Raw genomic sequence first — 72,089 nt, 5'->3', positions numbered from 1 at the left:
TTTGAAATATTTCGTTTGTTCGTGACTCTGAATGGGTTTCAAGATCATGATATGATACATCGTTGAATTCGTTTCGATACGCCCTTTCATATGGTGTAAAAAATATATACCATTCCATTAAAAAAACTGAAGGTTACCTTCATATCTCAAAAAATAGTATAAACACGAAAAAAATATATACTTCGTTATGTTGATTATAAAAAACACTATCACTTCTTCCTCTTTCATTTTTTTCTCGTACCAGTCGTTTATGAGAAAAACGCTGGCTAGTAAATCTATGAACACCCTGTATAAAATATGTATAGCATTCTACTTAGAGTATACAATATACAATAAGAATATATCAATAAGAAGATAACTAATTTTTATTTAAAGTTACTCATAATTAAGCTTCTATTATTTGAACTATGTTCGAATATTGAATATAGTTATATGAACACATATTTTAGAATGAATGTTCCTAGCCAGTTGAGTGAGGAACTTGTTTGAAGATTCTATCGTATTCAAATTCAAATGAATATGTTAAAATATGAAACAAGAAATTGTTTTTGCAAATGACTTCAACGGTGATGATTTCGAATCAGTTCGAGTAGCGAAACTCAAAATGGCGAATTCAATTTTTGCGAATGGAAACAATATAATCTTCTAAAGTTGTTGACTTCAAAAAATAATAAATTCAGTCGATAAATTTTTATAAAATTTTTAGATAGACAAATATTGAGAGTTGTGGTTGTAAGCATTCTGGCATTATAAAATGGTAAAAGACACGGCGTTTAATTCGAAGATATCAAATATTTAATTTGTGCGCTATATTGGGGTTTAGAGTCGGACAACGTTAACTTCAAAAATTGAGTTTCTGTGTTAATGTAAGATTTACGACCATAAAATTATACGTTTCGATTATAACGACTTTATTATAAAAACTTTATTATAAAAAAAATGAATAGTAGTTTTAAAATGAATATTTTGTGGAGATAACGTTTTGCAAAATTCACTGACTGTCAAAGAACGCTTACTAGACATAGCGTTCTGTCTCCTGTACTTATATTTTGCAATTAACATTGTCTGGCTCTAAATTCCCAATATGTTATTATACAACGATAAAAAAAATCATAAGTTATGTAATATTATAAAAAATGGTTACGAAAGTAGTCATTATTCAAATTCATGAAGTCAAGCAATTAATGACATTTGCTACATCGATTCAGATATTTTACATTTCGCAACTCTATCTTCAAAGTTGAAATCAGTGACCCAAAAAAGGCATTGAGTTCCAAATTGCATGCAAATCACATTAAAATTGTTCATTGTGCGAGATAGTCATATACATATTTCCCATTTCTATTTGGCACACTTTTTTTGTTCACATATTTCTTCTTACTACTAAATTCATTTAAAATTCGACTGCATTAATCATGGAATGCTTACAACTTCATTATGTAATCCCGATAATACTATAATATACAATGGGCGACTATTTATTATAAAGTTAAACAAAATTAATTTAAGTAACTAACTAAAACTAAATTCTTCGCTTAAGGATATTCCTATTGTAAGAGCGAGCGTACTGTAAGGGAAATCGACCGAGTGATAGAGTAAAGGGTTTAATTAAATAATAATAAACTATTTGTGGGCGTAAAATAACGCAAGTGTATAATCTGTGAAACTGTGCTATAATTGCCTTGCTCTCGTTAAGAAGTCTACAACAAGAATGCCCCGAAAAGTACACTTCTAGCCCTAGGACCCCCTTCGCCAGTCTAGCCTGCGAACTATTTATAGCTTTAACGGTTCCCTTCAAGGGCAATTGACAAAGCGTCGATGGTCTATGTTCAACTTTTTAATTTACGAAATTCAAGCTTTCGAATTTTCTTACAGTAGAATTATACTGTTATGCTGACGATGGCCAGCGTTGCTTTAGGGCCATTGTAAATAAAAGATTTTTGGAGAGGACTGGGACCGAGTTCGTGCGGGACCCGATCACTTTCACCCTCTCGCCAGATGATGTTTTCCAAGCCTATAACGGCAAACTTGCGTTTTTCCGAAAATGCGAAGTGGGGATGCGTTCCCAATAAAACCTTCAGGAAAGCCTGATGACAGAGCATTTTGTAGAAGACTTTTTGAGAGAACGCGAAGAGAGAAATCCAACGATAATATTTTTTGTTAAACTAGTTTCCGTGTGTATTATTTAGCCATCCTTGCACTATGATGAACACATTTGCAAAAACTTCTTGATTTTATTATTACTTTATCCTTCGTTACATTATACATATAAACAAAGATATGAAATGTCGAGAAACGCAAAAGACACATGCGATTAATATGTGGACTAAAGTGGTCCTTATCTTTTGACTTTCTATTTTTTTGCACACCCTAATATTTTGACATTATCATTTTTTTTTCAACCAAGTGTTAAAACTTTAGGGAATGAGATCATAACAAAGTCAAAAAGAATTGAGCTCTACACTAAGCGCGACTTTAGTGTGGACGTGTATGTATGTTAGTCCGTTTTTGTGCTCATGTCTCCAGAGAAGGTGGCTCAAATGATGTGAAATTTGGATTTAAGTATTCTATATACGGAGTATTTCAGTAAGGTGAAGTGGGGTAAGTTCGTAAACGTTCGTAAGTTCACCTTAATTGAAATAAATTAAATAATTGAAAACAAAGATTTATTTAATTCTTAAAATATAGAAAGGAATACCGGCGATAAGATATAGTTTGAAGCAGCTGAATATATGCTCTAATCATTCAAAACACTATTTATCACATAACAAGCATCGCATCAATCGAAATAAATAAATAACATAAAATATTCATTCAATCGGCAGGAAGTTTCATAACCGTTACCTCTTTTTCAAACTACTCAATAAACATTCTTGCCTTGCGCTTCTTCGTTAATGATTTGTACAACGCCAATGTGTGTCAGAACCTGCATATTTTTTATAGCGTCACTCCCACTCTTTCCGCAGGTGAACTTTTTCTGTTACGTTTTAATTATCTTATGAAATGCTAATATATCTGGTGTAGGTGTTATCCGACACTAAACCAATTTCTTCTACATATTTTTTGATGTTTTTATATGATTCTGCATAGTTAAATAATTTTAAACGTAATTTAAGAGACTGTATTTCATCATTTCAATGTTTATTGCACGAAAAATCGGCTGTGTATTATTTATTACACTTTATAATATATTATAGCTTACTGCATATTAAATAATCGGTTTTAAAATATCAAAGATTTGACTAAAGACCTTCAAAAATAGTATTTTATGTTAATTTGTAATTTAAGGATTGTCCAAAACGATTATATAAATGTTTCATTAATATTCAACAATTATGCTTACAAATTAACTTATAACTTAATATATTCTTATAATATTGTTGGCCGCCTACTTTGTGCAAATGTTATGTCGCCAGCTATTACTTCGTGACATAATAGCAAAGTGAAAGGATCCAAATAAATTTTTATATATTTTATTTATACATAGTGTAATGAAATGATATTTTAAACATATATTTTATGGAGATAAATGATTATAGGAGCCGTTAAGGTAAATGATTAAGAATGAAGTTAAGATAATTTACATTATCTAAATACATAATTTCTTTTATATTTAGACAATGTAAAATTATAACTAAATACGTTTATCCACAATAGTCAATTATCTACTTTTAGATCACATTATAAGAGCTTAAATTAAAATTGAAAGAAAAACTTTTAAATTAATTAAACACTGCAAATTTTCACATGGCTCAATAATTAAACACTATTCATGACATGTAATAATTACTAACTATTACTGCCCACAGTGTTAAATATGTATTAATTTAATTAGTTTTATCTTTTAATAACAAAAACATCAAGATATTTTGTAAATTTCAAATATTTTACTTATAATAAATTCATTTATATAAAAATATTAAATTACAGAAAATAATTATATCCATGTAAAGTTAATACATTTTGCTATTACATTTTGATTAGTGTAAACGTTCGTAACAAGTAGAAATGTTATTATTAACAGAACTCCAACTCAATTATTAATTACCGGGACTCGTCTGAGCACTAACACATTTACTTTAACTTTTAATATTTTTTTTTTGTGTAATTAATCAGCTATAATATCTACACATAGTTCATTGAAAAATTCTCCGATGCCACGGTCTATGATAGTTGATATGTTTGTAGTACTAAAATTGCTACAAAGATCTAAATATTGAGAAAAATACTTTTCTTTTTATAAAAAAGGAAACACTACACAATACGACAAAGAAAGCTTTTAAAAAATTTTAAACTGTAGTTAATTCAAATAATAGTTAATTCAACACGAGTTAATTTGGGATCAATCAAGAACGTTTGCACCTCAAAATACGAGTTAACTTGCCCCTGGTCAACAATACAATAATAATTACAATTTAATACAAATTAGATATTTGATAGTTTCAATAAACAATTATCGATTTCGGAGAATATTAATTCTGACGTAGTTTAATGATGTAAAAGTTCCTATTGATATATTTTTGAGTACAAACTGGTTAGCTAGAAAATAGTCAAAATGTACCATGTGTGTCATTAATGACCTTGAGATAAGCATGGTAATGTACTCATTTTTTGTTCATGAGCTGAGGTAAGTCGCTTATTGTTAGTTGAATACTTTTTGAGTTATGCTTCACCCTAATAGACTTCTCCGACACATAGACTACGAAAAACTACATTTCTAATAAACAACATTTTTAATAAACTTTTATTTTGCAGCGTGAGAAATTTTGTTTACTGGTAAGAGTATACGCTAAAATATATTTCAAGTTTCAAACAGGTTCTATTGAAACGTTTCATTGAAAGGAATTCTGAAAAAATATCTTATCATTTGCAACATACTTAACCTTTAAATTACTTAACCCTTAAAGTTTTTCGGCAGTTGTGTGAGTTAGAACTACCTAATTATTACTGCTTTAGATCCCTCCCTTAATTTTCTAAATATTACTCCCTTGTCAGTATTCAATGAATTCTATAAATGTTACTCGCTTCTTACCACTAAATTAATTGTAAGAATGTTACTTTCTTGTTAGTATTCAATCAATTCGAACAACTTGCACAAACAGATCAAATCATTTTTCCATCAGACTAAGCACGACACGAACCTATCAACCAGCTTAATCCGTGCAGGGCCAAATTACCGGCAATCATCAATTAATTACAAACAGATATCCAAGTGATTCTTCATACGAATGATTAATGACCAGGCAACAAGCGCTCGAACGTTATTTAAACGGCCTTCCATTCAAGCTAGCAACGATGCACAATGAGGCGGTAAGCAAACATCGCATAGCCCTCACGAGTCACCGCATAATGATGCCAACAAGGTTATTCATCGGCGTCATCCTACGTTACAACATTTCAAGTGCGTCCAACGACGAGAATTGCTCGATATTTCATCGAACGAAAAATGAAAAATGAGAAATTACGTAAGTCCCTGGGTTAACCCGGGGCCATTGTGTCGTCAAGTGACCTTTCGACGACGCAGAAGAAAAAAATAACTCGGCGCGAGGAGGATCTTAAAAGCGCAACGATGTACTACACGATCTCGATCTTATTTTCGTATTGTCGAATGACGAGGTGAAAAGAGAAAGAAAAAGGCTCGAAGGTTGATGCTTTTCGACGTTTTGTTTCGAAAAAGGGTACCTGACGCACGCACGGCGATTGTCGAAGAATACAAACTACCTCATTTCCACCTTGTCCTTGACGGAACGATCGCGTTAACGAAACCTTTAGGCGGCTACCTCGCCTCTGAACAGAGATCTGAACGATGCAAGTCTGTATGTACACCTACGTGGCGAACGACCTAAATATCTCCATTTGTCTTAAAAGCATGAAATTGTAATGGAAGCAGATGGCAGTGCACGGTACAGGAATAAATGACTGGAATATTTGTTAGTGGGAACTTAGAACGATCGGGGAGTCGAGAGAGGAAATAGGGAGCACGTTCTCTGAACTCTCAACTTCAGTGATTTCCAATTTATATTCTTGTTGCTTATTCTATGAATTGCGTTTTGTGGATTTTGCAGAAATACTTGGATATATACGCGAACAATTATATAACTTCTACGGGATTATTTTGTGACAGAAATGTACTTAAAATTAAAATGAACTAGCAAAGTGAGATTCTACGATATTCTGTAGAATTCATAAACGCTACTGACAATGATAAATATTTCTTTATGTTTATTGTTATAATAATTCATTATGTTTGCAAAAAGGTTTTGTGCATCTAAATTTTAATCCCTAGAATATAGAGCGGAATGTAGTTCATGCGTATACATAGCATAAAATTTAGAATTTTCTTTACAATGGTTAATGAAAATAACTATTTACCTGGCAAAAGCAAATAAGTTTTTACGTATATATCATTATAAATTATGACGCGACATTTTGCACGTCACAAGTATCCCTTTATAAGTATACATGTATATGTGTATTATACCTGAGATACTTTTAGATATAGAATGAAATCGATGCAATGTTGTAGTAAATATCAGATTCTTGTGGAACGGGAAATGAGTAGATATTTTTATGACATAATAAGCCGAAAATATAAGGTAACGACTTTTTATTTTCACCATTTACAAAAAAAAACTTGAGACCAGTAATATAGATGTTAAAGTCAGTCACAATTAATGCGTCTACATTGTTGACATCATCAGTGCGTGGGTCACTGGTAACCTACAATGTGTATTACATAACCACATAAGAGTAGTTTTAATTGAACTAAAGAAGCTGTTTTTTATTTGATATTGATTTAATACTGAAGCGTACTAAATGCAGTATAATCGTCATTTTATTATAACTGTACTTTTGCGTCACAATATACTTTTTTTATTTAGTTGTACAACATACATTAAAAATTTTATCCGATGTTCAACGTATTAAGTATTTTTAACATTATAATATATTTATTCGCCAGAATTATAATGGTCATTTATTTTGAGGGTGGGAAAAGTCCATTTTTTATTGAGATATATTTAATGTCTTACATTTGAATAAATTGAAAAATATTGTTTAGCGCTAACAAATTTTTTTGTATTCTCTCGTGTTTTTTCAAAAATGGGCAGTCGCACTTTCAAAATAAACGTCTCATATATTTATTTTACATAACCTTGCTTCTTGAAATTGTAACGACTCTGGAACCTAAGTTCAGATGTTACAAGCGCACGTGAGGCAAAGAGCGGCTTTTACCTACTGAATGACTCGTTTTTCGCAAATAGTTATATATAAAGAATGTGGGATTCGTGTGGTGTGTTAAGGAGTGAAATCCACAGGTCAATATCCTTCAATAAAAAGCTTTATTCAATAAAACGATAAGAAAAATGAAGTTAACAATAACAACAACAACAAAAATAATGAAAAGTATGTAGATTATAAATGATTAATTAGAACAAAAGAAACTAAATAGATTTTGATTAATAATAATAAGAACTCAAAACGAATAGTGCATAATTAGAGAATGTAAATTGAATTTAACAAAATGTAATTCGCTAGTTAATACTTTATGTTAAATCGTACCTAAGTCTGATTCTTGGACAAAGTTAACTACGCTCTTATGAAATTAACTAAACTTGATATTCTGTATGACACGATTCTCTTTTCTGAAGCTATCGCAATGACAAGATTTTACTTGATTAATACGTTTATAATTTATAATGAATCCTACCTAAGTGTGATTCGGTTTCTAAATTTATATAAATGTAATTTTACAAAATTAATAATATTAGCGCGTTATAATCTACCACAGCGAGAAATCCAACCTAAGTGTGATTCTCTAAGTGTATCTAAATACGCTTTCGCAAAGTTAGACAGATTAATAATTTTATCTATTATCTAACGCGGTGTAGCCGACTACGGAAATTACGCTAATGACAGAACAATATTCTTTTATTAATTCAACTTCTAAAATTTGTTTGAATCTAATGAATTTTCTTCGGAACAGCTACTCTTTTTTTTTAATTTGACTCGACAATTAATTGTCCATGACCCTTTTAGTTAAAACGAACACTGACAACCAAATCCGGATCGCTTAATTGGGGAGCCTGTTGTTTACTGGTTACTAGAACGACCCAACGATACCAGAATCAGGTGAACAGCATAGGTCTAACAGGGTAGCAAATCAAAATTGACTCTAATTATAAAATCGTAATTGCTGAACTGCCACCCAAAAGACACGGGCTTCAGAGACCAAGTCGCTCAAATGGAGAGCCTGCTATTCGCTGGCTACAAAACTACCCAGAGCAACTCCGAGAATCCGACGGCGCGTTAGCAATCCGACCAAAAATCAAGTATGAGTAGCTGTCTTTGTTAGCTTTTCTTGGCGCTAAGTATAGCTACTCTCCTAACGGAGTTTCAGATACAAGACCGCTTGAATGGGGAGCCTGTTGTTCACTGGTTACTAAAACGACCCAGCGACCAAGTACCCGAATGGCGTATACCCGCTTTACCAATCAAGTATTAAGAATCTTTTCGGCACTTCGACAGCGAAAACTGTTCCGGTTATGTTTATCTAGGAAACTTCTAACGCTTTCGACTTCGAAAATTGTTCTGCTGCTTAGCCGGGTTTCGCTCGGCCTTTTATACTCGCAGGTTTGCCAAATTCCTGGAATTTCTGTGACGTCAAAATATATAATTTTCGTATAAATTCGAAATTAGACATTAATTGTGAAATCGAATGATTTAGTTATATTGTTAACGTCGCGCTTTAATTAATAGCTAACATTTTGATACAAAAATAGTAGTTTAATGGTGTTTTAACGAAAAATACATTTTTCTGTCCTTTTCTATGAACTACGCACGATTTCTACAAGGACCGGGTCTATACGTATAAGCATACGATACTCGTGGAATTTTCCATAGAGCAATATCGCAATTTACAGTATGTTTTGCAATAACCTAACATTTGACTTTGACTCCGGGTAACATAGTACTAGTAAGCTCGATATGTATTAATTGATTTGTTTAACTCATAGTTTTAATAACTAACAATGTCCTAATTGAAAAATGTATTTCTATCCTTCTCTAGGATTTGCGCTGGTTTCAAGAATTTCGGGGCGTTGTCGTAACACGTAGCGTCATAGAAATTTCCATAGAGAACGATACATTTATTCGAATGAAAATAAAATATTACATGAATCTTGTTTTAAATAAACTAACTTCATATTTGATTGGTTCTGGAGAATATATAACTTAATTTTAACTCAAAATTTCATAATGAAATAATAATTGTAAATTAAGATTATATGTATATGTATACATATACATGTACTAGTTACCGACGGTCGAACTTGATACATAGAATTGGTATACATATATGGTGGTATTGTCCAAAAAAATGTTTCCGCGGGATGTTACAAAATTGTTTCAAAATTTAGTTCAAATTTGTCATTTCATTGAATAAAACATAAGCGAATACAAAACCAGGAAGTTAAACCATGCAAGTCAAATACTGACATAAGATTTGGTCGTGTCCGACTTTCATGTTTTAGAACGGTACCGTGTTAATTTGCGTCACCGGAAATGACGGTGTCGAGACAAACACAAAGAGGAGTAAGAATAGCGATGATTGTAATGCAAAACTGAGTATTCTTAGTCACGAAAGAATTACTAGAGACTATAGTTCCTGCAAGGCTAAATAATTAGTTTTATGAAGAATCTAAATAATAAACTTTTTGAAAAAAACACTTAACCTTCAAACTATATCATCGCGGCGAATTATTCTGGCAAACGTATGGCCTTTTTCGAATACCTATTTAAGACAAATATGTTTGATAAAAATGAAAATAAATATGTAATATTTCACTAGGTTATTAGTGAAGCAACAGAAAGAAGAAGAAAGTCAATCATATTTTGAAAGTTGTGCTTCATAATATTAATAATAATATCAGTAGCATCTCAATATAATGAAAGATTAATCGTTTGATCATTCTCTGCTACTAAAGGATCTAAGAAACGCGAAATAGCATGTATTTGTTATGTACAAATTTAAGGCAGGGTGTTTCAATAACATGTTTCCTGTTACAATGAGTATTCAAAGATGGGTAACAGCCATAACTTTTTTCCTATAATGTGCTTACACTGATAAATACTTCGAAATGAAAAAATACTAGAATTCACAATACAAAGAAATATAAATAAATATAATAAAGAAATATAACATCACCCAACAGTATCGTAATTTCATTATCAATGCCGATGTTAGGTCTTAGAAATACATATTGCAGGAGAGGATTTCGAAAGTTTATTTATAATTGAACTGTTAGACAGCCGTTTTTGAGCCAAACATTTCGGGTTTTTCCAGTCCTTATTTTTATATTATATGTCATTATCATAAATTTAGAGTCAATTTTCGCTTCGGCCTCAACGACCACTTCTCAATCATAAACACAGTTTTTTCCGAAGGGTAACTTTAGAAAAGGTCACGCACGGACCTAACAATAACTTATGGTCAAATATGCCTAGAAGAAAAAATCCCGACATTGTCGGACATTCGCGGTCCTCCCGCCAACTCACCGGGTTCTCCACCCTTCCTAGATGAAGACGCTCTAGAGGAGCTATAAAGGGTGGACCCAACATTCGCAAACACACTATCGAAACTGGTTACAAGTCAACCAGTAAACATCAGAATTAAATTTGGTTTATCCGAAGTCATATACATTTTTCAGATACAACCCACTTAGCCATTTTAGTCTCCGCGTTGTTTAATCGTCGCTACTATTGCTGACGTTGCAACGTACAACCGATATGAGAAAGTGTCAAAGAAGGATTAATAATTTGAGGATACTATATTCATAGGACCAAGTTTTTTTAAAAATGCAGTGCTACATGTTTATTTTACAATTGTATTATTTTCTTGTAATGGAAATGCATACTTTTTTACAGTTAAATTCCTGTCACTATTCTAATTGTAAGTTAAAGAGCACTGCAGTATAGTAAAAGTTATTATTTATTGAAATATTTTAGGAAAATATCTTCATTGAATAAGATGTTTGAGCGCTTCATGGAAATCAAAGGAATTCTTCGAACATAATAATACCACATAATTCATAAGTGACTACGCAATATTTAAAAAATAAGTGTGTCAATAAATTTATTGAGATACATCCCTCAATGTTTTGGTTACTGTGATCACTTGATCTGAATCTTCATTTTCTGTATGGAGTTATTTAAAAAGTAAGATTTTTTCAGATCTTATAAATTTTATAGAGGATCCAAAAGAACGGGTAATATAACAGTGTGCAATAATAAGCAAAAATCACTTTAATTCAACTGCGAAAGCTTGTCTGAAATATTGACAGTGTAGTGGAGAAGCGTTAGAGCATCTTCTTCGATAAAGATATTGTCTTAAAATACATACTTCGATAACGAATCATTTTTGTTTACTATACTATTATATCCCAATATACTTTTACGTATAAACGTATAAATTATGGATTTCTATTTTAAAAAATGCAATCACTGAATATACATACACTAGTGCACTAAAACTTCTAAATCAAGCTTGGTCCACAAACATACCTTTCAACCATTCATCTGTCTTCTTTGACATTTTTCTGTATGGACGTTGATAATAGCATTACAATTTGATACAGTTGTAAAAACCAACTTGTATAATACAATTAATGTGAGTAATCGAGTTTCTGGTATCTTAAGAAATAAAACTAACACTATTCCATAGTGTATTAAATGATTAAAAATACGAGCTTTTATTTGTGTTTATTATTATGTAATATCTTTAATTGATGAAAAAAATTTGTTAACCTTCTGAAAATCTGCCTCAGTTCGTATATTCATTAGTTTCAAAAATACATATCACGAGCTATTGCTGCCATCCACAAAACCAGCTGAATCGAATTATTATCACCCTAATTATTACCACATTAACACTGCCATTTCATATGCTATCTTTAATTTTAAACATTACTTGTTCACTTTAGTTTAAAAGTATTTTTATGTTGCATGATGTTATAAAGTAAAATCATATTGATACCCTACTTTCATAAATTTCAGATTTAATAGAGTATCTTCTATATCCTCCTTAAGATATTGAAATCATTTCATTTTTGTATTCATTACCTATAAAATAGTATAAAATTACATTTTATTAATTAATATATCATTTTAGTATATAATTATACATACGGATGTTTACAAAATTATATGCCGGAACTTCTACTTTGGTATCCAACCTATTCCTAGAAAAGCGCGCTACTAAAATAGGTTGCATTGTACGTGACTAGAGATAGTATAGATGATACTAATAACGTAAGGTAAGCGTACATCGTTTGCGTCAGCAATTACTCTTATGACAATAATTAAACAGTGATTGAAATGCTTCAACTATTTATAGAAACTTTTAACTGATTGAACATTTATTAACAGAACGATATTTTAAACATTTAATTAAATTTTCAAAGGAAATTACATATGTCTTTAGGGTCATTCCACGCCAAATCGATCACTTTTGGAAGTCATCATCTCCGATTTTGATCTAATCGAAATATGTTGTAGTCCATGTGAAATTAGGGGGGGGTTTAAGTCATCATTTTGCCAGTTTCGAATTTGTTAATGAATGACAGGTCGTCAAAGTTTGCAATTTTTGCCCGTTTTGGCGAAAATGGGGTCCACTTGGGAATTTTTTTCTCAGAAACTACTGAACCGATTTAGCTAAATTTTTATTTTGTTTTATTCGTGAAGGCTTGGGCTATTTTAAAATATTTTTTTTAACTTTATCAATTTGTTATAAAATGTTGAAAAATTTAAACAAATTCTTTTTTTGCGTTTTCCTCAATGAGGGGCGTAAAGGGTTAAAATTAAAAAAAAATATGGTCATATTCTTTGAAGTTTCCTCTTTAAAATGAGCCCTTCAGAACGATGGAGCCTCGAAAATTGACGTCTCTACGAGCTGGAAACGGACGCGGAGTACCCCCATTTCACATAGGCGAGTCGCGCGTTCAGCTATTATGATCGGTTGTTTTATATCACTGGCCTCAAAACTATACAAGAAGACTTCGTACGCGATTAAATGACTCTGTTGGTACCTTGAAAAGTGTATTAGTAACCACTTGGTCAATGACACATTTTTTAATCGTAATTTGATTTATAGATATTAGTTCCTACATTTATTATTTATGTTCTACAAAAAGGCATTAATACTTGATGGAAACCGCAAAATAAGATTGTTTTCTTCAATCGGGATGGGATAAGAGGAATTATGATCAAAAGTATGGAGTGCACCATCATGTGGGGTAGTCTTAGGAATTGTAGCAGGAAAATGTAATGACAACTATTTTATTACAATAAACACTGGGCTATCATTATTGTACGGACAAGTTTTACGTAGCATTTGTTTATTTGATAATGGCACAAAGCTTTGCAAACTTCCATTGCCTGTTATTCATAAAGTCGTTAAAAAATGAGTTTGTAAGCAATCAGCCTGTTTAATATATTCATTTTATATTACATAATTAAATGCTATGTTTGATAAAGATGATTGTACCCATTCAAATAAAACTGTAGGATTGGGAATTTGATTTTTTAACGGTCTTTGTAGGCTAGTGCGCATTGCAAGTCTTTGAATGCTATCCTCCAATACTATCCTTTACCATGACTTGTTGCAAAAGATTGCCATTCTGCAGAAACATTGAAATTATTAAAATGATAAGTTGAATTAATATAATTTCTTTTGCTTTTACATGTCGTAGCTGTTCTGTTAGTCATGTTATCTAGAACCTAACAACTTTTACGATTTTAACATTTTCAAACTGATGACCGAACAAACAGATCACAATGATATTACTTCAGAATTAAGTTTAACATATTACCAATAGACTTTTCAAGGTACCAACAGAGTCATTTAATCGCGTACGAAGTCTTCTTGTATAGTTTTGAGGCCAGTGATATAAAACAACCGATCATAATAGCTGAACGCGCGACTCGCCTATGTGAAATGGGGGTACTCCGCGTCCGTTTCCAGCTTGTAGAGACGTCAATTTTCGAGGCTCCATCGTTCTGAAGGGCTCATTTTAAAGGGGAAACTTCAAAGAATATGACCATATTTTTTTTTAATTTTAACCCTTTACGCCCCTCATTGAGGAAAACGCAAAAAAAGAATTTGTTTAAATTTTTCAACATTTTATAACAAATTGACAAAGTTAAAAAAAATATTTTAAAATAGCCCAAGCCTTCACGAATAAAACAAAACAAAAATTTAGCTAAATCGGTTCAGTAGTTTCTGAGAAAAAAATTCCCAAGTGGACCCCATTTTCGCCAAAACGGGCAAAAATTGCAAACTTTGACGACCTGTCATTCATTAACAAATTCGAAACCGGCAAAATGATGACTTAAACCCCCCCCCCCCCCAATTTCACATGGACTACAACATATTTCGATTAGAGCAAAATCGGAGATGGTGACTTCCAAAAGTGATCGATTTGGCGTGTAATGACCCTTTAATAGTTCAAGGATAACATAAGAGTGACTGAAAATTAAACGAACATTCACAGCAATGATGCGTTCTTAAATGAACACACGACACCACTTGCAACCCCTATTCATTCCGTTCACACTTCAAGGAATAACTATAATCATTAATAGATCACACAAATAATACGGAACCAATAAATGCCTACATATCCAAATATTGAATTCAAAAACTTAATGATTTTTTGACGTTTGATCGAAGATTTTCTATGATTTTTATACTATGTGAAATATAACATTATAAGAGACAAATGAAAAATAAAAGGATTTAAATATTAAAATAATGCCAGTATTTAATAATTTTCAAAATACGTGGATAATTGGCGAAATCACAATAACGAATGAATTACTTATTTATAACAAAAATTCTCGCAATCAATTCATACGATTGCTATATTCGCGCTCGCCCCAAAACATCCGCATCGATGCCCAATTGATATACAAAATCGATACATAATCATGATCATACAAAAAAAATGTTTACAATATCTTATTATCTTACGAACTTTAATATTATAGTTATTGCCTTTTCTTTAATATCTCATTTTTTCTTTCGCTAGTTGAGAAGATTGACATTTTTACTTTTTCAAAAAAAGAAATAAATGCTGTTTTTAAGTAGTACGAATTACAGTATTCAACTTTATAGTGTTTATTTGTTTTTATAATAAAATAATTTAAGTTGATAGTAATTTGGTAGACAATAGTAAATACATCTCTTACGGTGTAAAACCACTCTAGAGCCCGAAAAAAAGACCAAAATTTGACAATTTATTTTGGAAGAACGACAAACGGAAAAGAATTTCTTTTCAAAGAATTTATTTAACACATATTGAGCTACGAAAAATAATTTTTTTATTATCATTCTCGTACAAAATGGGGGCAACAGAGCCCATCGGGGGAAACAGCTTTTGTAAAAACACCGCCACAGGAGGACGGATTCCTCGTCATATATGTACATATGAGTCGTAGAATGAAAAATCAAAAAAATTTGAAATCTATATACAATTGATTTTAGAAGTACGTAGGGCTTTTTTGATTAATTAATTTTTGTAGAAGTTGTGCGCTTTTTAAGAAATGAATCGATTTTTTGCATAAAAAATGAGCATTGAATTATTTATAAAAAAAAAGTTTACATTCAATCAAAAAACAGCTACCTACTTCCAAAAACAATATTGTTGTGAAGCTACTGTAAAAATTTCAATTCAATCCATGCAATAGTCACCGAGAAATCCGTCCTCTCAGTATGAAGGAAGTGGTTTCTAGAAAAACGCGTTTAAATTTTTATGAACATTTTAATCCTTGAATTTTCTGTTCACCTCTAATCTGCAATGCCTGCACTATACATCTGGCTATCCAGATCGATGTTTGCCACCTCCTCTACCTTTCTGGATACTTCCGTTTGTTTTGTAGGTAACAAGTAAACTTATTATTTTAAATGGTAAAAGTAATACAAAAGCAATGAATCGCAACACGACACATGAGTACTGAGTGCGTGCTCCGAGGCGCTGCGGCAAAATTGATAATTGAATCTTTTAAAATTTGTTTTCCACTATTAATCAAATGGCATTCTGTTTTTATGACCCTAAAATATCGTTTAAGCAATAAAAATTGATTTTTTGAAAATCCTAGAATGGTTTTACCCCTTAACCTATATTGTATATATTTATTTGATACTTAACGGGTAGGATGATTATGTGAATTAGATTTACATTTACATTTAAATTTAACATTTAAATTATTAAATTTACTAGATTTTTTTTTTTTTTTTTCCTCGATTAATTTACAATTTGTTTAGTATAAACATTTGGTAAATTGTTTTAACGGAGCGTACATAAGAACTTGTAGGTATATGCCCAGTGGTCTATACCTTTGAATATGTTTTAGACAATACTAATTGTTGTCTATAAGATCACTCGGATGTTTTCTATGAAGTCTTCTGATGATTTCTAGAGAGTATGAGTATTGAGCTAGCTGGTTAGGGTGCCTTGTCAACCTCTGTTTATATTTGTTTGCAAAACGGTGGATGGCCTTTTCTACTGATTCGATTCCAAGGTCCTTTCTAAGATCTTCGTTTCTTATGTACCACGGGGCGTTTACCACAGTACGTAATATTATTGATTGGAGTGCCTCGACCTTTTTTACATGACTATTGGCAGCTGTACCCCAGAGTTCAATCCCGTATGTCCATATGGGTTTAATAATTGTCTTGTAGATTAAGAGTTTGTTGTCAGTACTTAGTTTACTGTTTCTGCCTGTTAAGTATCCCATGTTTCTTCGTTTGATTTTAATTTGTTGAATTTTTTTCTGGATGTGGTGTTTCCATGTTAACCTGCTATCAAGGTACATACCTAGGTATTTAACAACGTTGGTCTGAGGAATAATTTTACCATTTAGATGTACGACAGGAGATTTCTGTTTCCTAAGTGTAAATATTATATGATTGGATTTTCCTTCGTTAACTTTTATTTTCCATTGTTTGAACCACATTTCGAGGGTATGTAAGTTTTGTTGCAGAAGTTGTGTTGCAGTGTTAACGTCGATGTGGATAGCCAGAATAGCAGTGTCGTCCGCGAAGGTCGATAATGAAGTATCCTGTGATGTTGGTATATCAGAGGTGTAAAGATTGTAGAGAATCGGCCCTAAAACACTGCCTTGCGGGACTCCAGCGTGTATCGTGTACAGTTTGGAATATTCGTCCTGGTATTTTACCTGAAATTTTCTATTAGTTAGGTATGACTTTATGAGATGGTAGTATGGCGGAGGAAAATTGGTTGCTATTTTATACAGCAGGCCTCGATGCCAGACCTTATCAAAGGCCTTCTCGATGTCTAGAAAGACGGCAGAGCAGTATGCTTTGTTTTCGAAGCATGTAATAACCTTGTTCAATATCCTATGTATTTGCTCGATGGTTGCATGTTTATTGCGAAAACCGAATTGATGATCAGGAATGAGGTTTCTTTCCGCTATGATTGTATTCATTCTAACTAGTATTATTCTTTCTAGGATTTTAGACATGATTGGAAGTAGCGAAATCGGTCTATATGAAGTAGTAAGATGTGGATCTTTCCCAGGTTTGAGTAACATGACAACTTGAGCTATTTTCCATTGGCTAGGGAAATATTTTATTCTTAGCACAGAATTGAATAGTATGGTTAGGTACCTTATAGCCTTAGGAGGTAGTTCCTTGATAATTTTGCCGTTAATGGCATCATGTCCTGGAGTTTTCTTAATTTGGATTTTATGTATGATTCTTTTCACTTCGCTTATCTTTATTCTGCAAATTGTTTCATCACCTGTTGTGTTTGGCGGTTCGGTAAAGTTCGGTATTTCGTCCGGTGGGCATGGGTTATCGGATGAGTGGGGTTGGAAGGTTTCATATAGGTGTTCGGCAAAAGTTTCGGCCTTTTCTGAGTCTGATTTAGCCCATTTGCCCGCTGCCGACTTGATAGCCGGTATGCAGCGTATAGGGCGTTTCATTTTTTGTGTGGCTTTCCATAGTGAATAGTCTGCGTCCTTAGATGGGGATAGGTTGGTAATGAAGTTGTTGAACTGCTGGTTATTGTGGTTTTGGAGTGTTGTTTTTAATTCTTTAGTAGCTGCGTTTAGAAGTTTTTTGTTGTATGGAGTTTTCTGTTTTTGCCAGGTCTTTTTGAGCTTTCTTTTGTCTTTTATTTTCTGTAATATGTAGTTCGGAAGTGTTGCAGTATGGTGGAATACGGTGGTTGGAGGTGTTGCTTTTGTAATAGCTTTACGAATGATATTATTCAAGTTATCGACAGCTAAGTCAATTTGCTCGGGAGTCTTAAGAGGGATGTTACAATCTAAGTTTGCTTCTATTTCATTTCTAAAGGAATTCCAGTCGGTTCTGTTATTGTACATTGTTAATGATTTGTGGATGAGTGCAGGCTTTTGATTGTACTTCAATATGATAGGTGAATGGTCCGAGCTTAGGTCTAGGCAAGATTCAGCGATTATGTGGGTTTTATTAATACCCTTGGAGATAGCGAAATCAAGAAGATCAGGTGTCTTTTCCATTGCTTGGGGCCAGTATGTAGGTTCACCCGTCGATATGACCTCAAGGGAGAGTTTTTTTATCACCTGTTCGAGGCACCTACCTCTTGGGTTAGTGGATTTTGATCCCCAATGAGGGCTTTTTGCATTGTAGTCACCCCCAGCTATGAATGAGGAATTAAGGGAATGGAAGAAGTCGGTATACTCTTGTTCTGAGATTTTAAATTTAGGTGGATTATAAATAGCTGCAAAGTTTATTGTGCGATTAGCTGTTTTAACTGTTACTACTGTTGATTGGAAGTGAGGGAGATTGATTTTGCTGTGAAGATAGTGTTTGATGTTATTTTTTATAACTATTGCAGTACCACCATGGGCTTTACCTAGTGGGTGCTTCGTATCCAATATTGCATATGAAGGGATTTTTATGCAGTGCTTGTCGGTTAGGTGCGTTTCCGAAATTAGCATTATGTCTATGTTGTGCATCGTGAGGAATACTTTTAGTTCTTGCATTCGTTTTGCTAGCCCGTTTGCGTTCCAGACAGCAATTTTAAGATTATGGTCCATTGTGTGGTTTGTTAAGCATTAGTTTTGAGAGTAGTTCTAGCATTGTGTTTATTTGTTGCATTTGCTGTCTAAGTAAGTTAGTTTGTTCTTGAAACATGGTTATAAGGATTTCCGTATTTTTAGCGGATTCAGTAAGTAGAGTTTTTATATCGCTCATGTCTGTTGGGGTATCAGTTGCTGTAGTTCTATGTTTGTTAGTTAGGACTGTATTTACCTGTGAGTGACAGTTGTTGCTGGTTACCTGTGCATAGGTCATAGTGTTGGCCTGATTTTCAAAGTGACTGGTGACTTTGGTAAGTCTGTTAGATGAACCTGGTTGGTTTTGTAACGATTTGTGCCTTATCTGCGGAAACAATTTCTGTTGAAGCTGCTTTCTGGTGGTGCAGCCTTTATAGCTAGCTGGGTGATTGCCGTGGCAGTTGATGCATTTGACATTGTCTGTATGGCCTTTAATTGGGCAGTCTTTCGTGAGGTGATTTTCTGCACACTTAACACAGGCTGAAATTCTATTGCAATAGTTTTTTGTATGGCCATACGATTGGCATCTACTGCACTGTGGAATATCTCTTTTTGCCCTAGGTGGTTCGAAAGTAACTACTGTGTTTAAAAGTCTGTTAATACTGTAGATTTGTTTGTTATTAGTGTGTGGTTCAAGTTCTATGATAAATAGTGGGAGTGGTTTTTTAGTATCGTATTGGGTTATATTGTTTATTGAACGTATTTTGTGGTTTAGTTGTTCGAGTTGATTTTTGATATCATCCTTATTTGTTTTTGGGTGAATGCCTCTCAGAACCACTTTATAGCTTCTGTCCGTTTTGGGTTGGTATGTATGGTAATTGGCATTTTTTATCTTTAGAGCTGCAGTCAGTTTCCTGTAGTCTTCTGGCGTGTTAGTCTGAACCTTGATTTGGTTGTTGTATAATTGTTTGATGGTGTAATCATTTTGAATAGTTTCTTCTAGAAGTTTCCTTAGTGGGTCGATTATTTGGGCTTCTATGAAAATTGGTGGTGGTTTTGGCTGTATGGTTCGTGAAGATTCTGCTGTTTGTTTGTCTGATTTGGAAAGGATTTCGAACGAATTTGATATTGGAATGTCCGTTAACCATTTAGTAGGCGAATTATTGGGAGTATGGCTTGTGTTGTTCATTTCCTGTAAGTAAGTCCTGTAGGTTTTTAGCGTTTCGGTTTCAGTAAGCATATCATTTGACTCTAAATCCGTGGTTAGATCCATACACGTGTCGGACACACGTCTATTCAGATCGGTTGCCACGATAAGACTGAAATTTACTAGATTTACATTTAAAAAAGTGTAAATAGTAAAGTAATTACCGTTAGCACATATATTGCCCTATTGCTATATTTTTTGAACACGAGGTGTCCTTAACATGTAATTCTATGACAGAGAATTATAGGTCAGCTAGTTAACGTTTTGATACATGAAAAGAGCATGTCTATGAAATTACCATAAGTAAAGATTTTCCTAATGAAAACATTTTAATGATTTCATATTGGAGTAGACCTAATGATTTCATATTGGAGCAGACTTACGTCGTATTGAATATAGTTTAAGAAATTTCAATTAAACATACTATTAGTAACGAATAAATTTTTGTTTCGTCACATACTTGTGACTTTTGGATCGTCACTGTGTCTATTTCATCCAACAGTATTTATATTCAGTATTTATATTTATATTTATATAACAGTAGTTATACATATTCAGGAACCGCAGCCGACATTTAGTTTCCCCAATAAATAACTTCATTTAAAATGGAATACCACTAACTTTCACTACATTTACATATTTTTAATTAAATCTGTCCAATTAGCATCGCTTAAATAATTTACTTTTGCAATCATGTTTTTTGTTACAAGATTCCATTTAAAAAATTGTATTAATTCTTACACAAACAATACATAATTTATTTAATATCGTTGCATGGTTTAAAAATTCTAAAGACCGATGAATTTATGGAACGCTATTAATATCATTTATAAATAGCGTGTACTAATTGGTATCATTTATAATATTATAATGGTAACCGTTTATGCATTACAATGTTCAACAAAAGTATAAACATCCAATAATTTTGATAATATGTATATGTATAAATTATATGTATAAATTGTGATATCGAAAACTGAGTGAAATATCGATTTTATATTCCTTTGAGGAGGATAAATATATTTTTCCAAAGCTTCTATACCCTTTTACGTCGAAACAACAAACTTTCGTTTTCACATAACTGTACAGATTTATCGAACAGCCAAAAAGAATAGATACGTACTTTGTATAGCTTTGGTAATCCAAGCATAAGGGCCGGAATTGTCCCTTTGAAAATTGAGACCATTGAAACTACCTTTCAAATACCTCGCAAATTATTATGGATAAAAATATACTTTATATGGCAAGCATATGTTATTTTTTATGTGGAGGAAAGGTGAGACAAAAAAGCCATCGTTATTCAGGACAAGATAATTAAAAACTAGAAACGATTTTAGTTAAATACAGTTAGTAACATTAGATAGATCAGTTATTTGACTACAAAATGTATGGTAATAATAAACTTATTTCTATATACACTTGCGTTATCGTTTAATTCTTTTCATTCCTTCATTTGCAAAATACATCAAGAAAGGAATTCTCGATAAAATGTATTGCAATAGTGTGGGGTATGTAACAAATATATTTTTCATTTATTATAAGTAGTAAATAAATGAAAATATGTATATTCAACCAATTTATTTATCTGTATTATTAATGAGATTCAAAAGAAATGTGATATCGAGCTACACTCGATATACGAGTGCAAAGAATCAATGCTTTCTATGTATACTTATCATATTTTTTATTTATCTCTACATATACTTATATTTATATTATTTTTGAAAGAAGTAACAGAAGTCTACATACACTTATATTATTTTTTAAAGAAGTTTAATTTGTTTCTTCCGTAAATTGGTTGAATTGGAGAGAATAATGTAATGATAGAAGATTGTATTAAGACAGGTGAATTTGCTTATTATGCTTACCGTGGGTTGCAATTATTAATAACAATATCCAACTGGATATTTATAATATATATACGTGTGTTCGAATTCCAGACACAATAATAAAAAATCAGCCTACGATAACAGCGCTCACAAAATGTTTGCGATATGATAGTAAACAAAACTGCTGCTTCAGAGAAAAATACAAATAAAGAAGAAACTGTAGAGATATAAATAGAAAATATTTTAACACATGTTGCTACAATTTTCTAAGCAGCTGCAGCTTGAAGTAAAACTTGTTCGAACACACGTTAATGTTGCAATGAAACAAAATAACTTCCGGCTTGGACAGATCATTCATCTTCCCTATGTATAGTTGCACTGAGCGGTTCAATACATATTTCTTTTATTCTACTTTTCTTTGAACATAACACGATACTGATAGTTATACGAACGATGTAAATATTTCTAAAGCCACAAGGATAAATACCCTTACTTTAACATTCCATTTACAGAATGTGTTAAAATAGAGCTTCTTATTGTCATATTTCTTATTTCAAATTACAGAAATTATTAAAATGTTGTTTTCAAAATGTTAACTTTTGTTAAGGTAGACAGTAATCGTACAAATCACTTCATGTTTCATTCTTCATTTATTTAATGACGATTTTAAAAACCGGTATTGAAAAACTGTTTATCTTGAAAGTGGTGCAAATCCATCTGAGTGAGCTTGAAATAATTTTTAGCCAATAACATAAGCGTACAATTTACCTTCAGTAAATTTTAATAACATTAATAATACTGCAAGGAAATACAAATTGCATAATATTGATGGTAACCTCAATATGAGTGAGGATGTGGTATAAGTCTGCCCATCTACAGTTACTGATTTCTATTATCAGTTTGCAAGTACGTTATAATTCATTTTACAATAATAAATTTATAATAAATCTAATTCTGTAACTATAATAAATACACAATAAAGTCGACGCGGTTCTTGTTTCAAGATTGGTGCACAAAATCTCGTAACAATTTCACTATAATTTGAAAATTAATTACGAATTGTAATTTATTTTATTAAAAAAAAGTATGGCTCAGAATTATTTCAGCGACAATTACTATAACGCGTTTGAAAGTGTAGCTGGTAGTTAATAACAACAAAAGGAATATATTTCTCTAGATAATAATGCCACTCCAATAAAGTCCTCATTTCCAAAGAATTTTACTATTTGCATTAAATGCATAGAAATAAGACCTATGAGAATTGTTAAAACACAAAAAGGCATGAGCCAGGATTAGAATATGAAGACAATTCAGATCAAAATGATTCGAAGAAAGTAAAGGAAAGAAGAATTGAAGAACTGCAACATTATCTGTTTAATTAACGCTTACAAAAATTCTTTAATTTTAGAAGTGGGGCAAATCCGCTTGAGTATTGGACCTTTATTTCTTTTAGTTAGTACTTTATATGCATTATCTAATAAATAAATAAATTGGCTTTTATGGCCAATAATGCTTTCATACTTTTACAGGTGTAAAGTCTTCAATCTAAATAAATATTCAGAACTTTTGGAAACATTGGGATTTTTTAAGAAACTAAGAATTAAATTAAATTATTTTTTAACAATATTGCCCATAAAAGCCTATGTTCCTTACGGCGTTGATTATAACCTTGTCACGCTCATACCTACGACGCTTACAATAATTATTCAGAAATCAATTAACGGCATATGAAGAGGTATAAAACGTCTAAAATATTGCAAAAGATTGTAAAAATAATGAAATTTTTAATAAAAATGCTGATTGCCCCTCTTCACAGGAGGTGATTTTAAATTATATATCTAATAAACATTGCAACAAACAACAAATTCCAAAAACACATATCCTCTATTTTTATCCATAGTTTACGTACACAAAGTTGCAAAAAAATAGATCAACATTTAGTGCAAAAATTTAAACAAAAATTATAAATTTTCAAAATATTATTTCAACAAATAAAGTTTATTGAAATTTTTGTACGCACAAAAATTTCCTATTTAAAGACGAACAATTTACAAGAAAATGAATCCAATTATCTTCTTTAATTCCGGAGATATTCCCAAAAACATGATTTCAGCCCCCAACTTCGAGGGCTATATTCACCCCTTCAATGTGAACAATGGTCGATAAAAAAAATACGTGTCAAATATTTTTTTGAGAACTATATCTCACATAAGTTTCATCAAAATCGGCGTGTCGGAGTTGGATATGTTCCCTTGTGAGTAAAAAAAGTCTTAGAAAGCGTAGGTCAAAATGTCAATAGTTTCTAATATATAAGCATTTTTATATATTAACGTCATGACTGACTTGCTGCTTTCCGTCATCGCGTGTCATTTTTAACACAGTGTTAATAAACGGCGATTTAAGTCTCCTCATTCAATTTCCACACAGACTTCATGACAGAAGATTTCATCGGCAATCAGTGAGTTGTCGTCAACCAGCGATTGCGGATCTATCGAGTATTACACCGTTACATAGTATCGCTGAAAATGCCAGCGTATTACTCTAATGAAGAAATTGCAGGTATGCATTTTATGTATGGCCTTACTAATGGACCTGCATTTTTAACTGTACGACATCTTTACATGAGAAAGTTTCTTAATCGACGAACTCTCTCTCCTACGCTGTCGAAAATCTTCATCTTTGTGAATCAGGCTCATTTATAACTCGCCGTCGAAACTGTCAGATCTACATCTTTATCGACACCCAAATAGGGGAATCTCACAAATGTAAAACGAAACAAATGAAGCTAACTTAATGAATTTGTTTATTTATGAAACTCGATAACGCCAACATAAAGTGAATATACAAGGTCAATATATTTATGAAGCACCTACAAACCAACTTTTATGTTTGTGCACCCGGAAATTTTAAGTAAATATCGAGATGCACTGTGTAAAAGTTCTTTAATTTAAAACTAAAAACTTGTAAAAATTACAACCAAGTTTCAATAAATTAACAACTATAAATTGTTCGAGAGTTCGCTCATAAAAAATTGTGAATGACAGGAGTACGCCTGTGTCCGATATTCTGTCACGAGTCCGCGCGACGTGATTAACAAGGTTCTTAAATTGTTCTGTACGATTCTTAACGATTCTGAGATATTCCGAAATATTCTGTCCTTTTATTAACTTTTAGGAGGGCTGTCAATGGGGGCGACTTCTGTGATTGGGTGATTTCTTGCGTTCCTGTTCAGCAAAAGGGCGGTCATCTTTTCCGCGATTCGTTAAAAAATCCACGCCTCTGGTCCCTCAGATACAGCATAAGTGGCGCGGCTAGAAAGTCCCAAACACTTCACCCTGAAGCCGAGCACCCCATGACCCATCCTGACTAAGTACAGATGGCCAAATTTATGGCCCACTAAAACCATTTAGTTTTTAAGCGATGTTTTTCCTAAGCTAATAAATTATTCCTAACTACAATAAGTCTTCGTCCTGGGTTGCACGTGTGAATTTTACAATGTTCACAATTTACGAACTTTCTAAAATACAAGTCCAAACATTTATGTAAACCAGCTTAAATACATCAATTTTTTTTACACAATTTATTGCTTACAAATTACAAATTATTATTTCAGGAATACTGACAATAATTTCCTACGAAAAGCTCAGATTATTGAAAATATGAAGGGTTGGTATATTTATGCATCACACCATATAAGAACACGAGATACTTTCTAAATAACTTTTTCCCCCAATCCCACGTTCACGGCACGATTCGCATAAAAATAACTACCCCCTTATACGAGAAGGACAATAAGCAGAAACGACGTTACCGAATGCCGTGCGAATTCCATTTCATTTTATGCAACACATTACTTGCCAATGTCATAAATTCCGCGGTCCCCGAAAGTCCTGTTACATCGGTCGGGATCGCGTCCACCCAAGGAAATCGCGGCTAAAACGGGAGGTGAGATCGAAAAGAAGACAAAGTTCTCACGTTACAAGCACATGTTGTCCGTGCGTGCGTGCGTAAGCGGATACAAACACGAGTGTACCGTGTCATCCCATGTACGGTGTACATGTCCATACGCGAACTAACGTGTCCTTTACGCGAATCAAGGTGCACGCACGATTACGCTTGTGCACCGGCGATTCGCGTTTCTCGCTACGTAATGGGATGCACGCGTTTTTTTCGCCATCTTCTTCTTCACCTCCGTTATGTAACAGTTTGGCTTCTCTTCCTGAATATGGTCGACGTAACTCTTATCCGCGATGGGTAACATCGCGACAACTGTTTGACCTCGTCCAAGTACATTGCTGAATCTTTGTTTGAGATATCAGTACATATTTTTCGAGTAAATGCCTTTCTTTATAAATACTGATACTTCGTTTATTCGGATTTTCGGTTCATCTGGACTACAAAACATACAATGAGTGGCCAAATTATTTGAGGCAAGAGGCAATTTCTTTTTAAAATTATGTGGCAGACTTTATTCAGTTTAATAACATTATTGATACTTGATGCATTCTAGAAACGGAGGTGCATGTTTATATTTTGCTAGATCGCCTTTAGTAACTAGTGTTAGTGACTGATTACTGATTACTGAGTGAGCGGATATAAGCAGTTTAACATTATTGGGCAATATATTGTCCCTGCAGGTACAGAATTTTTATGAAATATTAAAAGATTAGAAATGATGGAATATTAAATAACTGTATTTTCTTGTATAATATAATATTCGACTTATGTTAAAATATTCAAATTTTACTTTAAATTACATCTTTTAAATCATCATTCATATTTTTAATCATTAATAATAAATAATGAATTATAACAATATATACAATATATTATATTATAATAATATATATTATATTATAAGAATGATATAGTGTAATATTTCAATTAAAAATTTCTGTTCTGTTCCATTGAAAAATACATTCGTGATTTATATAATAATTAATTGTATATATGTATAATTAATAGTGTATAGTGCGTAGTAATGAGGAAATACGTAGTGCAGAATCGTACCCGTCACATATTTTACTAATTACTATCCCACCCCATGCAAAGTAGACATAACACATTGACGTTCACAAGTATTGTAGTGAACAATGAGACCTTTTTCTACATTACCTTCTTCAAGAAAGTCTAGCATACATAACTGTGACAGAAATTTCCTTTAGATAAATACTCCTCCTTACTTATATAAGTTTGGAAATTACTCGATTTTCAAATTTGCAAGTTTTGAAATTCTCAATTTTTCAAATTTTCCGTATTACAAAATACAAAATTTTTTCGAAATCTCTATATCCTGAAATCTATTTGATTCGAAATTCTTACTTTCCGCAAAACCTATGTTCGGAAATCCCTACATACCGAAATTCTATATCTCAAAATTCCTATGTCCCAAAATTGTTATATCTTGAAATTTATATCCTGTAAGCGCTATATCTCGAAATCCCTATATTCCGACCTCCGTATGTTCCGAAATCCTATCTAAAATCCCTATATCTTCAAATCATTATGTCTTAAAATGTCTATATTTTAATATCTCTATATTCCGAAATTCGTATATTCTAATATCCCTATATCCCGAAATCAATGTATTCTAAAACTTCTAAATCTCAAAATCTCAAGATTCCTAGCTTCCTACATACCGTTTCCCAAATTTCTAAATCGCCAAATACCTATATTACAGAGAATTTCAATTCCCATACCTGTAGATATTCAATCCCAAAGTCCTTAAATTTTTAACCCATTTCCAAATTTTGAAATACTCAAAAATCAATTAAGGCAGATGCTTGTTTCCCCTTGAATGTCATATTTTTTCTGGAGAAAGCAGATTCACTGTTGATTGTACATACCTACATATAATACGCGTCAAGGAAGCGGTGAATCCTGGCGAATCCTCGTGAGGATGCGCGTCCGATAACTGTGCACGCCCAGCGGACAAGAACGCGAGGAGCAGTGCTCCTGTCAGGTCTTCTCGGTTTCGCGAGATTATCGACAAGCAGGATCTCGATAACGCATGAAGCAACTGTTGCAAAAGCAAGCGTGCCAAGTATTTCGGGACGCGCTGAAAATTCTCTGGATTCTTACTGTTTGCGATCTCCTTACACGCTTTCTATCTCTACTTTGTTCGTTCGTTCAGAAAGATCGCGCGGATGATTCTAAACTGGACATTTTTTAAACTTTTTCATAACGTAGACATAATTTTATAGAGAATTTATAAAGAATTTATAAAATTATGAATTTATATAGAAACATCATTTTATAAAGAACTACCAGTTATTTCTATTAATCTTCTAAAGTATTTCAGATTTTGTGTACATTTATCCAGAACAAAATCTTATCATATTACTAAATAGTTGCCGGATCATCATTAAATCTCATTTTTTAACTGCCTATTTGCAAAAAAATTATAATCATTCTAAAACTTTTTCTTATTTAACTTTTGTGAGAAGACTCTCTATAGCTCCTATAACTAGTTTATAAATTATGAATTGTTTACATTCTTATTCATATTATTCTTTATATTTTTAAAGCGTTAAGGCAGCAATTCAAACCCTATCGTTTAAACACAAGAAGTCGGTAGATCTGCGAAGTTAAAAAAAATTGTTTACAGAATAATTACTTACTTGTTGCATGGCCCTTAAAGTATTCCCTTGGGAACTTCTATGGAGTTTTTATTATAACCGGTTATTATAAAACCGGTAAAACTTTTATTAGCTGGTAAAAATATTCAGTTTTTATATATTTAAATAGATAGTGTATCTGTTTCTGACAATATTATGACAGAAGGTGTCAATTAATTTTCCAAATAAGTAAATAAACCAGTTTCCTAGGAACGAATACATGCATCAACACATGATTTCCGTGTTTTCTCATTTTACATAACTGCAAGATGTTCCTCCCATGTGACTTCGAAGAAGGAATAGAAGAAACTCGACCAACAAGAGAAGAAGTAAACACAACACGATGGGAAACGTAACTACTTTCGAAGCGATATCATCATGGTGTATCACAAACGGCGTTACACGATTAATCTCGTGTACGATCGTCTAACGTGCGTGGCTCATCGAAACGTGCGAAACACGACTAACCTAATCGTTGCGAATACGACACTGGTCATTCCGGTGTACGCATAGTTACAGATTGCCAGGGATAGTTCTTTTCTCGGGTCCAGTTGGTCACAGCTGGTTGAACTTGAAAAGCGAAAAGGAAAGATGGATCTACCAACGAAAGAAGAAAAGAGACGATCATTGGAAATAATCTACGTGCATTGTCAGGACTGAGAGATCGATCATAACGTTCGCTTCCTTATTGCGGAAACCTGTCCATCGACTGACACGTAAGTCAGAGTTTGCATGTCCGATAGGAAATCGTTCTGTCGGAAGGGCGTGGGCATTCGTGCAAGCCTCCAAGCCTCCAAGTGGATTCCGTTCTTTCTCTACTCTTGACGAGCAATGAAAACGGTTAACCGTCAACGACAAGACCGCCGTTGAATCTCAGGGAATAATGTAGGGATACGTATGCACGTGCTCCGTGCAACGCTCGATATCCAATCGGCTCACACGATGCACCGAGGATTATTACGTATTTCATCGTGCGTTATGCAACCGTGCATATCGGATGAAAGAGTATGCACGGGACATGCGAGGAATGCGTACAGTGAAAATGCTGATGCCCGTTAATCGGACGTATCTCGGGAACAAGATCAAGGACTGGGTGCCGACGACTGAACTTTAACCCGTTACCACGAATTCATACGCAATACTGCTTTAAAGCATCTCATAATTAACAGACGATCGTATCGTGTAATCAAATATCTTTCGCGAATTGTTGCGATATTTCAGATTGTCGCGGAGAGATTTTGCGAATCTTTAAGCCTACATTATGTTTAAATTGAAACTAAATTGTAAAATTAACTATATAATGGAAGCATAAGTCTGCGTATACAATGATTCTTCATCTCGACGAATGTTAACGTATATTTTGACAAAAGCTTCTTAACAATTAATATAATTAAAAATAAAAATCTGGGATCCGTGATTTCTGCGGGTTTCGGAAATTTACTGTTAAAGGCATTTCACTTTCTAAGATTCATTTATTATTCAGCAGATCGTTATCATGGACCTAGAAGTCTGTGGATGGATTACAAAGCCACAAGCAATGTAGACAAAAGTAGTGAAGGGAAAAGAAGAGGTAAGATGGCCGTATTGATTTGGAAAAATTTTATCTTTCTGATTTGTTAAATACCTGAAAATTTCGGAAACAAGGAAGTCCACAATTTAAAATATAATTTTATATATTTTTCGTAATAAACCATAATATTATTACCGAAATATTCAGGAATATATCCGTATGAATAAAATTATATGCAACTTGTAAATATATTTAAACTCCGTTCAGTCTTGAAGTGTTTATCAAAAATGTATAATCTTGTTTTTCAACGGTGCTATATAATATAAAAATCAACGTATTTTACACATTTATCGATGTTTAGTCCTGAATATCATTTTAAATAAAATTTCTTGTAAATTTACATTTATATTGAACTGAAATGGAATGAAGATTTTTCTTCCAAAAACTTAAGCTTATGAACGCACATGAATAGCTATTCCTTTAATGGTTAATCCGGTTTTTAAACAACTATTATCAGGATTTAAAAACTAAGTTGCTAAGACTCATACGTACTCATATTTTGAAATACATTTATAACTAATTGAAATAGAATTAACATCTAAAGTTATAAATAAAAAAAAGTAAAAAATAAAAAATAAAAAAGAACATCTGAAGTTCAGTTTTCATAAAGTGTAATTTGAATTGAATAAAAAAAATAAATGACCTCTCGTCAAGAAATTATTAATTTGTTCGATTTACGATTTCCGAATAAAGTTACAACTATTCTGAAATATTTGGTATTTATATTTGTGTAACGTCCCCGGGAACATCACAGTAATCCTGTCGATAAATAAAGAAGCATCCTAATCCGTATATCTTTTTCTATTCAAATTATCGACTGCACCGTATAAATTCGCGTGGAAATGGGATGGGGTAGCTCACGCGTGCAACATTGTTTAGAGTAGATCACCGATCGGTAGTGCGCGCGTTAGTTAGAAAGAGACAGTGGATATACTTCGAAACAAAGGTATTATAAATTATCATTTAAATATTTATATTGTTCCGTGGAGTTGCAAATATATAGTTCGAACAAGCAATACAGTCCATTCATTTTTTCAAATAATCTTTGTAATTGTTGTCTTGAAAATTGATTCTCGACATTCTGAACTGGCTTGCACCATCTCTGAATCTCTGTCCCGTGTCTTCACCAAGCCTCTTGTGGTGCTTTCCGCGAAGTCAGAGATGAGACCTATCAAGGGGTCCTCTCATTAAGCATACTTCAAGGACGTGGATTCCCAATGTATCGGGCTTGAACCATATACCAGTTACCACGTGCACCACAGCAATAGGATTTATGGCGGGCATACAATGGAAGTGTCTACGGTTGTTCAAAACTAACCTGTCATATTCGAGTCGAGGTTCGGGAGGCTGGTGTCCCAAAGCCAGTCTCAGGGAAGCCGGGGGCCTAGAGAAAAATTCCTTACAGCAGGCAATGGAGTCAGGTGATGTCTTTGGAACCCGCGGATTGGACTGGGCTCCGACTCTTGTGCGGTGGTGGGTCTATGACTCGAACACCTGCCGATATGAGCGAAAGCTCGGGAGCGACGGAGCGGCAAAAGGCCATAAATGCTCAACTAGACAATAAACTTTGATGACATTCATGTTAGACCAACTTCCGGAAGCTCAATCGCTAATCAGATTGGACAGGACAGAGAGATGAATCGGTTTACAAGAAACCGATAAGAGAATAAGTTCAGTTCAGACAATTGTAAATATTACTTGAATCTATAACGAAAAGACATATTCAGAGTTTAGTTTTTGAATTGACGATCACATATAGTCGATTAGCTTTCGTTACGGAGCAGCGTTATCGTACAATCAGAAAAAGAGCATTGATAACATATTGAATCATCCTTATTACCGTAAAAGGAGTAAGGAAACGCGAAAAGTGCGGGAGTTAATCCAAAGATTAACGATCAAACATCGCGTTATTGAACATATATTATATATATTATTAATTATTAACCTATTATAAATTGCGTTATATTTTTAGCTATTATTTTATGTATTGTTTGTAATTAATTATTTCTTCTATTGAAACACTTATAATTCACGTATCTAAAAATCATTAAAACTGCGATTTAACGGGAAAACTTGTGAAAAACTAATTAATAATAAATCAAAGCGTATTTTTATTAATCAAACTAATATATATTTGCGACTAAATAAAGCGTAATAAAATAATAATACTTTTTGAGCGAGAAAAACCCATAATTCTCTGGGTATAAAAGAGCGTGCAGCAGAGGCTGCGAGCGCAGAACAATCTTTGAAGTAGTACGTGCCGAACCTCTTAGGAAGCAACGAATTGGAGCAGTTTTAACTGGTAAGAGCCTACAAGATTCTTAGTTTTGACTGGACAGCGGGTATCAGCCATTTGGATACTCGATCGTTGGGTAGTTCTAGTAGCCAGCTAACGCAGACTCCCCAATTAAGCGATCAGGTTTTGGGTGCCGATTTGTGCTCCGACAAAAAGGGTCATGAAACTAATTAGTTTAGAGTCAAACAAGGACTAACTGTTCCACGTCCAATACAAATTTTACAGTTTTTATAATTAACCAAATATTGTTCTGTCAGTTTTGTTAGGATCTAGATCCATCGTAAAATTGCGTTATAAATATTTTTGCGTTGCGTATATTATTATAGAACCGCGTAATTGAAGTAGTTAGCTACCGTTCTGCGATTTGCGACAACAACAAGTCTATTATACTCCGATTTGCTTATCGAATTCAGTCATACATACATTTTTATATTCGCTAAAGAAATTGTTAATTATAACTCTTTTTCTCATTATTAATTGAATAAACCTAATTAATGAAAGGTATTAACCTGTAGATTTCACTTTTTAACCACACGCCACCACGATCCCACATTCTTTTAGAATTAGTTATAGTAAAAAACGAGTCGCTTAACAGGCAAAAGCCGCTCTTTGCTTCATAAGCGCTGTAAATACCTGAGTCTAGTACCAGGGACGTTACATTTGGAAATATACTGTATTGATAACTGTCTATGAAAATATCTGCATCCTGTTTTTGCTTATGAAAGTTTAATTTATTTTAAAAAAATTATAGTTTCCTATTAATTATATTTTTTATCCATGTTAACTTTTACATACAAATTTTCAATATCCATTACTGATCCGTACTATAAAACATTAAAGTTGAAAGTACCTGATTGATTATTAAAGTAAAAAGTGTTTACAAATTTTAACTCCATTATTTTTCTACTAAAATTTTATTAGGATGTCCATTTGATCTGTGTACGATGGCACAGCACCATACAACTTAGAGTCGCTATACCTGTGACATCATTAACATCGACTCTAAAAAAGGCAATATAGGAATACACTTTATCATCTACCATAAAGCAATACTGAAGTCATCCGTCCTTATCCCAATCCGCGTACCGCTACAGACCCATAATAAAATTTCCGGAAAAACCCAAAAAGTACCGTTTCCCTTGCCATCCCTACTGACACTTTTTTTCCTCCACTCCTTACTTCCACCCCTGTTAATTTCCAGAACTCCTAACCCAATCACAACTCCAAAATTCCCTCTTTTTTACATAGTACCTTCCTCCTTTTCCCATCATCCCACCACAGACACCTACTCAAAAAGTTTTCCTTTTTAGAGACTCACCGAAACTCAGACAGAACAAATCAAATATCAGAACAGATCAAACCATCAATACACACTTGTAATCGTTAGAATTAAGAGTTAATTTAAAATAAACTAATTGTAAGTGTTAAGTTTAAACACCATCAATCTTTACCACCATACAAACTTATCCTCACGACATTAAGTTGCCGTCGAGCACAGCGATAGAGTAGGAACTCATTTCATTTTTTATCTATCACCACGCGAGTTCGCGATCGTACAATCTGACATGATATTCTTTAATTAATTTTCGAGTTTCTATAAAATATATTTTACAGTACACTGGTGGAGACAAATCAAACTTCTTATGTTTCAAGATCGGTCATATCGTGTGCATCAATTTTTAATGACAAACTTGATTTTCCAATGAACGCAATCCATTTTAAAAATTTTAGAATATAGTATAGTAATTTAAACATTTTAAAATGCAAAATTAATGTAAAAATTAAAAAATTTGTGAATTTTCAGAGCAGAAAACTTCTTCAACTATATTTTGTAAAATTATAAAATCAAAATTTTTATTTTTTTTCTTTATTTTTCAGATTGACAAAAACAAACATAAAGAATATTTTTAGTACAATTAAAACACTTTTTAGTTGAATCTTCACCTTCGATTATGAGATTTATACTAGCAAACAAAATTATAAAATATCTTATTCCATCTTCATTAATATACATATAAACTAGTAATAAACAAACGTGTAAACTATCGCTATATCGCCGATCTACGATAATTATTGCAAAATTACAAAAACATTCTAGGCAACTAAATAGAAACGAATTCCAAGAATTGCTCACTCGCTGGACTGTGTTCGTAACAATATTTTGAATAATCTATGTAAAGTACAGTACAATTTCCTTATACGTGACAAATGATAGGGGTTTTTGAAGTCGATTGCGAGATTTGCTTAACGAATCTAAAGAAACAATTGCGTAGTGCAGCGGTACCGATTGATGTAGACGCAGTTTAGAACTGTATACAGGGTGTTTCCAGTTTGTTCATAGAATCGATAGAGAATTAAAAAAAAGTATACAATAAAATTATTTCATATGCAGCTTGAAAAAATTGAATTTGGGCTTAGAAACATAGTAGAATATAAGTATCAACGTTAATTATATAAAATTTAAAGTAAATCGTATGATATTTATAAAAGCTAGAAAACATACATGTATATTGTCGAAATACACAAAAAGAGTATGACAAAAGTATTCGAACGCATATATTATTTCTTAATATTTTTATCGTATAAGAGAAAACATTTTTTTTATGTCAGCGTTTATTAGGGTTCAGTTGAAGGCAATCAAATAACATATTTTAAGAAAATAAATGATGGTAGGTGTTAAAGCAAAAAAAATTAAGACAACGTAGGCGTTTTGTCCAAAAATATGCTATTAGCAATAGTTGAAATGAATAAACTTTGTATCCATTATCTAAATAGACTGTACAAATATTCGTCTAGTACATTCGGGAACTTATATACGTTTATAACCGTCATCATTCTATGCTTATTGAGATCCAAATAATCTACCTCGCTTCTATCTGTAGTCCCCACGGAACTTTCCGACACTCAAATTACGTTAAAAATCAACGAATCAATGGCAATCATCGTTAGGAAAAGCCACTCCGTCAAATTAAGGTTACCACAAAAGAATTACTAGCAGAAAATAAAATTCAAGCTCACATTCAAAGAATAAACATCAAATATTATATCTAACTCGCTGACTGAAATTTTTTTAAAAGTTATCTTAGAAAATATTGTGTTTAGTATATATATTTAAGTGTTATATTTGAAATTGTGGAATCACTATACATCTTCAACTATTCACTCGCCGTTTATTCTGCGTATGAAATGGACATTTCAAGAAAATTTCTTTTCTGTTAATTGGACCATTTTTACTCATGCGTTAACATTAACATTTTGTTCGTTCGCTTGTAACTTGAATAATATTTCTAAAACTGTTTTGCATACTGTGCACTGATTTCTGCGTGACATATACGCTCATGTAGTATCATATTTCAATCATTAAAATTTAATAACGTCTTATTATTTACTTCACAATTATTTTCATCTTCTGCATATATTAGGTCATAAATGTTTAATAAAATTAATGTCTGGATTTTGTGTTAACGTGTTAACACGTTGATCACCGCAGTGAAAACCGACGTTTATGGCCTGACATACTACATACATGTTAAATAAATTTACTAAATATTAGTAAGATTCTGGCGTAAGCACCAAATGGTTAATTTTGGTTCTCTTACAAGAAGGCGAAAGATGTCTCGAACTGTCTCGGTTTTATCAATGACCGCACCATTTACGACTTTCTGCACGTAAACGACAACAACACACCATCGACATCATTCTTTTCTTTTTACGCTCGATTCATAGCAATTATACCGAACTTCATTCACTCTTTCTGCATCCTCGCCTTCCCCACTCCGTGGCCAGATTCATAATGAACATCGTTCCCATTCATAAATCGTTCGAAGACAAAATAGCAACAGCTGATTGACTCCAACGATTCTCGAAAATGCATCGATGCTAACATACAGTTACTCGATTTAATAGTCGGACACTATGGTGTTTGCGAAATTAAAGCTTTATGTACTTACTTGCAAAGTGATTATCGAATTTTCTGATCCGTAATGAGTGAAAGCACATATTCTAGTTTACAAATATGGAGTATCAGCTAATGCAATAAAAAATATGATTCCATTTAAAAAAACATTAATGACCTTCATATTTCCTTTACACGTCCATCTACAAAAAAATATACCACCAACATATACCCCTCTCAAAACCATTCAACTTCATCTGAAACATTGTTTGCTATGAGTAATAATAATGACGTAAATCTAGACGGCAAAATGTGGTGAGCCACCATGTATGAACATGTGGAAATGTTAAGATTCTAGACAATTCCGGAATTCTCGAGACAGTTAAACTGCATAAATGACGAAGTAAAAAGTTTATGCTGTAATATAAGTCCGGGTATATTGTTATACGATTATTACCTTTCGCAAAACTGTAAATGTTAATGACATATCAACAATTCCTTTTTATAAAAATTTAGTGTTTTCATATTTCTGTTAGGACTAGTATATTTAAGTTCTCGAAATTCTCGAAAATCCTGACAGTTGCAAGAATCTCGAAATTCTCGACAATCCTGAGAATAATATACGAGAATATTAGGAACCATGTTTTACGATATACTTTCGGAAATTTAACTCGGTTTCGAGAAAAATTTTCAGTTCACCTTTAATTATTCACATATACTGTTATAATATATGTAAATACATAATATAAATGGTTCTGAGCTGCGGTCACATCAGTCGGTAATTCATTTACTTATTTTATTATAGTAGTGCGGTGGTTTGTTTTTCGATACCAAATGTCAGAACTAGTGGGGATAAAGATGGACTGTTACAGGAAATATTTTCCCGGGCAGTTAAAAAAACACTACAGTAGATAATTATACAAATAAGAACTAAGAACTTGAGCATGTAGAGATTCAATGATTTAGGAATATGATAAGCTTGAGATATGGAAATCTGGGGATTTTAGGATTGAAAAATTCGGAATTGTTAATTTTCGAAGCCAATGCATCAATAAAGTTTTGTATTGTTCACTCATCCAAGTGGAATTATATTGCCTGTATTTCATTTGAAAATTAATTATTATTTATTTGTTCAATAAATAATATTTAATTTACGAAGATATTAGTTAATAGTAAATAGTTTCATTTAATACGTAATGCTGTTTAATTAAGCGTTTTGTAGCAAATTACGGAAAGTAATGGACTGCTATTTTCCAGTAAGCAATACAAATAGTTTTTATTAATATATATAATAAAATATGTATTTAGTTTTCAACAAATAAAGTGGTAGTTTCAAATGAGTATACATTAAAGCATAATGTTTCTCTGTGCGTCTATTTTGTGAATTCAGTAAAGGAGAAATTAGTGACAAATCGGAGTTAACATGAAAATCAATCTTTTGTGAAAACTTATGTGAAACCTTCCCTAAATTATCATGTGTGATGTCATATATAACATTTTTAATTACTGTAACTAAGTTGGTCACTATTTTCAGTGAAGTCATTCGTATCCATAGCGTTAAATAGTCTCGTACACTATAAAATTATCAACATTTTTTTAGAAATATTTACAAAATACAAATAATATGAGAAAATATTTAAAAATTTGAATGGCATCGTAAACGAGTGTATATAAACTCTATGCAGGAAACTCCCAATAAGCACTACTATGAATTTTTCCCTTAACCAGTTAAGTGTGTTTGACGACTATATCCGTCATGAAGATGTGGCAGAATTTTGTGTCATGACGACTATATCCGTCACGCGTAAAATTTTGTTACAATTTGATATTTAAATTGCAATTTTGGTGAATACTAAATTATATTCTGTTACAAAAATCCCAATGACCCACCCTAATAAAGCAGGGACGACGGGCACATGGCCGTCCTACCACGTCCACCATGGGGTAGAGGCCTGACGCTGTGACGTCCGGGCCATAAAACAACCCTGGAGCCTCAAGTTTCGCGGGGACTAGGAAACCTCGCGGAACGAGAAGAGGGCATTCGTCTATGGACCTTGGAAAGACATCCTTCTCTCAAGGACACTACTTCGCCCACGGAATCAGCATATAAAATATATAGTATTTTTGAAATCGAACTCAGCTAGCGTGTCAATCATTTTCTACCTCGTCTTACAATTCGTAAATTGTAATATTGTAAACATTTCTTTGTGTGTTGGTCTCATTACGCACCTTTCATGTTTCACACCGTATAATGGTTGTAAGGCATTGGCATAATGACGTATCGATTATACATATATACATGTATATCGATTAGACATCGATGTATGATGCGTTTGTTTTTGGAGCGAGCGAAAAGAGTGATCGTTTGAAATCGGTTGCGAGGACAATTGTAATAAATAAGTGATTCATTCGTTATTAAGATTTCGTGAATTACGGTTGTATTTTTGAACATTAAATCCTGACATTATATTTTTAGTTCCGTTTTCTTTACATTTTTCGTCGTCTTCTTGCAATATGTTTAAAATGTTTAGAGGTCAACACGAAATGAAATAAACAAATAAAAAGTGTAAATGATTTGGGATGGATTCATAAATTCTTGAGAGCTAACTCGTCATTGCTTGATTATCGCGATACACACTGGTGCGCACTTTGCAAAAAGATCGCCACAGTTAACTGGTTAAAAAATAAGTTGATATGTACATTGCACTGTGTGTTTAAATTGAACACGTCACTAAATAGAATACACATAGTGACGCTGATAACCAAACCGATTCTGCATATGCTCCTTTAGGTTTTGATGAGGTAAAAATAAAGTTTTATGAATTGTTTAACAAGAACAAATAACAATTTATTAATTAGCATATATCTTCGCTGCGCGTGTGCTCGGTCAAGAGTCGCGATTCGTAATGCTACGAGGCCCACGCTCGTTGCCACGCGTACCCCTATAAACAAAAGCAAATCGCCCCGTGTAAAGGTTTTGGGAAAACTCCTTTTTTTTTTTTTTACGGAGGGAAATCTTCTACAAGACGGCCCCACTCCCCGGGGGAGAAGCGGGGGTAGTGTGGGATTTCTACCCACTAAAACCCCTCGGTGATGCCCACCCTCTGCGGTATGGCGGGCTATGGGGTCGTGCCATATTCGCCGCCACGGCCCGCCAATGTGCCGCCTTGCGACCAAGCCGTCGCCCTTCTCGTGGAGAAGCTAAGGAGAAGCCTCCCCACACAACAATACTAAAACCCACCCCACCCTTATCGGAGCCGACGACGTCATCACGCCCGCCGTCGTCTCCACACACCTGACCGCGTGCAATGGTGCCATGGGCCCCCGCCCATGACACCTGCGGCCATGTTGGGAAAACTCCTATCCCCCAAAAGTACATCGCATGACCGTTGCTAATGACGGTCACGGAAAAAACCCAAGCCGATACCAAGTATCTCGATGTGCCAATATTCGGACAATGTATCGGCACACCATAATTCGAGACGAAGCATCGGTACGCTACACTCCGATTCGCTAATACGCGGAGAGTTTACATCTAACCGGCATGAAATGATGACGCATCAGTAAACAGTAAAAGCATGGTGATTCGAACATCCAACCGACTTTCCAACAAAGAAAATATAACAGACATACTTTTTCTTCCATCGTAAGAGGACTCAACAGATGCGCATGTTCATACTTTTACTACAGCTAGAATAAAACTACGATGTCCTCGGTAAATGATTACGGTCTAGTAGACACTTTACCAGGTCATAAACAATGATTACGGTATCAAGTTTCAGAAACTTGTTATGGAACAACTTATAAGTAAAATATTATTCAAAATGTTGTATCCTTCCCAACGTTTCCAATGTGATCGGTATTGGTCCCCTGAGGGTTATTGGAATTTTAAAAGAGGTAGATGATGATTAAAGGATCGTTTGCAGATTGATAGACGAATAGGCATTGGTAATTGATCGGTAGAATCAAGATTTCATTGAATACAAAGAAATTAATATTTATATAAAACGCAAAAAAAGGATTTTTTTCAATTTTCCGACATTTTATAACAAATTTGTTAAGACTTGTCAACGCATGGCTATGTGCGTATGTTGTGGCGAGCATGACGTGTGAAGTTTGATGCGTAAAATTGCGGGAGTCCCCATCTTTTGTTCTTCCCCCACTCTCTCTCTGTTCTGATATAGCAAGTGTGCCGCGTGTCTTTTCATTCTCTTTATATAATAAACTAATAATTCAGTCATATAGAAGTAATATTATTTTTATTTAAACCCATAATTCTAACAAAATTGACAAAGTTAAACAAAATATTTTAAAATAGCCCTATCCTTCATGAATATAACAAAAAAAATTTAGCTAGATCGATTGAGTAGTTTCTGAGAAAAAATTCCTAAGTGAACCCTATTTTCGCCATAATGGGTAAAAAATGCAAACTTTGAAGATTTGTCATTCCTTAACAAATTCGAAACCGGCAAAATGATGACTTACCCCTCTCCCCCAGAAGTACTGGAAAATGCAGGAACAAAAGAAAATACAAAGAACCCAAGCTAATAAATCACGTAAAAAATTGTGCTTATTCATTCACCCATGGTAAACTGAAACTTATACATATAGGACGTTTAGGAAAGTGGCTGAGGTTCATAATGATATTGAAAACTGCATTAATACATCAAACGCAGCTTTTTAATGTCGATAAAATAAAAAATAATAAAACATAAGTTTGTTAACTTTATGTCGAAAATTTTGTTCACGTTCATATTCTAATTAATAATTCGTAGTTACCTTTAAATTATTTATGTGTAATTATTTGTATCATAATTATGTTGTATGCTGTATATTATAGGGAAAAATGTAAGGGAAAATTGATGAAGAAAACTATTTTAAAAGCAATCGATGTAAAGGGTTGAGAATCCCTGTTTTAAGGGAACAATTACTCTTAATTATACAAGTCAGATACTTCCTATATTTATGCTGGAACTATTCGGTTTAAGGTCGAAGTCATAATCATGCACGGTTATATGTACCCCTCCCAAAGAATGGAGAGAAATTACCTTTGGTGCAAACAAGTGACTCGTCTGCAAAACTCGACGTGTACAGTTATGTCATCATCTGCCGTCGTCGGAGGAAGTCGTTGAAAGCTTACAGAATACAGTAATACAGAAGTTGACTGGCGTGGAAAGTAACAGTGAGTTTTCTCAGGAAACGAAGAATGCTAAACCGAAGATTAAATCATACGAGAGTTTTGCGTAATTACAGGCACGTGGCAGTTCATGGCTTTCCGTGTGCACACGGATGGCATTCTATGGTAGCAAGGAAAACCTGTGCCATTGCTTTTCCCGGTGTTTCGCTTGACATTCACACCTGACATTACTCGAGGTAACAATCTGCGTAATTCTATGATTACGTACACGAGTTATTAACACATTGATTACCACCCTGAAACTGTTAAATGTTTTATTAGGTAATACTTTTATTGGTAATTATATTGGAAACGGCACACCTCATTGATTTCAATGGCATTGGAATATTTTGTTGAGATCATCATTCTAAACAACTTTTCTCTATACGTACAAGATGTCATGAAAATTATGATGATTTTATGTACAAAAATAAATGGAAGAAAAACATTTTTTCATGTACAACTTCAATTTTAGAAATCTAAATTTGAAAATCTTTGAAAATTTTTATGAAAAAACTCGTGTATGGCAATAAAAATTATAATTTCAATACATGTTTGGAGATCGTTTGGTTATCTCAACATCTAATGAGTGTTATAATTATTGTTTAAATCAATCAATACAATTATTACTGTTAAGTAGTATTGTTTTTTATATTGTTACGTATGATTAAATTTATGTGTCCTTTATCATTGATACTCCAAGTTTTCTGCAGACCTATCTATAAAATAATGAGAATAATTTAGTCACGCAGACCATGCTCAAGAAAATGGAAAAAATTGCAGAATTTAAAGACTTGTATTTCTAAAACGGTTTTAAAACGTGTCAAATGCTGATTCAAATCTTAATTTTTCGTAAACTACATTATATTAAATTGTTACGTGATATTAAGAAGAAGAAATCTTATTAATATAATATTTTTTTTATAGATATTATATAGTTATTTTTATATTTACATAGTTATTTTTATATTAATATTACGCGTCCAACTTAAAAAATATGTTTTATATATGTATTCTGGTATATAAAGGTATTTAATATAAAAATATATTTTATTCCTGAAAAAATTAAGCAACGAACGGTTAAATTCTTATCTGATACAAGAACCAATGCTATTTATTCGTGATGAAAGTTCTTTACCGATTTCAATCATTTTAAAACACAGTAACAATATCATCTTTTTAAATAACTGTTTCTGATGTTAAACATGATTAAAATAGTGCAGTAATAATGTAAAGTAATACATATCATCGTAAAAATAGTGCCGCAATATTAGCAGAGCAAACATAGTAAGTATTAATCCATGAATGAACGAACAGATATTGTCAGTCTACCTTTAATAGATTTCATACCTTAGTAATAAGATAAAATCCGTCATTCTGTCATATCCTCTCTATTAAATATTTATCAAAAGGTTTGTAAACTTCTATGTCGCATTTCTCGCTGATATTCATTCGAGAAATATGTCGACGATATCTAACATGTTAACACTATCATTGAATATGTACGTTATCCGACATGCACGTATGATCCTTTAATTGTACAGCATAATAACTAATACCGTCTATACAAGTATTCTTCAAAATGTTACTTGACATCATCTAACAGTACACGAACTTTCTATTACAGTGTATCGATGTGTCGTTCTTTACCGTTCATCGTCGATCGAACGTCCTCCTCGCTTCAGAAAACAATACATGAAAACTCGCGTCTGGTCACGATAAGTGCCTTTCACGCGAGACATACAATTAATCAACGACAATTTGTTGTTGGTAACCTTTACTTTCCATACGAATTCCTTCATTATACATTCGCCCTTTGTCCCGATCACCGAGTATAATGTACCCTCGTCATGTTATTATCATTTATATTGCCCTGTCAGTTCCCTTTTTCAGGAACTCAAACATATTGTACCAGTGATACTTCCCAATTATTGTACAGAAATCCATAGCTTCCGTAATATCAAAAGGCCGATGCCATTCTTTTCTAATCGTCAAATATCATCGCAAATCCTTTGTTAAACGCTGAGAGAACGCGTATGTGTAAATACGTAGTATGTGTCATTAAATCGTCGACTTAATGGTACATGATAAGTTTGAATGATTTTTAGATGGTAGCCAAAATTTAAACTTCGAAAAAGCGGATATCTAAACATTTGTATTACCGTAAAATTGAAAATTGAGATTAAAATTAAAAGAAATGAGTATAACAGATTAAAATAAATGGAAATTAAATTGCACAATTAATTTAAAAATTTGAGTTCAAAAGGTCACAGGACAAGTTTGATTTGATAAGAAACTTTAGTCTGAAAATTTAGATCTAAAAACATGAATTTGGAAATTAAAATTTTGTTCATAATACAAAAAGAGAGATACTCTATGTGTATGTTCTTCATCATATTACTATTCCGAAAATTCTCGGTAATAATAAACTTATTGCAGTATAAACACTTGAAAATAAAACTAAAATAAACAAATAAATAAATAAATAAATAAACGATAAAACATATTATGTTTTATTTGAATAAAAATAACAGAAGTTTCAAAGAAAGTACCTCCAACAATTTTATTTTAAGATAAAAAACCTGTAAAACTTGCAATGGATTTGATTTAGTACTTTTCACAATGTCTCCATAAATAATAATTATTTTCACCACTACATTGCAAAAGAATATTTGGTCTCACAAAAATTGAACTCCTGGAACCATTCATATTCATGTTTTGACATTTTTCTGTATCGGCATTAGTAACGCAAATATAGTTTGATACACTTACATGAACTATCCTGTATAATAAACATTCTCATTTTGTTAAATGAAACCAACATAAACTCTGCAAAAGCGCTCATAAAATTAACGCTCGGTAATAACTTCTCGTTCCTTAGAAAGGTGCACATCCAAAGTTCCGAAAGCTGAGAATTATTGAGTGGCTACTGCACACATTTGAACGCTTACATCCCCGATTGTTAAAATAAAATATCCATGTTGGATAATTAAATATGTAATTCACACCAAACTATTATGCATTTATTCAGAGGCTTAGCATATGTGTCCGAGTACTTCGTCGATTTTCGTGTAAAGTATATTTACATTTAGTACTTTATCAATTTTATATACACTGCAATTGTTCTTTTAATTCTACTCATATAGTTTAAAAACTTGCATCTTATTTAAATTGCAGTACTGCTTATATAATTAATTTATTTGTAATTTTTATATTTTATAAATTTAAATCCAATATGTGCGCTTTATTTGTTAATAGTTCGGAGATACAAACGTCCGTGTGCTTGCATGAGTGACTGTATGCTATGAAAGTCGAATAGTAAGATAGATTACAACAGCAGTACATCAACATAAGTTAGCTGATCCTTTTATCGACTTCTAATCGGGACTGAACGTAAATCAAGGCAAGGCGTATTCCTCTATTCCTGCTGGATACTTGGGTATTCACGTCGTGAACAGCTTCCTAGTATAAATCAGTAGGTTGGAAAAATTAGACTATATCGTGGACACGTTAGAAACTATAATAAACATCCAATAAAGGACGACTCCATTAATATGATCGATAAAGTCTTGTTTTAATAGCAGCTCTTGACGGGATGCTTTCCTTTCGCCTTTTCTATCAAATATGATTAATTGCTAAGTTCTGTATTTCGTACAAGATTTAATTTCTAGTACAGATAACCTAATAATTAACAGTTTAGTGTTTATTTCCTTATTATGCAACGCTTTGTACTTCAAAGATTACTCCCATTAACATTTGGACACAGTACTATTTCTGCGTTTATTGTATTGTCTAAGAGGAATTAATTTAGATATATTTAAATTCAGTGTTTAAAAATAAATGAAAAACTACTTTTTACTTCATATGTTTCGCTAAAAATTGTTTGTTTTATATAGCCCTGAAGGAAATCTTGTTGTAAGCAAAAATGTTTTCAGTTGTACGCGAGATGAGTGCTTTAACCAATAGTATTTGCATGAACCATTCTTTATAACATTTTCTTATTACCAATTTAGTAGAGAAACTACGAGCAAAAATTAACCATCCTTGTCACCCTTATTCATTGCTATAATAGAAAAAGAATAAGAACAGCGACTACGTTGACACTCAAAAATGCAATTTCGTTGTTCAGAGATGTTAAGCTGAAGAAGCAATATTTTCGCGTGCTTTTATTAACGAATGTACTCACGTAAATATTTGTACGCTTGCTGTTAGAATTAAAAAACAATGAAAACTTACAGGGTATCTCATTTAAAGTGCTCTGTTTAAATATCCTCCAAAATATTGATGACATAAAGGAATATTTTACACAATGTTACGTGATTTAAAAATGAAATTATATATTTTATATGCATTATTATTCTCTGCACAAAAGTGTTAAATCACTTATTATGAAAATTCATTAATTTAGAAAATATTAAATATGGGTCATTCCACGCCAAATCGATCACTTTTGGAAGTCACCATCTCCGATTTTGCTCCAATCGAAATATGTTGTAGTCCATGTGAAATTGGGGGGGGGGGGGGGGGGTTAAGTCATCATTTTGCCGGTTTCGAATTTGTTAATGAATGACAGGTCGTCAAAGTTTGCAATTTTTGCCCATTTTGGCGAAAATGGGGTCCACTCGGGAATTTTTTTCTCAGAAACTACTGAACCAATTTAGCTATATTTTTTTTGTTTTATTCGTGAAGGTTTGGGCTATTTTAAAATATTTTTTTTAACTTTGTCAATTTGTTATAAAATGTTGAAAAATTTAAACAAATTCTTTTTTTGCGTTTTTTTCAATGAGGGGCGTAAAGGGTTAAAATTAAAAAAAAATATGGTCATATTCTTTGAAGCTTCCCCTTTAAAATGAGCCCTTCAGAACGATGGAGACTCGAAAATTGACATCTCTATAAGCTGGAAACGGACGCGGGGTACCCCCATTTCACATAGGCGAGTCGCGCGTTCAGCTATTATGATCGGTTGTTTTATATCACTGGCCTCAAAACTATACAAGAAGACTTCGTACGCGATTAAATGACTCTGTTGGTACCTTGAAAAGTCTATTGGTAATATGTTAAACTTCATTCTGAAGTAATATCATTGTGATCTGTTTGTTCGGTCATCAGTTTGAAAATGTTAGAATCGTAAAAGTTGTTAGGTTCTAGATAACATGACTAACAGAACAGCTACGACATGTAAAAGCAAAAGAAATTATATTAATTCAACTTATCATTTTAATAATTTCGATGTTTCTGCAGAATTGCAATCTTTTGCAACAATCCTGTTAAAGGATTGTTGAAAACGTAAGGGAAATAAAAGAAACACAAATTGAACGGGGATTAATTAAACATATTTATTCACAAACACGAAGTATACAATTCGAAACAGAATAACAACAGGAATAATATGTACAATAATATACTAAATATACGAACACTAATAAACGATTTCGAATAATATATGTTAAATAATACGAATTAATTTGGAAAATGAATAATAATTGACAAAAATAAGGAACGTGAAATCACAATAAACTAATTAACAAAGAAATTAGTTTTGGAAAATGATTTTAACGATAGTTTCAATGAGGCGAGGCAAGGGCGTAAGTACGATCGAATTGCGAGGCGGCTATCGAGCGAACGAACGAACGAATAATAAGAGCGACTCGATCCGTAGCGGCACGGACCCCGCTGAGTCACGTGGTCCTACCCCCACTACGGACGATATCGATCCGAGAACGATTCAAAATCCTGGTGGCTTTGCTCTTAGGTTAGCCTGTACGTCTCGAAAAATTACCGAAGTAATTTCCGTCCGTCGACCCTCACAACAGGAGATGCAAAGCATCATCCCTCACGGGGCTTCATGGAGGCCTCAGAGGGACGTAGAACGCCCCCCCTAGCCACGGCTTGTCGACCACAGGGACACATAAAGCGCCCCCGCGCCGCAAAGAGATCACCTACCAGTCCATAACATAACAATAAATTATAAACAATTAATAATTAACAATTTTGATGCCTCACGTTTCCACTCGTTACCCCCTTGCATTCTTTACAAACGTCCTCATAACTCAAACTATTAAATATATAACACCAAATCGCGACAAACTAAAAAATGTCGATAATTATCAACTAAAATGAAATATTTCACGTTCCTGTCATCAACAAGGATAGTATTGGAGGATAGCATTCAAAGGCTTGCAATACGCACTAGCCTACAAAGACCGTTAAAAAATCAAATTCTCAATGCTACAGTTTTATTTGAATGGGCACAATCATCTTTATCAAACATAGCATTTAATTATGTTATACAAAGTGAATATATTAAACAGGATGATTGCTTACAAACTCATTTTTTAATGGCTTTATGAATAACAGGCAATGGAAGTTTGCAAAGCTTTGTGCCAATATCAAATAAACAAATGCTACGTAAAACTTGTCCGTACGATAATGATAGCCCAGTGTTTATTGTAATAAAATAGTTGTCATTACATTTTCCTGCTACAATTCCTAAGACTACCCCACACGATGGTGCACTCCATACTTTTGATCATAATTCCTCTTATCCCATCCCGATTGAAGAAAACAATCTTATTTTGCGGTTTCCATCGAGTATTAATGCCTTTTTGTAGAACATAAATAATAAATGTAGGAACTAATATCTATAAATCAAATTACGATTAAAAAATGTGTCATTGAGCAAGAGTGGTTACTAATACACTTTTCAAGGTACCAACAGAGTCATTTAATCGCGTACGAAGTCTTCTTGTATAGTTTTGAAGCCAGTGATATAAAACAACCGAACATAATAGCTAAACGCGCGACTCGCCTATGTGAAATGGGGGTACCCCGCGTCCGTTTCCAGCTTATAGAGACGTCAATTTTCGAGTCTCCATCGTTCTGAAGGGCTCATTTTAAAGGGGAAGCTTCAAAGAATATGACCATATTTTTTTTTAATTTTAACCCTTTACGCCCCTCATTGAAAAAAACGCAAAAAAAGAATTTGTTTAAATTTTTCAACATTTTATAACAAATTGACAAAGTTAAAAAAAATATTTTAAAATAGCCCAAACCTTCACGAATAAAACAAACAAAAATATAGCTAAATCGGTTCAGTAGTTTCTGAGAAAAAAATTCCTGAGTGGACCCCATTTTCGCCAAAATGGGCAAAAATTGCAAACTTTGACGACCTGTCATTCATTAACAAATTCGAAACCGGCAAAATGATGACTTAAACCCCCCCCCAATTTCACATGGACTACAACATATTTCGATTGGAGCAAAATCGGAGATGGTGACTTCCAAAAGTGATCGATTTGGCGCGGAATGATCCATATATGTATTTTCTCAACATATTTTTTTTATATCTAATATATCTTTACTTATTCCTTCAACTACATTTTATATATTTATTACGTCCTTAACTAATATATTTTGTAAATTAAGTTGAACGCATGTGCCTGAATGTAAAGAACATTCTAATACTGCAGAACACTTACAATTAGTATTAAAAGCTTAGTAACTATCAATCAGAACTTGATCTTTACCCTAGCAAGTGAAAATTCTGATTTTTTTGTTATAATCCAATTATTATCACTCATTTAGGAACATTATGTAACTGAATAAGCAAATAATTTGACGGAATTAACTGAGCCACAATATTGCAGTAAATGGCACAATTCTTTCCGAAAATATGCTTAAACATTCGGTTATAATTACAGTTCCTGGCTATCGAATTAGGATGACTATTTTTCAGTATTTTTCGCATTTTCTATAAAATTAAAAGCCCTGTTCAAGTTGTAATGATTTAATTTATGAGGTACTAACATAATACATTACTACTGTACGTAATATTATTAATACATGTTAATATCTTATATTTCCGCCTTTTGCTTTGATGGTATCTTGTGACCTTTTCGGCATGCACCGTGCACATTACTTTATCATATGCTTTATATCTTCATTATTTTCCTAATTATCTGTAATTCTTGTTTTCGCGTGAGATAATGTGATGCTCGCAGAGTTGTAAACTAGTCTTTTACAACTCTGAACATTTCCTATATGGTATTCACCAAATCTAACCGCACGCGCTATCGACACCTACTTCAGTCTAACGTAAATACTCGCGCGTAAATCTCTCACCGCTCACACAATTTGATTATTATCACGATAGTAACAAATCAATTGCTATGTATATATTGTTATCAACGTACTTACTAATAATTTCCATGACCTAAGGCAATTTTCCATATACATGCATTATGGTATTACCAGAAAAGTGAAATTTTTATACTTTTATACTCGACTTATTTACATGAACTTTCTCTACTGATTCCTCTAATAATTCAGTGCTTAGCCTAGAAGCATTTCAACTACGATCCTTATTTATTTCTCTTGCAATAATTGTCTCCATTTAAAACTTTCAATTATTCTTCATTATAACGTCTGTCGTGATACTCTCGCTTAAATTTAAAAAAGAACCAATTTCCAGATAATATTTTTCTTATTCACGGTAAGAAGTGACTAACTGTGGCACTTCAAGAGAAGTATTTTTACTCTCCCGCCCCCCATGTTCAACATTTCTTATCGATCGCAGTAATTTTCAAATAATTTGATGAATCATACCATACGAACAAATTTGTATGACGTAAGACAATTTTCCATGTACGACATAATGTTATATTTATACAAGTGAAATTTTCATACGTGGTCTTAATTCGATGGCTACGGACTGTACACAAAGAGAAAAAAAAAAGAATTCAACGTTGTTTTTAGTATTTTAACTGTTTCAAAATTACGATTATTAAATACCAGTAGCACAGTGTACAAATGTAATTCGTATTTCAGATATTTTATTTTCAGCCGTGTCTGACTTCGTAAGGTTTATATATTTTGGTACAGTTGAAAAGGGAAAGTGCTTAAATGGTAAAAATAATAATAGATAAATTGGTTATGATACAAAATATTATTTATACTTTTGCAAAATTGATCTTTTGAAGTTCTCTGTTACAGAACATGTCTTTTGTATAAGTAGTTAAATAGAAACAAATACGTGATTATTTATTTTATGTTTACTCTTTACAAAAAAAGAATATCATTTTTTTTTAACATTTGGTCAGTGACAGTGAATACTACAAATTTAAAACACTGGAATAATGATAAATAATATAAAAATTGAACTAATAATATAGTATTGCAGAAACTGAAGTGTTGTATTAAATAATTAATTTTCAGTATTTCTTGCAATTTATTTCATCTTGAAAAGCCGAACATGTTAATACTATGAAAATGGTATGTATGTACATTAAACCTTATAGAGTTTCAGTAATTAAGAATAAGTGTGATTAATTTTGGAATTGTAGTTTCCAATTTTACACCTAACATTTTGGAGATAGGCTAATCCCATTCGGGCCTTTTCATAAAATCGCAAGGTCTGTAGAATAATTAGAAGGCAATAAAGGAAATGTACTTCACAAATAACTAAAACATACAAAAGATTATATTTTATAAAATATAAAATGATTCAAATGATAGCGTGCGTAATTTAATACGTGTTACAAAGGTTAAATTTTGGAACAAAACAAAATAACGTTTGTGTTGACACCTGAGATACGCAATTTTAAAGGTTCGAAGTGTAACATCCCTGAAGAATTTTCAAACTTTTATTGCAGTGTCATTTCTTCAATTATCGACTGTATTTCTCCCTTACCGACCGCGACATTAGACAAATCGAGTATCATAAGAATTCAGTAAACTGTCGGTAATAAATGTATAATAAATGTGTTTACGTGCCGCGAAGCTCGCCCCGAATTTCCTGGAATTCTCGTGTAGTCCTAGAGAAGGATAGGAATATATTTTACAATTGCGATATTATTAGTTATTAAAAACTATTAGCTAAACAAATCAGTCAATATATATCAAGCGTACTAATATTATGTTATCCAGAATTAAAGTCAAACATTAGTTTATTGCAGTATATATTGTAAATTGTAATATTATTCAACGGAATGTTCTAGAAGCATCGTATGCTTATACATTTAGCTCCGATCCGTATAGAAGTCGTGCGTAGTGTATAGAAGGAGATAGAAAATGCAATTTTCATTAAAACACTATTAAATTACTATTTTTATATCAGGAATATAAACCATTATGTAGAATGCGATATTAATAATGTAATTAAATCGTTCGTTTGTACAATTAATGTCTAATTACGAATTTATACGATAATTATATATTTCGACGTTATGGGGGTTTTCCGAGAATTCGCCAGGCTGGCGAGTATAAAAGGCCGAGCGGAGCTCGCCAAAATCGCAGAACAGTTTTCGAAGTCGAGCCAGCTAGAAGTCTACAGATAAGTATAACCGGAACAGTTTTCGCTGTGAAGAGCCACAACGATTCTTAATACTTGACTGGTAAAGCGGGTATACGCCATTTGGATACTTGGTCGTGGGTCGTTCTAGTAGCTAGCTAACGCAGGCTCCCCATTCAAACGGTCTCGTATCTGAAACTCCGCTAGGAGAGTGCTATACTTGGCGCCAAGAAAGGCTAAGATATCGAAAGGATAGCTCTCAGCTACTCATATTTGATTTTACATCGGATTGCTAACGCGCCATCAGATTCTCGGAGCTCGCTCTGGGTCGTTTCGTAGCTAGCTAACGCAGGCTCCCCATTTGAGCGGCTTGGTCTCTGAAGCCCGTGTCTTTTGGGTGGCAGTTCAGCAATTACGATTTTATATTAGAATCAATTGATTTGCTACCCTGTTGAACTTATACTGTTCACCCTTTTCCTGTATCGTTGGGTCGTTCTAGTAGCTAGCTAACGCAGGCTCCCCAATTAAGCGATCTGGTTTTGGCTGTCAGTGTTCGTTTTGACAAAAAGGGTCATGGACAATTAGTTGTCGAGTCAGATTAAAAGAGTAACTGTTCCGAGTAAATAATTCATTTAGATTCAAACAAATTTTGAACTTGAATTAGTAAAAGAATATTGTTCTGTCATTAGCGTAATCTCAGTAGTCGACTACACCGCGTTAGATAATAGATAAAATCGTTAATCTATCTAACTTTGCGAAAGCGTATTTAGGTACACTTAGAGAATCACACTTAGGTCGTGTTCCTCGCTGCGGTAGACTATCACGCGCTAATATTAATAATTCCGTAAAGAATATTCATTATATAAACTACAAGCGTATTATTCAATATAAACTTTGTCATTGCGATAGCGTTCAAAACAAGAATTAAATAATATGGAATATCAAATTCAGTAATTATATAAAAGCGAAGTCAGACTTAGGTACGAAATAATATAAAGTATTAACTAGCGAGAATCAGATTTAGTTAGATTCACAATTATCTATTACATATTGTTTAATTTACCAAGTTCTATTATTTCTATTATCAATATTATATCAAAGTCTATTTAGTTTCTTTTGATCAAACCAATATACTTTTCATATTTTGTTATTATTTGTTACTTGTTATTTGTTAAATTCATCATCTTCGTTATTTTATTGAATAAACCTTATTGTTGAAAGATATTGACCTGTGGATTTCACTCCTTAACCGCACACCACACGAATCCCACAATCTTTACATTTAGTTATTTTCCAAAACGAGTCGTTCATTTGGTAAAAGCCGCTCTTTACCTTACTAGCGCTAGTAACTATCTGAATCTAGGTTCCAGAGTCGTTACAGAAGGATAAGCAATTTTTCAAACAACAAGTTAAAGAAAATCCAGTAAGGGTAATCCCAAAGTCAATTATTAACTACTGGATATACTTACCGAAAATATTCATAAAAATAGCTGGAAAAGTAAAGGAAAATAACTCACCCAAATGTCTGTGTTTGAATAAATTTAGAGATAACGAATTGCCTTGTAAATTGTGAAATAACAAGATTGCCTGGTTACTGAAGGAAGAAACGCACACGGTTAACCAATCCACCAGTTAATACTTTGGAAACTGAACTACTATGAAATTAAAACTGAATATAAAAATGAAAGTATGCTATAGAATTAAAAATAAACTGAAATATAAATGAACGCAAAATAAAATAATAAATTGAATTGATCTTGAAAGTGGAAAATGTACGTGAAGATAGAGTCTTTGCCCTAACTTGTAACTTTAATAAAGTTAAAAACAAACTCGTCTCTTAAACACTTCACGGACTCCTTGACGCGCACCTCACGATTGTACAACGAAGAGTATCGCAACTTGGACCTCTCGGGGAAGACCAGAGTGAGCCTAATCCGAAATTGTTTACATTGCATTGATATGCACCTAACGAATTAGGCTACGAGGCTGATACGTAAGGGACCGTGACTCGTTAATTAGGTGGTGGTGGATGCATGTGCGTTCCTCCCTTGTCCAGTCCTTATCTTCCTCTTTTTCTTGTATATAGTTCCTTCCTTTACTCTTGAGTTATGGACTGTTAATTAACTATTGAATAATTTTTTCATAAACAGCGAAGTGTAAAATATTAATCTGTATATATTATGAAAATTTCGAGTCAAACATTATCTATTTCGTCTTTTACAATTATTCAGATCAATTGCGCTCGGTACCTTAACTATTGTAGGACTGACTCGCGTATAAGTACTTACAATAACGGTATAATGAAAATCAATGGACAATTTCTATTGTAATTTTTATTTTGTTTCGCGGATCTACTAGGAACATTCCAGAACGCTTGGCGTTATCGGACGAAAATGATCTAAAATTTTGACCGTGGGACCACGTTGATTTCAAGGAAGAAATGTGTTATATTAACAATCTTAGTTTAGTCACTAGAAGATAATGTATCTAATAAACATTAAAGACCATTACTGCGTACGATTAGGGTGTTCCCAGAATGCAGTATGCATTATCGATACACATCCGGTTGGTGAGTAACCACAAAGAAAATTTTGAAAAATATTCTTGTTCGGAACGTAACATATACATAGAAACAATAATGAGAGTGAGTAAAACGATGATTGTTTTAATTACTAAATAAATATGTAAATATTGTTATGTGTATCTTGATTAATTGGCATCATGTTAATCGATGGAAAGTGTTTGTAGTAATATTGTTAATGTTTGAAAAAATGAAGTTGTTTCGACGTAGATGTTATATAGTCGAATTGCCGGAAAGCTCAGCGCTGAGCTAAATAACGTGGGATTGGTTTTTGGGTGCAAGAAAAGTGCAAATGGACAATTAACAAAGTTTATTTAAAAGTTAGGTTCACGTATGACTTTGTACACTCACGATTACACGACGAAAACTTAACTGTACACTTTATTAAACGACACATAAAGAATATATATATATATACAGTTCAAAATGAAATGAATTGTCTTTGGTTAACGTTTGAACAATTTGTGTCGAGCCTGGAGTGGCTTCGCGAAATTAGAATTTGAGAGTTCTTTAGTTGGCGACGCAGTCGCGCTTAGCTAATTTACTTTAAACAGAGTTGAATCTCGCAGAGATCGGTGTTAGCGATAATGTTAGCGTGAGTTTCCGCAAATCAGTCTAACGCCCAAGGGTCTCACGCTCTTATATGTTCTCGCCGGTATTCCACGATTGGAGCATTCAATTTTTCTCCGTTGCGGCAGTTCGAGGATCCAAACAAAGCGTGGAGTTCCGCGGGTCGCCTGATTGGCCTAGCTGTTGCCGTGCGCCGGTTTGACGGTTGGAGTCGCGACAACAGCTAGGCTAGGAAAACAAGACACCGCCAACGACTTTTGCTGCTGTTGTGAAACGGTGCCTAGAAAAAGTGTATTTTTCGCGGTTCTAACGGTTTGCGCTATCTCTTTGTTTGGATTCTCGAACAGAAGTTCCTCCATATTTTGTTTAAAATAATAATTCATTATAGTTAACAAGTAATATAGTAAACTTTGACACGAAAGTAAATAATCACTTTTAAGTTTCAGGACACACAACTGACGATATGAAATCTGTTATCTTTACCTTATGAGAAAATGTTTAAATTAAGCATCGTCGTTATATTTGTTCAATGTTCACTATTGTAGGATTTTTTTCACGTGCTATCATGGCTTTTTCCATGCAATGACCGTTGGTATGGGTTTTTTCCATCAACGATCGTCTTTTGTTTAACGGCGTTTGGCGCGTTCGAAGGACTTGCGGGTCAATCGTGGTTTTGCGTTCTTGCGAGTAGCTTCGACGGAAAGCAGTGCCGTCCGAAGCGTTGTGTGTCTTTGTGTGTATTCTTAAATATATATTGTTAATCTCTTTTTTTGTTAAAACGTACCCGTGTGTTGTTTGTCCTTACCCTCTTATCCTACACTATTTAATTCATACTGATAAAACTCAAACAATGAATACAAAAAAATACACAGTATTTTTCTCGTCATATTTTCGTAATTTGTACAATATTTTACATGTGAAATGCTATATTGCATGATACGCTGCGATCTTTTAATAATAGTAAAAATTTATAAAGTTAATCCATATATTTTTAACATGCTATAATATCGTTTAAAGTACTGTGTATATCAGATTTGAAGATTATTTCAAATATTCTTCATCCAAATTTTGAGTAATATAAAGATATTTATAAATTAAGAATAAATAATTTATTCATATCAATCTTTGTCCAGAGCACAAATTTATTCGAACAATTAAAATTATTAACAATTTAGAATCTCAATATTTATTCGAAAATGACATACGAAATTAAATTTTAGTCTAAATACGATAAAATTTAGTTTAAATTTATTTCACATAAGAATGTCATTGCATAAAAATTATTCGATATTTCAAAAAGTTTGGTTTCATTTGAAGTTCTTGTTATAGAATTTATGAATTAATTTTCGTTAAAAAATATACTTCTTGCTTTTCAAATGTCTTTATTTTATTCAAAATTCTTATTCAAAATTATTAAATACAATTCTGTATCTAATAATTGTATGTATAGTAACAATTCTTAATGTATAATATGGAGTATCTAGAAAAAATGGAACTCCTACTTTAATTAGTTATTGCACATATAATTTTTATCAAGGTGTTTACTGACATATTTACAACTCTAATAGGATAAATTAAATAAACATAAAAAATTATTCAAGAAAAAAGGCTTTTTAGGTGTTATTTACATATTTATATGCAATCATAAATGTTCAAATTGACAAAGAGTGTACAGGATGGGGCAATAGCTATTAGCATCTTAAATATCTTCAAATCTATAAGGTCTAAAGAAAAATTAATGTAACCAAAATTGTACGGTACAGAAAGGTCTATCATATAGCGATAATAATATTTGTCCAATTGGAGACGTTTCGGAAATATGAAGGTCATCTCTGTTTTCTACTGTTTTCGAACAGTTAAAATACTGTTAACGTATTTTGATTGATTTAATGCCCAGGCTGTGCATCAACTATATGAATACTAATGTAATATAATTTAAAATGTACAAAGCATCTTAATCAGAGGAAGTGGTCTGTTCGGTAGTTGAAGATAGTTGGAAACAATTTATGTAATAACAAATACTAATATATATTTCGTCAAATTGGTACACTTATTTAGATTTTGAAATAAAGTACCAAATTCGCTTTATTTATCGCAACACAGAATCCGCACGTTAAATACAGGATGGTCACGTTATTGAATGAACAAATATAATATGCTTATTTCTCAACGAATCCTTTCGCAAATGATTATTCCAAAACGTACAAAAATACATCTTATATCAATTTTAATAAATTCCAATATATTAATACGCAATCGTGCGTGGAACAGAAATTGGACTTTTTCAATAGAAATGGATTGTGTAGACAGAATTTGCTGTTGGAGTTAATATGTCAGTGGAAAGTGCAATTGAGGACCGTTGCAGCACCTTTTACACTTGGCCCATAAATCGGGGGAGTTGTTCCGGTGGACACACGCACGAAGTCAAAACCAGTTTGAGACACCTAAGAGTTTGTCAAGAGGACCGTATTGGGGCTCAAAACTTCCTCCGATGCTGGACGCCTGATTCTAACAGTGCAAATCCGATCGTATTATTCGCGACGCGAATAGTACAGAAACACTCAGATTGACCTTGTCGAGCAATTCGGGAAAAGTCAAACGGTGCCTGTATTATGAAGTTCATTGTGACGTGGTATTTTATACCCGTCACAAGGAACCCTCTCGGGAGACCGGACAATCATTGCATTAGGGGTAAAAACCGTCTAGAGAGAGAACGAAGCACATACATATAATATCGTACGATCGGAATCTGTCGCCGCTTTACAGTATTGATTCGTAATAAGCAACTCGCTCGGGTCTGGCGAGTTGCTTGTTACGAATCAGGTATATTTTCGGCTTGCCTTTGTTCCCGAGCGCGACGACGGTAGCGGTAAACTATAAAGTAATCGGTCGAGCAGCGATGTTATTCTTTAGACAAGGACAGAACATAGCATACTTTCTCTTTTTAATAGTAGTAAATTTTCGTGAATAGAATAATATACCAGATTCGTAACAAGCAACTGCCCAAACCCGAGCGAGTGGCTTATTACGAATCGATGTAAAATCAGATGAATGAACGACAGAATCGCTATGCATCAGAGTGAGAAAAAAATATATATGTTCTGTCCTCTTTCCACTAAACTGTTCGGTCCTCCGTGAAAATTTATGACTTCTTCGGTTTCACGGACATCTCACTCTTTCTCGGATCTCTCACTCAGCGGCCGACATCAAACAAAGAAGAGGGGATAGAAATTTGCTTGTTACGAATCAATACTGTATTTTGTATGTACCATCGGATAACAACGTCAACATCAGCGAAGGAACAGCGTGCGCCGAGGGAACGCACCGCTACTCTGCCGCTACCCCGCTCGGATCCTGCAAAAGACCAAGAGAGGCAGCGGAGTAAGGGGAGGAAGGTCCGCGAGAGAGCGACGTACGCCTAAGGAAGGTTCCGCTACCCTGCCGCTTCCCCGCTAAGGACCTGCGATAGAGGAAGAGAGGTCGCGGAGCAAGAGGAGGTCCTGCCGAAGATGCCTTCGCGAGAAGACGGAAACTTCGGCCTGGGGTGGGGGTGATCACGAGGTGTCCGAATACCGGCAAAAGGGCACGCGGTTTAGCATTGTGTATTAGGCACTTGCCCAGTTCGATCACCGTTTTGTAAGAGCAGATTGTATTATCGACCACTACCGCTGTTCCCACGCCGTAAAGGACACCTCGGTAAGCCCCTCACCTTCTATCGTTGTAAAGAATTCGAAATCGAGAATAACGTACCGTGGGTTGTCGATCATCGAGTGTGCCAATCACCGGCCGATTCTGCAAAATGTGGCCGGGGTGTCGGCATTGAGCGTTAGTTAATAATTAGGTTAAGTAATTTCGGAAAAATTCAGAAGTATCGTGAGATAGGCCACACTCGGCAGGTCACTGAAACGGACCGGGAGATTGGTATCGCGATAGCCACGATTTAGTTTCTTAGTCTCGCGAAAGCGTTACAAAATTTTGTGCCCACCCACGTCTCGATTCCGAATTCTGATTTACGCGGGAGCAGATCGGAAAGTACATATTTGTCGTATCGGACATTTCGTAGTTTGTTGCGCTAGTTCTCGCCTTCTCTCTCTAGACGGTCGTCGATACAGAATCGTTTCGTGCGTAGAATAAGTCGCGTCGCGTTTAGTTAATTGCGTTAGTTTCCGTGCGTTTAGAATATTTGCGTTTCGTCGCGTTATATTGCGGTAGAATAATTGCGTCGCGTTTCGTTAGTCAGTAGAGTTGCGTAGAGGTAATTGCGTCGAGTATTATTCCAAAAATCGACGACTGTATCGCGCTTAGGAATTGGCATTACCCCATTTATGGGAATAGAATCTCGAACATCGGTCATTTGCTAAGTATTAACGGACGAGTTGATTGTCGGGATACGGAAGCATACTGTTCATCGCCTAGATTAATTAGATTTACAATAAACAGCGCTGCTTTTACTAAATACTGCTGAGTCGAGGTCTCTTACGAATTATCCCGGAATATTCTATCAAATCCGCCTCCGCGTCTAGCCTCCTTACCCTGTAAGAATCCCGCCACTCTACCATCGCGTACGGATACTGAGCTGCCGAGCCGTTCCGCAGCCGGTTCGAGTCTTTCGCGTTAAAGTTCCTTATCGCGACGCGGAAACGCGTCTGGCGCCCAATTAATTAATAAATCAAAGCGGTATTGAACAGATTCGAATCGGGTGCCGAAGTGCTACTCGTCCGTGAATCCGCGGAGGCGCCGCGACGGTCGTAGTCGCGGATCAGGTTGAAAGAGCCGTTTCGAGAATTCGCTGGCGGGGCGGGGTCGCGGGCCACCATCGAACTAGCCGCGAAATACCGCGTAGCATCATAAACCGATTGAGAACAACCAGAAGATGACGGCAGGCACAATATGTGGGCTGAGCGACACTTCGGTTACCCAATCTGAATATGAACTCTGTTAGAATAAATTTACCTCCAAACAGTGGAATAGCAGTACCACACAGTCGTGTCCACCTCTTCACAAAGACGTTTGAGTGCAACCAAGGAGTAGCGGCAGGGCACTTTCGTGAGCTGAGCGATACTGTGGTTGCTCAAACGAGTCTGTGAGCTGTGCCCCGATCAAATATGGCAGAAGCCATCCAATTCTACATCCACGAGACTACCCCTCACAAGGGCACACAGGTACAATTATAAGATACGGCGGGACACTTTACGTGGGCCGAGCGACACTTCAAATGCCTGTATGAGCTTGGGAGTTGTAGCACGCCAAAATGTACAATTAAACGATCTCATTGTCAGTCGCTATCTACAACTGTGGGATTATCGTCGATGATTACTATTGACAATTGACTCACAATCAACGGTTACTCACCGTCTCCTTCCATTTAGCGAATTGCATAATTAAATAACTTTAATTATTTATTTTATAATAATCGGAAATTTCGTATGTTTGACAACTACGCTGTATACGTCTAATAAAGAAAATTCTATGCTCTCGTTCTAGAAATGCCACAGCTCGGTTTGAGTTTGTGACTCCGAGGTTTGAGGCGCGTATGCGTCAAGAGTAAGATAAGAGGTTTGACTTCGCGATCGCGTACCATTTTTCGCTGAACGGAATTGGAGAAGTCTTACTTGGTTTGCTTCCAGACGTATATTGCCGAATGTGATCCTCACATCAATCTCCTTCGATCGCTATATAGAGGGGATCGATGCGCACGCATAATTACCCTTAAGTGGGGTAAATATTCTAAACTCTTATCCTCGTAACAAGGATCGCGGATTCTCCTGGTAGTAGGAGTAGCTGTTGCCGTCAATATAGACAAATATACACGGCTTGTTTATAAGTATGTAACCAGCACGGTTATAGTTTTTTCTAATGGAACGGTATACTTTTTTACTTACATTCCGATAGAGTATTTCAAGGAAAATACAACGATCTACTGGGAAGGTTATTCATGGTCTGGGTTAAGCCATTTGTGATGAAAAATAATTTACTTTTAGGAAATGGTCAAGTACCGTTGATTTACTTATCTAACAATAATACACGACTACAGACGTTCAGCATACGAACGGATTCTATCTCTTATAACTTGACGACATTCCCCATAAACAAAAACCATAACTACTTTTTCCGCTATTGAATAACACATTTCAAAACCTCGAAATTTACATGGCTCGGCAGAGATGCTCCTAAATGATTATTCATAGTATGTGCAGATAAAGTGAACAGCGTATTTCGATGTTTATTTCTATTTAACAAACCATAACAAAAGATTACGAGATAGAGATGAAGTAATATTAACAACCAGAGATGACAAGGAAGTATTCGACCATTTCTTAAAAGTAAATTGTTTTCCATCACAAATAGTTTTACCAAGACCATGAATGACCTTCCCAATAGATCATTGTATTCTTCTTGAAATATTCCATCAAAATATAAATAAAAAAAACATGCCGTTCCATTTAAAAAAACGGTGATGAATTTCTTATCTCCGAAGTGCCTCACTTGGGTAAAAATTATTATTGCTATATAATAGACATCTTCGTATCGTCAAATTTTGGTCATACTAATTTTTCTCTAAACCTTATAGATGCAAAGATGCTAATAGTAATTGCCCCACCCTGTATATTTTTTGGAACAGCTTATGTTTAAAATTTTTAAAATAGCTTGCAATTTTATTTGACGTCTCAAATAAATTTGCCATTTAAAAAGAAATTTTTAATTATCCCATAACAAAAATAGCTAAACGTTTAATTTAGCGAAATTGCGTACCTTACGTAATTACATATGTATTCAATTTTCCCATCAGGTAGAAAATACATTAATTAAAACATGTAATCAAACTATACTCCAATTTGGTGCCCAAATTTATACTTCATTGTAGGATGTACTGACAAAGACTTGCTCTGTTATGAAGTAAATCAGTCATTGATTAATAGTAATAGTTCCCCAAAAAAATTGTGGAACGAACTAGAAAAAAATTAGAAAAACTGGAATAACGTGAAAAGAAGTGGCGAAACAACAATTGTGCTGACTCGCGCACGTTTATTCAACAGAAATTAATCCGTTGAATAATATTTGAATATGAGTCTGAACGATTGACTCGGAAGTCGTCTTAAACGGTTGACTCGTGAAAAGTTGCTAAGTCCGTAACGAATAACTTATTTTACGCCCGACACGATTGGCATTTATGTTAATTCTCAGTCCGACTCGGATGACTGGAATTTGACTTCTTTTTTAAGAACTCAGAAGAATTCAGAACTTAAGACTTCGTCTTCGCTTGCTTGAAACGTCGAAAGTGCAAGGAGGCATTGGTTCTCATTAGAAACGTTGATTTTCCAATCAACATGCTCCTTGACTTGGGCCCACCCTCTCTTGTGCCCTGAGCGCGCCTTTTTTGGAAGAGGGTGAGAAAGATACCGATGAGTACGAGAGGATCTCGAAGGCCGGCAACGCCGGGGTTTTTCCCTCCAGGACCCTTCGGGAAAAACCCTGTTTATGGCGGAGTAGTTATTGAAGACTAAATGAAACTTACAAATTCTAAAAGTATTGTCCGAAAAAATGTAAAACTAAATTGCCGTCGATGGCTAAAAATCTGTCCTCCAAAAATAACTGTTACCCGGACCCATCATAAACTACCTACGAAATCCTCGCGTATTGTGTTCGGTAGCACGTTCGCAATAACAATCAAAGGAAGAACGGGATAATGTTAATACTAAATATCTGAAAAAATTAGTAAAATGTTTCATTTTTGAAAGAAGTTATTAATAAAAAACAGTTACCCTATAAGATATTAAATAACTTGTTAATTTAATCAAGCTGTATTTATCGAACTACTGAAAAATAGCAGCTTTCTATACTTATAGTCTAAAAGATACATTGATAAACTTTCCTAGCTGCGTTTTGATCGCCAGCCAGACCTGAAAGTAATAATTGAACATCTGCGTTTCAAAAATTTTGAATAAAAAATGTTCTCTATTGGTCTATTATGTCAGTAATAAACACAGATGTTCAAGATGACTTCGAGGCTTCTGGAGTCGAGTTTTTCTAAAATATCTGTTTCACTCCAACATTCCTCAAATTGTTGCTCATTATGCCACCCATGTTTACTTTCTATACTGTATAGCTTCAATACTTGTAAAAGAAACTTGACGGGATAAACGTAGCGATTACCAGTAATTATCGATGAGTTTCTCATCGGCCAGACGTCTACGTGCACAGCATGCACCTATGAGACAGTGAGCTACTGTGCTCATCGGTAACTCGATTAACATCATCGCCGTGATCATCGGTAGCGATTGTGTTAGCATCTACGCCGATAAACGAATAACGTTCCCTAAGAGTCCTTGATCTCTTCAAGGCGATAGATCAATCTACTGCTCACGCCTTTTGCGTAGTACGTGGGACTACGTACAAAGCCAAACATAATCTGTGAAATCATGAAGGGCGATAGATATTTAACTCTGTTCATCTATTTCCAATGCAATTATACAAACAAATACGAACAAATGATAAGACTATCGTCATTACCCTAAGCTTTTAGCACGCGGTATGTGTCCTTTTGCTTGCTTCGACATGCTGAATTCAACTATCATGAAATTGATATTAATTTTGTTTTTCAAGGTACTTATATAAATCATTCATGACAATTTTGTGTAAAAGTTTTGGGGAAGGCAGCTCTAATAACCATGACTTTGATATACATATGTATGTTGCCAAGGTTACTGCTTTGAGAATAACTCAGCATTTTAAGGAAAATTGTTAAACGGCGGAAATATTTTGACGCAAGTGCATAAATGAGAAATCTTCCAACCTGGGTGTCGTTCTTTTATACAACGAAACTTATTTATGGAACACATCCAATACATTGGAAATCTTTGTTGTTGCATACTTCAAATTTTATTCAATTGAATTTTCTATTTCATTCATATTAATTTGTATTATCCCGTAACTTCAATTTTTTTCGTCCACGTTGAAATCTTTAGTGCTCACCTTTACCGTTAACACAAATAAACTTATTACATAATCTCAAAAAATGTGTCACATGTAACTGATTATAAGCATGTCCACACAGCTTCTTTCGTAACATGATTAAACATTGTAAGTACCTAAAAATATCCAAAGTATACAAACTGGAGTACATGTAGGGATATAAGTAAATTCGTTTCTCGTTTTTTATGATTAATATTTATTGTTTCTCTATGGATACGTTAATAACGAATTTTCTATCACAGAAAATGCTCACAAATTAATAGAGTTATTTTCCTTTTTTTAATAAATCGAAGTACTGGGATTATGCTACCGATTGGCGATTGGTAAAAACTTAACAAGCCTGTTCGAGAACTCGCAATATTATTAAACGAGTTACTTTCTCATTTTTATCGTTAATCATAATAGGCCCTTTTCTTCGGGACGGAATTTAAATTAACATACGGCTGTACTTAGGCGGCAAGTTGCAAATTAGAACTCTCGGAATAGCAGATGCGTGTATGGAGAACGCTTTCGCAAAATGTACATGGTATATGATATAATTACACGTTCCACATACATGGTAATAAATACTTTGTTCTTTGGATGAACCGATTTTGCAATGTGATACTTCCATTTAAAGTCCGAGAACGGCAACGATATCGTTTCGTATTCAATATTTACAAGGCAAGTTTCCTAAGTGTTAAGAACAGCTTTTAGTGAAACTTACACAGTATATAGTTTTCAAAAACTTATTTGACTGCTGTATTTGTTTGCTGTATTTTTACACATTTAAAGGGAGAAAACAGCCCTTTCAATTTACGATGACAAACACATTCTCGATATCTTTAAATCTTTCTGCAATACACAAAAATGCATATTAGCTGATGAAGGCTAATAGAAAAAAAAGTCAAGATCCCATTATTTGCTGCTTCAGAACAATAGCAAACATTTTGCAAAAGCTATTTTATAAATAATTACAAAGGAATAAAATTAAACTTTGAAAAAGAAAAACAAAGAAAATGAAAATGTCAAGAAACTGTTCTAGAAAATAGACGGATATAAGACAAAGCTAGATGTTAACGACAGTTAAAAAAGCAGAAAATGAGCTACAAAAAAGAGCTATTTCAAATATGAAATATATTATAATATAGAAAAATGTCAATTAAAAATATAATTGTTTTAATAATTTGTAAATAATGTAGATTGTATAATTAGGATTGTTGCAAATTACCTTTTTCCTGTACTGATTCATTTTATGAACATCTATGAATTCAGATATTTTTTATAAGCATAATATTCCATAATACTATCATAAAAATAGAACATTTGTCGTACTATAAACGAACTAGTAATATGATAGGCTAAAGAGTAGTCGTAATACATGTTTATGATACGCGAATATATTAAAACGTGCACTTAAATCTTATAGCCAGTATTTGAGGCATTTACCATAATTGTTTTTCACAAGTATGCATTATGTGTGAATATTCTTTTGTTCCAACGTAGAATCTAAACAGAGATGTTGTTTTTATTGATTGAAATGCCAATCAATTCGTTTTAACCTCAGGAGTTAACCTCATATCTGATATCTTGCAAAAAAACATAATGGTGTCTAATATGGAGAAAACATAATAATATTGTAACCTATATACATACGAGTATGTATATGTATATAAAGAGTGCATACATACGACTGTAAATTTTTCTTAATACAATACGTTGCCTATTATTTTATTAAACTGATATAACATAGAATTTATCATTTTATGTAGTATAGCAACTGTAAACAGATGAATATCGATGATTGTTCCAATATTTCACAATCGCAGACATCTCAATGAATCTAATGATATGCGAACGACATGTGTAACGTCCCTGGAACCTAAGTTCAGATAGTTACAAGCGCTAGAAAGGTAAAGAATGGCTTTTACCCACTGAACGACTCGTTTTCGCAAATAGAGATTGTGGGATTCGTGTGATGTGCGGCTAAGGAGTGAAATCCACAGGTCTACATGTATATCATTCAACAATTAGATTTATTCAATAAACGATAAGAAATGAAACTAACAAACAACAATAACAATAAAATAAAGAAATATATATATATAAATATACAGGGTGTTCGGCTACTGGTGGGCATAATTTCAGGGGATGGTAGCTGGGGTGATTCTGAACAACTTTTTCCTTTACCAAAATGCTGGTTAAAGCTTAGTTTTTGAATTATTAATGAAAAACACTGACCAATCAGAGCGCGAGAATAGCGCGCGCTCAGATGCGAGAGCGACGGATGCAAGCGTGACGGTTGACCCTGGTCGTGAACAAACAAATCGCGCGATATCGGTAACATAGTTACCATCATCGGTAATATGTCAGCCGGTAAGTAGTTATAAAATTCATAACTATTAATAAGTATAAATTTATTAACGAAACTAATTGTATGGATTAAGCGAAAATAAAGGTAAAGATAAAGCGCAGTTTTTTTAGGTAATTAAAAAAAATGACTATTTGTTTAACGACATAAAATTAAAGAATACTTGGACGCTTACCTCATGAGTGAATTTACGATGCGAAAATTCTTCATTAATTTTGAAGTATATCGTCGTATGACAAGAAACCTATTTACTCGCTAAAATCCACAAGAGCATATCAATACCCGCTCTATGGGATTGTCAAGTAAAAAGGGTGACTGTCATATTTGATGTCTTCCGTATAATAATAGTACAATTTCCGAAATTCACACTAAACAAACACACAATCACATAAGCACCACGATTGTCCAGTCCTTAGTATCGAAACGTTAAAAATATCCACCTTTTTTACACATCAATTCGTTTACGAAAGTTCCTCGCCATGTACACATTACACATTATGCGCGATGAGTAAAGAATCAGTTATTGCAAGATGTATTATTGCGATCGCACAACACATATTACCGATAATATTTAATTTACTTTAATATTTGAAATGTGCACCATTCTCTTCTAAGCACTCTCGTTCGATTATCGACAACCAACTGACGTTTTGTACAGAATTTTAGAAACAAAAAACTGGCATTGGTATTGTCTTCCCACTATACCCCTCCTCAGGCTGATCAGGTTACATTTCTCGACGAGCGAGCTTCTTAGGTTATTGTGGAATCTTTTTCCCGTTGAGAGAGAGAGTCACTGTTTCGCTCTTCTTTTGTGATGTTTGTTTATTTTGAAACTTTATAGTAAAACGTTCTGTGCAAATACGCATCTGTGCATATTCGTTAAAAGTAATTCGTGTCATAAAAATAAATTTTTCGACTCATCAAAACAAATAAATAAATAAATTTAATATTGTCGGTAATATATACTCATCGCGCATAATGTGTAATGTGTACATGGCGAGGAACTTTCGTAAATGAATTGATGTGTAAAAAAGGTGGATATTTTTAACGTTTCGATACTAAGGACTGGACAATCGTGGTGCTTATGTGATTGTGTGTTTGTTTAGTGTGGATTTCGGAAATTGTACTATTATTATACGGAAGACATCAAATATGACAGTCACCCTTTTTACTTGACAATCCCATAGAGCGGGTATTGATATGCTCTTGTGGATTTTAGCGAGTAAATAGGTTTCTTGTCATACGACGATATACTTCAAAATTAATGAAGAATTTTCGCATCATAAATTCACTCATGAGGTAAGCGTCCCAGTATTCTTTAATTTTATGTCGTTAAACAAATAGTCATTTTTTTTAATTATCTAAAAAAACTGCGCTTTATCTTTACCTTTATTTTCGCTTAATCCATACAATTAGTTTCGTTAATAAATTTATACTTATTAATAGTTGTGAATTTTATAACTACTTACCGGCTGACATATTACCGATGATGGTAACTATGTTACCGATATCGCGCAATTTGTTTGTTCACGACCAGGGTCAACCGTCACGCTTGCATCCGTCGCTCTCGCATCTGAGCGCGCGCTATTCTCGCGCTCTGATTGGTCAGTGTTTTTCATTAATAATTCAAAAACTAAGTTTTAACCAGCATTTTGGTAAAGGAAAAAGTTGTTCAGAATCACCCCAGCTACCACCCCCTGAAATTATGCCCACCAGTAGCCGAACACCCTGTATATATATATATATATATATATATATATATATATAGATTATAAATGATTAATCAGAATAAAGAATTAAATAGCTTTTGAAATAATAATAATAATAGTATAACACCGGTGGGCTCGCGGTGAGCCCGCGGTCGCCGGGAATCGCACAGTCGCTAGGTCCGGGTCGGTTTCCGCTATACAACTGTCGCTGGGTAGGGTAGGAATACTAGGAGCGGAGTCCCACACGTTGCCGGTTATAGGTCGGAACGGCTGCCGATAACACACGCCGTCCTCCCCTGGCAGGAGACCGTGAGCCCAAGGACACTCTGCCGATAACACACGGGTGTCTTCTTGGCGGTCGGGATGTCCCCGTTTCGTAGCGTTGCCACGACGACAGGACCGGGAGATACAGGGGATACCGGCGGACAGTAGGCTGCGGATAACACACTCCGTACGTCCACCCCCTGTCGGAGGAATCAGGGATATAACCAAAAATCGTCGGAGTGCTATGTTCGGCGTCGGTTCGCTCGCTGCGATTCGGTAGCTCGGATCGGTGCGCTCGCTAAGACGGTACCGGACGCTCTCCGGTAGTTCGGTATCTCGCGCCGACTTATATACGCGATTGGTAACCGGTTATGCCGCGAGAAACCGCGACTCGCGGTTCTTGCCATCTATCGGCGGCGCGAGTAGTTCGCGCCTCAGTTATCGCGATACATCACCCCCTTCCCTTATCAGGCGCGAACTACGCGGTAACGAGAGGGCTAGTTACTATGGACGGTCGGTTGAGGGGAGAATATACAGTCTTTAGTTGTTAGACTCTATACGGTCTGCCAGATGGACAGCAAATTCCGGTCACGCGGGTAGGGAAAACACAACAAGCTGCGAATTCGAATCTGACGCGGCTTCGCAGGTTCACGGTGGGTTCCTACCAATTAACACGGTGGGATCTTACACATTAACACGGTGGGATCTTACAAACTAACACGGTGGGATCTTACAAACTAACGCGGGGTGAACTTATATGCTAACGCGGTGAGAGCGTATTGTTTTAACTCGGTGGGAACTTACATACTAACGCAATACGGCGGAGTCTTATAAACTAACGCAATGTCTTCACGCGGTGTAATGTTTTCAGCCCGGTGCGGACTGACTAACGCGAAAAATGTTTTTGATACGGTGGGCTTCCGACCGGGAGGGCAATGTTTTTACGGTGGATGTGTTCTTAACCTAACGCGCACGCAATGTTCTGGAAACGTGACGCGTTTTACGCAACGTGTCGCAATATGACCGTCTTTCTGCGGATTGTACTGTTGCGCGGAGGGCCTCTCTTGTTTTATCACAGGGCATTATACTGTTTTTACGCGGTTTGGTTGCCGTCTTTTCGCGCACTTATTCTATCGCGGTTTGGTTGCCGTCTTTATCTTAATATTATCGCGTCTTTTCGCGCACTTATTCTATCACGGTTTGGTTGCCGTCTTTATCTTAATATTATCGCGTCTTTTCGCGCACTTCTCACTCACACACTGTCGCTTGAGTAACTTAAGTCTAGCGTGCGGTGAAATACCCGTAAGTCCACCGGGTCCTCCTCAGGGTGGATTAGCCTGGGCGGTGATCCTCCAACTGCGGCGGGGGCTGGTCCTGGTGCTGGTGCCGGTTCCGGTGCTGGTGCCGGTGTTGGTTCCGGGGCCCTGGTTCGGATCCGGATTCTTCGGGCATTGACCCTTTTTATGGAAAGGGTCACGCCGTTCGGGAGCGTCTGCTTTATGGGCCTGCGCTCTGTCAGGCGAGGCAGGTCCAGAAAAATCTCTCCCTCGGCTCCGTGGCCCTCTTCGGATGGGACGGCGGCTGATGGTCGTGGAGTCCTTCGTATCTCCTCTGTTTGGACCGCCTGGTTTACGACAGGCCGTACCTCTGTCTGTACTGCCTGGGTTTCTCTTCCCTGCTCCATGGTTTGCACCCCCCGGTTGAGGCGGAGGGGCCGATGTACCGCTGCGGGGGACACTTTCCCGGGCTGTTTCCGGTGCCGCGCCGTTTCGACCTGCGGCGGCGGGTCGGTTTGTGTTCCTCGGCTGAGGCGGCGGAGCTGTTCTGCGGCGGCAGAAGCGCGTGGTTGTATCTCGGGCGGCTGTCTCTTCCCGGACGGTGGTCCCTCGGTTGCGGCAGGCCGTTTCCTGGGGGCTGTCCTCCTCTTTGGGGGCTTTGTCCCGGTTGCTTCGGGGAGCCGGGCTGGCGGTCCTGGTGGGCCGACGTCCATGCTGGTGCCAAGTTCTGGTAAGCCGCTGATTATCGGCTTCCTGGATGCGCTCGGCGGCGGTGGTGGTGGTGGTGGCGGGGTCGGCAGTGCCATACTTGGGCGCGTGGGCCCAGCGGTGGTGGTTACCGTGCTTACGTCCGGTCCGGTGTTTGGTTGGCGGGCCGGTGGCCGCATCTTTGGCGGTGGTCCTCGTCGTGTCGGTGGCAGTGTCGTGATTCGGACTGGCCACTGCCCAACCTGGACGGTCCGGACCCGTGGCCTCGCCTCGGGAGGACGATGGTCCTAGTCGCGTCTCCCTAACGGGGTTGGATCTTCGGTGGGTTGGTGCCTCTTCATACTGCTCGAAACGCTCACTGAAGACTGATTCCTGATCGTTTGTCGGCCCGTCTTTTATAGCGTCGTGCGCGGTGGTGGGACAAGGCTTGAGGTCTTGTATATGCGCGCGCCTTGGGCGGCCGCGCGGCCCCTGTAGCAGGACCACCGTAGGCCCTAGGAACTTCGCAACCCGGTATGGTCCAGCGTATTTAGGGGCGAGTTTGGCGTTGAACCCCTTCTCGGCCGAGGAGAGCGGGTAGACCCTCTGCATGACCATATCCCCGACGGCGGGAGCGGAGTCTCTTCGATGACGGTCGTAGTACTTGCTTTGGCGAACGTAAGATTCCGCCAAAGCTCTTCGTGCTAATGTCCTTGCTTGTTTCAGCTGGTCCAGGGCCTCTTGCCGGGACTGGATCGCGGTTGTTGGGTAGGTGGCTGGTTCCTCTGGAGCACGGTGTTCTCTGCCGCAGTTTAAAAATGCCGGAGTGTATCCCGTAGAGTCACGCCGGGCTGTGTTGTAGGCGAAGCCTATTTCGGCGATCCATGGGTCCCACGTGCGATGATCTTCCTTCGCGTATTGTGCGATCATGGTTTTGATCACACGGTTGGTCCTCTCCACGGGGTTACACTGGGGAGTGTAGGGCGGTGTTTTCCGGTGCTGGATGCCACTCGTCTGCAGCAGAGTCGCGAACTCCCGGCTCTCAAACTGACGGCCATTGTCGGTGATGACACAGCGTGGACAGCCGTGGCGCAGCAATATCTTCTCCCGTACGGCTCGGGTGACGGCTGGTGCGGTGGCCTGGCGGGGGGGGGTGGAGTTCCACCCACTTCGAGAATTTATCCTGCATCACGAGTAGCACGGTGTGTCCCTTTTTGGAGCGGGGAAGTGGTCCCACTAGGTCAACCGAGACTACGGCCCATGGATATTCGGCTGGAGTGGTCTTCATCTTTCCCGCTGGAGCCCTTTGCAGCGCCTTGTATTCTTGGCAGCTGCGGCAGTTCCGCACATAACGGGCGGCATCCCGGAACATACCTGGCCAGTAGTATCGCTGGGCTAAGCGAGCAATGGTTTTGCTTATCCCCAGATGCCCGGCCGTGGGTGCGTCGTGGTTAGCCCTGAGGACGGCTTCTCGGTTGGTCTTCGGGACGCACAGCTTCCAATCCTGGTCTGGGTGAAAACCGGTATGCTCCGGGAAGTATCGGTACAGGTGCTCGTCCTGCCAGCGGTACTCCGGATGCCGCTCCGGGTCGTTTCGTACGGCTTGGCTGGTTCGGTTGTACCAGGAGTCGGGAGGAGTGCTCTCGACAGCGTTCTTCTGGTTGTTCGGTGGTCTGTTCCTCAGGTTGACGTGACAGAGCGTCGGCCACGATATTGCTTTCTCCTCGCCTGTACTGTATTTCGA

At 34.9% G+C, this 72,089-nt stretch overlaps 2 long non-coding RNA genes across 2 annotated transcripts; both read left to right on the top strand.

Annotated features, from left to right (window-relative positions):
* The first annotated feature begins 32,465 nt into the window (after positions 1-32,465).
* Positions 32,466-38,605, top strand: LOC143264361 (uncharacterized). Its single transcript, XR_013038078.1, has 2 exons — positions 32,466-32,581; positions 38,371-38,605. It is a non-coding gene; the product is annotated as an uncharacterized LOC143264361 (long non-coding RNA).
* Positions 38,606-41,466: 2,861 nt separating this feature from the next.
* On the top strand, positions 41,467-42,458 carry LOC143264227 (uncharacterized). Its single transcript, XR_013037778.1, has 3 exons — positions 41,467-41,652; positions 41,724-41,843; positions 41,929-42,458. It is a non-coding gene; the product is annotated as an uncharacterized LOC143264227 (long non-coding RNA).
* The last annotated feature ends 29,631 nt before the right edge of the window (positions 42,459-72,089 follow it).

Source organism: Megachile rotundata, chromosome 4 (genome assembly GCF_050947335.1).
Source record: "Megachile rotundata isolate GNS110a chromosome 4, iyMegRotu1, whole genome shotgun sequence".
In the NCBI taxonomy this organism is placed as follows: domain Eukaryota; kingdom Metazoa; phylum Arthropoda; class Insecta; order Hymenoptera; family Megachilidae; genus Megachile; species Megachile rotundata.
The sequence above is the reverse complement of the archived record's forward strand: the minus strand, read 5'-3'. Positions and strand labels throughout refer to the sequence as shown.